General features: G+C 37.4%; 1 protein-coding gene across 1 annotated transcript; it reads left to right on the top strand.

The window, feature by feature from the left end:
• The first annotated feature begins 25,787 nt into the window (after window positions 1-25,787).
• On the top strand, window positions 25,788-56,447 carry LOC139731951 (alpha-2,8-sialyltransferase 8E-like). The gene is made up of 7 exons (XM_071642822.1): window positions 25,788-25,885; window positions 33,092-33,353; window positions 34,611-34,709; window positions 35,958-36,083; window positions 38,078-38,228; window positions 54,159-54,274; window positions 56,354-56,447. The coding sequence occupies exons 2-7, from the start codon at window positions 33,154-33,156 to the stop codon at window positions 56,445-56,447; spliced, it is 786 nt and encodes a 261-aa protein (XP_071498923.1). The 5' UTR covers window positions 25,788-25,885; window positions 33,092-33,153.
• Window positions 56,448-57,148: the final 701 nt, after the last annotated feature.

Raw genomic sequence — 57,148 nt, 5'->3', positions numbered from 1 at the left:
GAAAATTCCAAAGTATACATTACAAGTCAGGCACACCCTATCATGGGATAGGTTTTATAGTTTGCCCTATCCCTGATCATGAACTTACCTTCCTTTAAAGTGTTCAAACATGACGTTTAACCAAATATTGCATAATAATGTTACTTCACTACTTCATAGTGTTCGTTTAACTTTGAATACGGTACAACTTAGCTTCTATATAGTTACACCTAGTTTTCAATGAATTTCTATGTTTCAGATCGTGAAAATAATTTTGATGGTGTTTTACCCACTACACGTGCTGTGTATTGAATTTTATTTTGTTTGGAAATACTCCATTCACTAAAGTATAGTAATTAAGTTGTTTTGTTTTCAACATCCATGGTTCAAGAAGACTCGCGTCGTTGTCAAGAACTGATTTTTTTTTTCAGTGAGGGCGCTGTTTATTATGATATGGCAGTGCCGTATATTAGGGCTCACACGGGTAAATAATTCCCCATAGAGACGTGTGTTAAAATTTCAAAACATTCTGTAAAATAGCTGTGAGAAATGAGGTGTTTCATCTTCACTAACCTGAATAAGTGAGATATTACCTTTCATCCATCAGATTGCCAGGGTGGGTTGTTCTGCTCTAATTCTGTCCAGGGGTCCGCAAAGCCAGACTACGAGTTCTTGTCACTCAAAAAATCACCTATTTTCCGTACACGTACCCAATGAAATATAGTCCCCTCAAATTCCATCAGAAAAGCTTTCATCTTCCAACCAAAATGCAGTTTGTAGAGGAATTCATACTCAATATCTACAGCTATTCAGTTTTTTGCCAAACTACATCACTGATTTTTAATTAATTTTTTTTCTTCATTTATTTTGGTATCTTTGGTACGAATTTGTGAAGGGGTCTGGGACAGTCCATTTCATTTACAGGTGTGAGCCCTATTAAAAGAGAGTCTGGCCAACTCATAAATTGGACGCCATGTCGTTACCCAGCGTACAGTGCGCTTAAGGTTTTAGCGTGTGCGCTTGGGGGTTAGCGTTACGCGCAGGCGTCCCAAAGGCGCAAGGCACTAGCCGGGTTCACACGTACAAATTAGCGGGATGACGATCGCGATGCACATCCCGAGTTTTTTTGCGAGCGTCCACACGTACCAAATTAGCGGGATAGCGATCGCGATCGGTATCCCGCTAATTTGGCGAGCGTCCACACGTACCGAATTATCCCGCTAATTGCCGATAGGCATAACAGCAAAGCCTGCAAACTGGGTCACGCAGCGCCCTTCTCTATCACTGCCTGCGCGCACTTACCTTTGTCCATTGTCTTTTACGCGTCAGTGGTGTGGTTCGCGCGCTGTTGTTGTTGTGCTCCAAAGAGGTGTGAAGGACCTTTCGCAGAGGCCTCGCTGTTGTGATGTGCGCATTGCATGATGGGATATAAAAACTCGAGATTCTAATCCCGACCGTTCACACGTACCAGCGTGGGGCCAATTATCCCGCTAATTGGCGAACCAGCGCAAGATTTCTTGGGATTAGCATCGCGATGCTTATCCCGCTAATTTTCGGGTTTTTTTTTGTCCACACGTGCAAAAAACTCGGGATGACGATCGCGATGCAAATCTCGAGATTTGTATCCCGCTAATTGATGTACGTGTGAACCCGGCTACTGTGTTGCTTGACTTTTTTTTTTTTTCATAGAGAGAGAGGGAGAGACGCAGAGAGAGAAAGGGTGTAGGTTGCCGGGGGGAGGGACATTCTTTCATTCCATCCATGTTGAACAAAGCCAACAATCGTCAATCAATTTTACACATTTAAATAGACCATTGTGGACACAAGCACCCAGGTATAGGGAAGCTGTCTAAAGGACATAATTTTTGAAAATATATTATGATATTTTTTTTTTTGCTGTAAAAATAAAAGAAGAATTCACAGTATGCCGTGTCATACACTTTCACTAGACTGTATGCTATATTATATTTAGCAAGCTGTCCAGGGAACAAGAATATTGTACAACAAAATGATAAATAAATTTACAATTCTAGCAGTGCACAGGCAATAGACGAATTCCACAGTTATTACTGTTTTGCACGTAAATAACCATCAATTACCATCCTATTTATAGTACCATATAGTTATGCATGAAACAGACATGAAGGCTTACTATAATCCAAAAGGAATACGCCTATGGACAATGTACAACATGAAACGTCATCGGCAAGTGCGTATTAAGGTATGTAAAATGATCTCAAATTGCTTAGAAATAGTTTTTTAAAAGACCTGTAATAGAACGAAAGCACAAATACCTGGATATGATGATTAGGGATATCCTCAGTGACATCCGTACCAAATATAAACTATACGATCAGGACCATTTAGATATGAAATAAGTTAAAAAACAAATAAAATTGTCCAAATGGCTACCGGCATATATCTCAGCCATATTTCATTGTTCTCTTAGCAGGTGTACAGTATGTCCCCCCCCCCCCCCCCAAAAAAAAAAAAAAAAAAAAAAATACAATCAGATTTCCGCATTGATAACACCCAATAGGATTAAACTGTTTAAATGCTACTTCAGAGTCTTAAAATACAATATCTTAGGCTTAGCCCTCAATTTGGTAAAGCGGTCGCAGAGAAAAGTTGATTGTTGTAAAGCATGTCATGAGTCTGATTCTTCCAAGTTAAGCACTTCGACGATGCTCTTGTGTGAGAATACAATAGACAGAACTTGGAGGGAAGAGATTTCTGACATCCTTTACAAAACCCCTAATTTCTCTTTCACCACTGAAGCAAATCGAATGGGGTTTTCTGTAAATAATGTGGGCAATGAGTTATAGTTTCATACTCTGAATTTGTATTTAGATTGATTGACTATTTTTAAAGATATCAATGCGGAGAGTCTCGTATTTTTTTTTTTTGGGGGGGGTACATACGGTAGAGTATACGTCTTGACAATGTTACACGTCAGTTTCATATTATTGACAGAAAAAAAATGCCATGTTTGTCGTAAGATATACGTCGAGTGTTTACATTCCTTGAACTAGGTGTGAATGGATGACTTTTATTGTTTAAGAGAGCGAGTATTAAGGAATTTGACCATTTTTTACTCGTCAGTTGACCTATCTATGCTTCATGGCAATACCTTGAGTGGTTATTTTAAAAAAATATGTGGAAAATCTTGTCATTTTACTATTTTCACTTGACCTTTGACCATCATGGCCAAAATCTTTCCCTATACGCGTAACTGTGTAGTAATGGTGGCATGTAAATACCGTGTTTGGTTTTAAGTTTTTGCATTAGGTAATCTCCAAGGTACGGAGGAACTGGGTAATAATATTTTAACAATAGATACTAGAATTTTAACATTTTACCTGACATTGATCCTTGACCTTTGGCCCCCTCCCATGACCCCCCACCCCCACCCCCAATAAATGAATAGATAAATAAATAAATCACAAGAGAATCATAGTCGCCGCAGTAAGATTTGTCTGGAAATACGTATCACCTTCAAAAATTGCATGTAGATATATGGGAAATAGTAATATTGTTTTAAGAATTTAACCACTATGTACATGATTTTGACCTTTCACTTTGAGCGTGTTTACACAAAAGTTTATACGCTATCAAAGACAAAACTTCGTCCACTCACACATGCACCTTATGTCAAACAGTTTCATTACAAACGGTGTCCAAAAATAATTACGGAATGAAGGACAGACAGAAGGACGGACGGACGACCAAAACAAATGCCTCAGGCTACACTACGTTATGGCGGTGGCATGCAAATGTAAATAAAAACTTGGATAGTCTGAAAGACACCGTGAGGAATCCAAAGAAAACATATCATACAGTTTTCCCGTCGCACACTGATTTCTCACTTTTTGTTCCCTTCGTTTTGGCTCTGTCGGAAAGCGGTGCATCATTACACATGAGTCAGGTGGTTCAAGCAACGCCATGCTGGGCAGGAATTTAGGCATGACAAATCTTCAGTTTTTCGGAGAAACATATCAAAATAACTTTAAAATAATATATTATATACCTTCTACTTCAATAAAGTAGACAACGGCAATGACAATTTTCATTATCCCCACTGCACCGTGACTGATATTGGGGATTTCCCAAAGGCAAACAAAATTAGCGCGTAGCTGCGCGTAATGAACAATGGGCACTGCGTATGAGCTTTGCTCGCGCCCGCGTGATTGACTTTGGTAACGACATGGCGCCTGTAGATCACGGGACCAGCTTTTGACCAATCACAGGCTTCAAAACACATAAGCCAAAAACCGAGTTGGCCAGACTCTCTTAAAGCCCAAACAAAGTTCTGGTACGCCTGCAAAAGTTGTCAAATTTAGCTCCCAAATGTGAACGTATGCTTAGGAAATGTGCAGGATAACGATGTTATTACAAGATATTCGATGGGTAACGACTACTACTACTACTTATTCGAGGGCATATACTTGCTATAATAAGAATATGTACTTGCTTCAGCCGATGCCAACTCGGGTTCCATAAACAAAGTTGCGCCTCCAAACCTCTCTATCTAACATGACTGTCCGTAGGTCATTAATGCTTTCAAGGCCTGCATCCTTCTTCAGGACACTGATTAAAGTGGCCTTACGTCTTCCTCGTTTTGCAGTTCCCTGGGCTCCTGGATTGCCTCGACAGAACAAGACATCAGGATCAGACGTGGCCACTCATGGAATGCTTTGCACAGTATGAGGAAAGTGTGGACATCTCAGCTTAGCGACGACATAAAACGGCGACTTTTTGTCACAACAGTTGAGTCTGTATTACTGTATGGAGCAGAGACGTGGACACTTACAGCCAGACAAGAGAAAGCATTGGACGGAGTGTACACACGCATGCTCAGGATAGCCCTTAAAGGACAAGTTCACCTTCATAAACATAAGGATTGAGAAAATGCAACAATATTAGTAGAACACATCAGTGAAAGTTTGAGGAAAATTGGACAATCGATGCAAAAGTTATGAATTTTTTAAATTTTTGTGTTGGAACCGCTGGATGAGGAGACTACTACAGCTTGTGAGTCATATGCGTACAACAGTATAAAGAAAATATAAAAGAAAATTCAACATATTTTCACTTTCTTCGCATAATAAAAGAGCAATTGACTTGCCTCTTTCTAAAGGCAGGGGGAATAATATTACCCATAACATTTATCGGTAACGAGTCAGGGGAATGTGTACTTTTTTCAAAAGACGGAATTTTGTGAAATTCTCTTTATATTTTCCTTATATTGTTGTACGCATGTGACATCTAAGTTATTCATACACTGCAGTAGTCTTCTCATCCAGCGGGTACTGCACAAAAACTTCAAAAATTCATAACTTTTGAACGGATTGTCTGATTTTCCTCAAACTTTCAATGATGTGTTTTACTAATATTGCCACATTCTCTCAATCCTTATGTTTATGAAGGTGAACTTGTCCTTTAATGTGTCATGGAGTGACTACGTTAGAAATGATGACTTGTATGGTATAGCCAGGTGCCCGCACCTCGTCAGGGGCCCGAATACCGTCACCCCGCTCAAAATCGTTTTGAGCGCACTGAACAAAAATGTATGCCCGGGACTGTGTTCTGTACGCTTGAAACTTGGCAGGACTACCACAACCAAGCAAATTGTGGTGAAAACCGAACAGTTTTTCGCGAAAATCTGAAATTTTAATAGGGCTATAGGAATACGTGTTATATCACCCGCACGCATCTTTTACGTGTATGTCTATGGGAACATCACGGTCACTCGCACACGTCTTTTACGTGCTAAGTCTATGGGAGAGCGGGTGACGAGTTGCGGGCCCCTTCCTTAGCGCGCAACTTTTTCGCATCGTTCGCGTTTGACGACGATAGCTGCAAATTTTCAATATCGATCAGTGAACTTGTGATTCCATTGGAATTTTCAGCATTTTTCCTGTATGTGAGTTGGATTTCAAAGAATTTCAGTGGCGAAATGTGATTCAATCATGGGCAAACATTAACTATGACGAGGTGCGGGTCACCCAAGTATACATTGCCAAAGGTGTCTGACAAAGTGCGTGAGAGAAGGATGCGATTAGCGGGACACTGTGTGCGACACCCTGAGCTATCTGCGAATTCCCTCGTACTCTGGGAACCTAAACAGGGTAACGACGAAAATGCGAAATATTAACCAAAAAGGTTCAGTCTCAGTACTTGCCCGAACGGGGTCAGGCTAAACTCGGACTCGGGGATAACTCGGCGGGATGAGTTGTAATGGTTGTCCCTCTGATTGTACAGTGTTGTCCTATGGAAGCGGCCTGTATAAACTAGCGCTTCGTGTTCTGGCTACTCGCAGTAATGGTCCGAGTTGTTACAACGCGCGCATCAAAAACCTCTTTTGCGCGCATGCAAAATTAGTGTGCGCCTTCAAGCACCTCTAAAACAATCAAAGGCGCTTGATAAACAACAACAAAAACTCCAAAGACCGCGCGTCTCAGCAACTGAGGACCACGCGCTGTCATTTTTGTTTTGTTTTGTACAGGATTACGTTAGCACGCACTTTCCTGTCCATTCAGTTAGGCCTCATTTGGTATTTAATGCAGTGGCCAGTATAGAATGTGGCGATCACTTACTGCGTGTGAATTGTCTGAAGTAGGGTCGAATTTTTCCCGAGACCGAGTTAGTCTGGAGCCTTCTGGAATAAAAGTCGGTTTTCCTACTATTATTATTTTTCTCAAAATACTCCAAACTGACTCATCATTCCGGTAAACCGCGTCAGCCAGGTAAGTTTCTTAGTGGACTCTTTCGATATATTGCAAGCAAAAATGAAATGGTGCTAGACGGGTTCTCAAGCACTTACCGAAACTTAGTTTTCACTTTAATATACGGCACTGTGATATGGCACAAACACAACGCACTGAACATGAAAAGCAAAGAGCACTGCGAGCTGCGTGCGCTTTTATAGTCTTTGATGAAAAGTTTAATGGCAGAATCAGATGAATCCATTTCCTTTTTTTTTCTTTTTTTTCCTTGTTTTTTCTTTTTTTTTTTTGGGGGGGGGGTGAGCTTTTAAAATCGAGATTGTTGTTGTTGTTGGTTGTTGTTGTTGTTGTTGTTGTTGCTTTTTTTTTGGGGGGGGGGCGGATCTGGAAAGAGGAGGAATAAACCGCGTTGGCGTATAGCGAACGAGTGACATAAATATCAGTTTAAAATTTTTGTTACCAATGTAAAAGAATGAAAGAAGATTTAATTTTCGGAAATACACACCAAGAGTAAAAAAAAATAATAAGTCTAAAAATCGCACGGTTCAATGCGTTTTGCGACAAAACAACAACAACAACAACAACAACTATAACAACAACAACAACAAAAACAACAACAACAACAACAACAACAGCAGGTAAGTCCACTTCTCGATCTTTATGTTGCAAAATGTCGATAAGACCACGGATGGTATCCGAAGACAGCCATGATTTCGGTCCTTTTCAAATATTACGGATAGATCTATAAGCCCATAATAGTTTTTTGAACAAAGCTCATGAAATTTGGCATATTGTTATAGCCTACATTGTCATGTGATGATGATGTGCAAGATAATGACTTGTTATTCGAATGTGATAGAAAGTGCATCGCTATGCATGACGGGAACGGCATAAAATTGCGATGAATCAGAACAAAATAATTCGGATCGGACTAACTGACTTCCGCTGTTTTGAAAGTGAAACTTGGCACACACATTTGCCTTGAGACGAAAATGTTCCAAACACAGTTTTTAATGTGTCAAAAATTGCGGATCACTCTACTTTCTCTTTTTCTTTCACCGACGAACTTGAATGCTATCGACGGGCATTTTAGTTTGAATAATGTAAAATGCTCGTTAATTGTTTGAAGAAGAGTAAAATAAATTGAAGAGTTATCGCATTCTCATTAAGTTGAGATATTTGCTAAAAAACAGAGAAAATAACAAGAAAATACAGAATAATTGTTTATAATAGTTTTTAGAATAGTCCTTGTTGTTACAAGTGAGGCATTACTTCAAGTGTGGTATTATTGGAAAGGTTTTATTTTGCTCTATCTGATGATGGACTTACTTTGAAATGTTTAAAAATGGCGCTTAGCTCATTTTCAATAAAACTCTTCAATTGAATAACAGAAAACTAAAAGTTGAATGAATATCTTCATGGCACTGTCTTCTCGCGCGATTCTGAATGACGTGATTATCAAACTAAATGACAAACGTACGAAAATGACAGCAAAAGTATGATATACTGCCATGGACAACTTTTCTATTTTTATACTCTTTAACAGTATGCATTAACTGCATTCTAACTGATAGAGTTTGGACAGTCTCTTCAACCTTACCAATCATACAGCGAAAGAGCAGTGCATTACAAAACTACATGAAGTTTTCAAATGAAGTATCGTTATTCTAACTGCTAGAGTTTGGACAGTCTCTTCAACCTTACTATACAGCGAAAGAACAGTACATTATACAAAACTATACATGAAGTATTCAAATGAAATATCGTTATTTACATGAAGTAACATATTCTATGCAAACAGCAACCTGATGTAAAAGTGGATATTTTCACGCGACTAATTTTTCGCGCTTGGCCGGGTGAGAAGAGTTTCGCGTGTTTTTTATTCCGCGGAATCAAGACACCAAGCACAGGAACATACGGCAGCAAAAATATTCGCGTGCTTTTATTTTCGCGCTAGTTTCTGGTCGCGCGAAATGCGCGAAAATTTCAGCACCGCGAAAATTTCCACTTTTACAAGTACTGTACCTTCACATTGAATACTAGTACAGTAGCTCATCATGACTGTGTCGATGCTTCAGAGCAGAGTCAGTGATAGCGCCCTCATAATGTTGCCTATGGGGCTAACACTGTAAATATAATGAAATGAATAAAGAAAATGAAATTGATTAAACTCAGAAATGCAGTTTGGCAAAAACCTGAAAAGCAGCAGATATTGAGTATAGAATTCTCCTACAAAGTGCATTTCAGTTGGGAGATGAAAGCTTTTCTCAGGGATGATTGATTGGTGCATGATGTACCAATGGCGGATCTAGGAATTCTGTAATTTAAGGTGGGGGGGGGGGGGGAGGAGGCGCAACTAATATTTCTGGTGCCACTTCCGGGTTTCATCTCCTTTTTTAAAAAATTTTTACTTCTTTTGTTTTTAACGAAAAATAAAGGGGGGGGGGGCATGCGCCCTGTGCGCCCCCTCTGGATCCGCCACTGTGTACGGAAAAATATGTGATTTTTGAGAAAAAAGAACTCGTAGTATGGCTTTCCGAACTAGTTAGGTGAAGAACCCCCTTGGAAATTTGATGGATGAAAGGTTATGTCTCACTTTTTCAGGTTACCGAAGATGAAACACCTCATTTCTCCCGGCTATTCTACAGAGTTTTTTGAATTCTGAATTTTAACACATGTCTCTAAATGGGGGAAATATTTACCCGTGTGAGCCCTACAGGGGCGGTAGGCCTATAGACTTTGCGATGAACATCCTCTTATAATTTACATGCTATACGTATACTGCCAGCTGGAGTTTGTACGGGCTACTCAACCTTCCGGCTATATTCATGCGAAACCGGTACTCTAAATATTTGATATGTCAACAACGACCTGACAGACAGAAAATCAATGCGTTTATAGTGTTTCTAATCTTGTGTTGGTTTAAGCGAGCGAAAACTACTCTTTCTTAAAGTGAAAATGCTGGACAAAAAACAGTTAGTCTCTACATCGAAAGAGAAAAGTCCTACAAGCACATTAAAGGCTCGGTTACAAATGCCTCTACGAACTGCTACGAACTATATCTTCTTAAACAAGGCCGTACGAATCCAACGTTCGTGGACCGTTCGTATAAGTTCGTAGCCGGTCGGCGTATTTTTTATTTACACGCAAGCCTGTGGCTTTTCGCAATTAAATTCAATGAAACCGCTAGTAATGCGTCTATGCTTACTCCGCTCGGGTTCGTTGCGAAGAGTTGTGTGAGTGCCTAGCCTCCGCTCGCGACGATTCGATTCGTACACGTTCGTCAGTGAGTGTGTGCACGGGCTGTGAAAGTTTTGCCTGCCGTGGTAGACCCTCATCGAATAGTACATGTAAATTAATAAGTATGTAAAGGAGTGCGAAAAACAAAACAATGCAAAACAAAAAATCTGACAAAGAGGAGAGGGGGAAGGGAGAGAATCATAAGGAGAGAGATAAAAAAGCAATGAATATTCTGTGATATCTCATCAATCATGCACAACAGTGATCAATATTATTGCGGGTTCCATATGGAAGACCGGATGCACAAGTGTATTGGTGTAGGCTACCTATATGATGGGGATGTACATGTATTTATTTCTCAGCCCCAACCCCCTCTGTTATATGTGTTGCTATTAAGGCCCCTAAATTTATCTTCAGACTGATGGTATATTATTTTGTTTCTCAAACCTGCCCCTCTTTTCTTCATACTAGTTTCAAAGACTCACTGTGCATATGCATTTTCCAACCTCTCTCGACCCCCTCCTTTCAGTTTCAAATGCATGACTCGTGTATTTCTTCCCTTCCTCGATCACTGCTTGAATTCTCATATAATTTATTTGTTTCTCACGACTTTCTCTGTCTCTCCCCTCCTCTCTTTCTCATTCTAAAACTTTACAATGTTTGTTAACAAGACTACTTTCTACTTTCTACATTGATCAGTTTGTCTAGAAACACTGTACAGTCACGTGCAAATTAGTATGAAGGAAAATTACACCACTATTGCATGAATTCATTATCACTTTATTCACTTCTTTATGTTCAAACACTTTTTTTTTCATGAAGGTTTATACAGAGATAATCTGATCCTCCAATATCCAAGAAGTATTGTAATACAAACTAGAACTATCACTCAATGTGATTTATACCCCCGGCCCTACTAACAAAGTAACTGACATTTGCCATATCTCACGTCAAGTGCTCAAAACCTGAGTGAGTAAAGTAAAGTAAATAAATCAACAATTTCTATGATTTTCATTAGAAATGCTGTTACCATAGCAACACAATGTTTGACATTAAGAAAAAATGAAGTTTGCCCAGCTATATATTATAACTGTCACAGTGCCAAATCTCAAGTCAAATGCTCAAAACTGAGGGAGTTAAGTGAATTCACGATGTCATTGTATGATTTTCATTCAAAATAAAATCATGCTGTCACCATATTGTGTCGAGCCCACTAATGTCAATAATATTCGACCACTAATGTGGCTGTCGTATCTTTAAGCATTTACACTCCCAATACAATGTGCCATAATTCAATCAGATCATTTGATTTTCTTTATTCCGAGTGGTTCCCTATCGACGTGTTCTCTTGCTCTTTTCTTTAATCTGTACACGTAATCTCAGTTTTATATTCGAATGTACACACTGTATGTTCCATTCTCTTGCAAAACAAAACGAAACGACTGTATTTTATTTCTGTAATATATGATCGATGCAGAAAATTCCTCATAAATTCATTTGAATTTGGATCGTGTAATGTCATAACAACCACTAATGTCATAAGACGACGACGACAAATGTCATAACGACCACTAATGCCATGACACGTCGACGACAATGTCATAATGACCACTTTAATGTCATGACACGTCTACGATAAATGTCAAAATCGGATTAACCACAAATGTCATAACACGTCGACGACAGATGTCAAAATCGGATTAACCACAAATGTCATAACACGTCGACGACAAATATCAAAATTTCCATTTTTACTGCAAATGTCATCACGTCGACGACAAATTTCATAACGACTACTAATGTCATAACACGTCGACGACAAAAGTCGTAATATCGGACAAATATCAAAGTCTGATTATCCACAAATGTTATAACACGTCGATGACAAAATTAATGTTAAAATCGAATTAACCACAAATTTCATAACGCGTCGACCATGAATGTCAAAATTTCCAAATTTATTACAAATTTCATAATGCGTCACAGGGGCGGATCACGGAATTCCGTAAAGGGGAGGCGCCTTTACAAAAGTAAAGATTGCCGCACCCCCTCCATTTTTCTTTCTTTCTTTTTTTTCGTTTAAACAAATTAAATAAGAAGAAAATAATAAGGGGGATGGAGTTGCGTCAGCCTTTCATTTTGAAAAGGTGTCTCCCCTTTACGGAATTCCTGGATCCGCCCATGAAATGCAAGCAATGAGTTTTGACATATGGATGACGCAATAGCGGATCGAGACGGGTGCATCTCCCTCTGATGCCCCCTTTCTGTTTTTGTTAAAACAACAGAAATTAAAAAAAAAAATAGGGGGTTGCGCCAGCTTGTAGTTTTGAAAAGTCGCCTCCCTGTAATGCAAGCATCGGGTTTTACCATTAACCTGTGGCTGAAGCAGTCGCGGATCTAGAGGGGGCGCGGCGCCCCTCCCCGTCTCTATTTTTGTTAAAACAAAAGAAATAGAATTCAAAAAGGGAGGAGGTTGCACCAACCTTTGATTTTGTTAAGGTGCTTCCCCTTTACAGAATTCCTGGATCCTCCCCTGTGGTGCATTATGACATTTGTGGTCGACGCGTTATGAAATTTGTGATTAATTCCATTTTAACATTTGTCATTGACGTGTTATGACATTTGTAGTAAAAACAGAAATTTTGACATTTTGCCGTCGACGTGTTATGACATTTGTGGTTAATCCGATTTTGACATTTATCGTAGACGTGTCATGACATTAAAGTGGTCATTATGACATTTATCGTCGACGTGTCATGACATCATTGGTCGTTATGACATTTTGTCGTCGTCGTCTTATGACATTACACGATCCAAATTCAAATGAATTTATGAGGAATTTTCTGCATCGATCATATATTACAGAAATAAAATACAGTCGTTTCGTTTTGTTTTGCAAGAGAATGGAACATACAGTGTGTACATTCGAATATAAAACTGAGATTACGTGTACAGATTAAAGAACAGAGTAAGAGAACACGTCGATTGGGAACCACTCGGAATAAAGAAAATCAAATGATCTGATTGAATTATGGCACATTGTATTGGGTGTGTAAATGCTCACCAAGATACGACAGCCACATTAGTGGTCGAATATTATTGACATTAGTGGGCTCGACACAATATGGTGACAGCATGATTTTATTTTGAATGAAAATCATACAATGACATCGTGAATTCACTTAACTCCCTCAGTTTTGAGCATTTGACTTGAGATTTGGCACTGTGACAGTTATAATATATAGCTGGGCAAACTTCATTTTTTCTTAATGTCAAACATTGTGTTGCTATGGTAACAGCATTTCTAATGAAAATCATAGAAATTGTTGATTTATTTACTTTACCCACTCAGGTTTTGAGCACTTGACGTGAGATATGGCAAATGTCAGTTACTTTGTTAGTAGGGCCGTAAATCACATTGAGAGATAGTTCTAGTTTGTATTACAATACTTCTTGGATATTGGAGGATCAGATTACATCTGTTTAAACCTTCATTAAAAAAAGTGTTTGAACATAAAGAAGTGAATAAAGTGATAATGAATTCATGCAATAGTGGTGTAATTTTCCGTCATACTAATTTGCACGTGACTGTACAGTGTTTCTAGACAAACTGATCAATGTAGAAAGTAGAAAGTAGTCTTGTTAACAAACATTGTAAAGTTTTAGAATGAGAAAGAGAGGAGGGGAGAGACAGAGAAAGTCGTGAGAAACAAATAAATTATATGAGTATTCAAGCAGTGATCGAGGAAGGGAAGAAATACACGAGTCATGCATTTGAAACTGAAAGGAGGGGGTCGAGAGAGGTTGGAAAATGCATATGCACAGTGAGTCTTTGAAACTAGTATGAAGAAAAGAGGGGCAGGTTTGAGAAACAAAATAATATACCGTCAGTCTGAAGATAAATTTAGGGGCCTTTAATAGCAACAAATATAACCGAGGGGGTTGGGGGCTGAGAAATAAATACATGTACATGTATACATCCCCATCATATAGGTAGCCTACACCAATACACTTGTGCATCCGGTCTTCCATATGGAACCCGCAATAATATTGATCACTGTTGTCATGGTTGTGCATGATTGATGAGATATCACAGAATATTCATTGCTTTTTTATCTCTTTCCTTATGATTCTCTCCCTTCCCCCTCTCCTCTTTGTCAGATTTTTTGCTTTGCATTGTTTTGTTTTTCGCACTCGTTTACATACGTATTAATTTACACATGTACTATTCGATGAGGGTCTACCACGGCAGGTAAAACTTTCACAGCGCGTGCACACACTCACTGACGAACGTGTACAAATCGAATCGTCGCGAGCGGAGGCTAGGCACTCACACAACTCTTCGCAACGAACCCGAGCGGAGTAAGCATAGACGCATTACTAGCGGTTTCATTGAATTTAATGGCGAAAAGCCACAGGCTTGCGTGTAAATAAAAAAGTACGCAGCCGGTCAATGGTCTTGTCCAAGATTTTTTTTTTTAAACCTCGTACGAAACCCTCTCTTCGTAAGACGGCCGAACGAGCGTCGTACGAACATCGTAAGAACTATACGCAAGATTTTCTAGGGTCGAGAGACAATATTCTAGAAGCCTTAAGTTCTTTAGCCACGATGATTGTAAGAACGCCTTAAGTCGTTCATAGAGGGCTCACACGTCTTTCGTAAGAATACCTATGCGAACGGAGATTCGTACGGCGTTCTTACGAACAACTCTTCAAGTTTGTAAGGCGTTCGTAAGGGACTCGTGAGGCGTAGGTACACGGTCATTTTATGCAACTGTTGAGTTTTATAGGGGGTATAAAAAAGCCAAACGCGCGAAAAAGTTCAAATCCTCACTTTGCTCTAGGTGTTCGACAAGAAAGCATCTCTGTTATTAATATGGGACCAAAAGGGAACGCAATCAAAGGGAAAAGGGGGAAGGGGAATAACAAGAAAAGAAAGGAGGGATATGAGGAGGAAGGAGCTAGAGGAGGAGAGTTGGAGCAACAACCTCCTCCTCTTCTACTACAGCTGCAGTTGTAGTCTCCTCGGCACTACTGCCATCTTGAAGCATACAACTTTCAACTGTTACAGAATTTTTGACAGGACACGGCAGCGTCTTGTTAACAACCCGACAAATATAAAAAGAAAGTAGTAGAATCTTCTAGCGAATGGCTTGAGATTGCCATGAGTTGCACGTACGACCATCTCACGACAAAAAGAAATCGTAAGATGGCCGTAAGTCTGACGAAAGAATAACTCAATCAAGGCATTCTTACGAAAAACGTGCGAATTCTAGGGCCATTGTATAACTGAAAATCATTTCGTTGCTCTAAAAGGTCTTAAGTTGTTCTTGCGAATTAAACAGCGTTCGTACAAAATTCGTAAGAAGGCCGTAAGAATCTGTGCCCCATATCTACAAATCTCTACGAACTCTAGAATTCGTACGAATAGTGACATTTGTACGAACGCATCGTTCGTACGAACCTTTGTGACCGTAGCTTAAAGTGTGATCAAATCTGATAAAAATGATTTTTACGGAAGTTATGAAATAGTGAAGTTATGATTATGTACACTTATTAAAGTAGAATAACTGAGAACATCTAAATGCATGCTTGGAAGGTTGACAGGGGATAATAAGTATGGAAAAGAGTGGTCCACTTAAAAAATAAAAACACCAAGTTTTGTAATACATGGATCACTCTTAAACATGATAAATAACAATTTACTATACGTCATTTTTATAAACAATTTTTGTTTTAAAGTAGGCCTACAAAAAAAAGAAGCAAATTCAAGCTAATCTAACAGTCTTCAACCTGCAGGCAGTATTCAATGAGCCGTGTGTTCCCAACATACACGGGCCTCTGACAACAAAGACACAATGTACCCCGTTACCTGTCCACATCCACCATGATGTTGATAAATGAGACAATGCAATTCAGTCACAGCACGCTTCATTGAATATGAAGCCATTTCAGCATCGTGATGATCCATTGTGTATATATGAAAAGCCGTGTAAGTGGATACACGACACATTAATAATGAAGCTATCCATTTGAGTATACGTAGTAAGCACTAGCATGCAATGTGTCCCATTCATTATTATGTGATATGCAGAAACTACACTGTATAATAGTGCTTGAGCCTGCACGTTATAACTGACATGTAAACGGAAGAAACTGCATAAAATCTGCACTATGTTTAGTACTTAATCATACATAGTATACGATTTGAAAGAATTTGGCATAAGCCTGCTCATTTAAACAATTTTTAAAAACAGACCAATCCCTAATCGAGTGATGCTTTTGATTTTCATGTGCTTAATTCGACGGAAACCAATTTCCCCCCAGAACGATGCCCTACACAACACAATGTGTTGGTTTGCCTGTATTGTGGGCAAAAGGTGCTTGAAATTGGGCTTTCAGTGCTGATGTTACTTATTTGCATATTTTGAGCATTCATAAACACATATTAATTAAAGATATGAGCGACTTAGAACCTCTGTAATGTTCATCTCTCTGTGAATCCCATTCTATGTATAAAGACATGGAATCAATCTATTCAGCTTGATGTTAAGGATTTACTAGAAAATGTGTCTCTGACCTAGAAAGCTGTTTTGATGAATCGGCAGTCATTTCGTTTCTTCTGTCTAGGTCCTATAAAGTCAAATCAATACCAGCTGCAAGTCTTTCCTTATAGGCAAACTCTGACTGTAATTTTTGCAAAATTATGTCGTTCCAATGATGTATGGCGTTAGTGTAAGTTCTAAGGCCTATAGGCTTAGAGATTTCTGACAACCTTCCTTGTCTATCTACAGCTGTTAATGTCATTTCTAAAATTGTGGCATCTGCCTATAACTATATACAGACATTTATACAAGTCCTGCGCAGTTGCTTGATTTCAAAAGTAAAACAAAAGTTTGATTTTTCAGGTCCCTTGGCAACCATTAAAGAATCAGCAAAATTTTACGATTTTTAATGTTGATCTATAAAACGTTAGCTTTGATGATGAGGCAAATGAATTTTTGTAAATAATTAAAACAACTTTCTTCAAATTAATTTTGAAAGAGCTAAGATTTGGGGCCGCTCTTCAATTATCAGTGAAGATATTCTGATTTTCGCTACTTAGTTTGGTCAACAGCCTGTATGTGCAGTTATGCTGTATTAGGGCATTGTCAGTCACAGGCATTACAGTATTCGGGGGCATCCTACAAAACCGACACCCACTATAGTCATACGGCCAATGAGTTCGACATTGAAAAGATGTCCATGAGTTATACACCTCACGATTCATACAGCCCATGAGCTCGACACTGTTAGGTAAATAAAGGCCATGAGTTCGACACTGGGCAAATAAAGCCCACGAGTTCGACACTGGGTAAAAAACAAGCCCACGAGTTCGACAGATACAACACAGGGCTTAATGTGTCGGTCTCGTGGGCATTGTAAGCTTGGTGACGAACTCACGGGCTGCATGTATGACTCGTGAGCTCCATAACACATGGGCTGTATGACTCATGAGCTGCATAACTCATGGGCTGTATGACTCGTGAGCTTTATGACTCGTGGGCTGTATGACTCGTGAGCTTTGTGACTCGAGGGTTGTATGACCCGTGGGTGACGGTCTCGTGACGTGCACCCCAGTATTATTCGGCGTACACTATGCAGTGCACAACGCAGTGGTGAAGTTGGAAGCCCTAACAACCCGGATGCTATTCTGAAGGTCACAATGTTCATTATAAAATAGCCTGTCTTTTGATGGAGGTGGTTAATGGGCTTAAACAAATGAACAAACAAAAAGATAAAAAAGACCACAAAAACGTGGCCAAAATGTGCGAATGTATGTACAAACATTAGTATTGTAAGATTTTGGATGTGGGCTTAAATATAGGGGAATGCGAGAGCCATTCCAAGATGAGCTTGGGATCAGGTATAATTCATCGTAATTCAGGTATGATGAAATATTTGAAACCAGCTTAACAGGCGAAATTCCAGTGAAATGCAAAGAGCATGACCATTTTATTTGCATAAACACACTGACTATTAGATGATCAAGTTTCTGAAATCTTTCAAGGTACTCTTAACAGACATACTAACTCCACAAAAGCGCTACCATGACTATCAGAGAGGAAGCAGAGGAGTTGACAAATCTTCATCACTATAGGCAACGTTCATACGGTGATCCTTTGCTTTTTAGGTTAGCTAAAAGATAAGCTCTTGCATTTTAAAGGGATAGTATAGTTTCGGTTGAGATGTGGATTTAGATTTTAACATTTTTCTTTTTGTTCAAGATAATCGGAAACCACTTGTTAACATATTCATTAGACAGAATACGATCCTAAAATGAAAAGTTTATTTGATGAAAATCGGTTTTGAAATGACTGAGATTTCAAACATCAAAGTAAAACAAAGCCGACCGAGTAAAAGATAGGGCACACCATTATTAGGCACGTTATATATTAGGACCTCTATGGTTTTGGATATCTCTGCCATTTCAAAACCGATTTTCTATATGATAAACGTTTCCTTTCAGAATTGTATCCTATGCTCTTTTATATTTCGTACAAGTGGTTTCTAATCACATCTCAAAGAATTAAGACCTGAATCCCCGTCTGTACCATCTGTACAAACTGTACCATCCCTTTTTAAGAGGAACAAGAGCTTATTCTCGAAGTTAGCTAACCTTGAAGTTAAAGATCACCGTCTGAACGTAACCAAAACCCATACAAAAGGGGATTCAAAGTTTATTTCATAAAAATCGGTTTTGAAATGGCTGAGAAATAATCCACAGACCAAGTAAAACAAAGCGATCCTTATAAAGGGTGGGTCCTAAGGTGGGTCCCACCTTCTTTTTAAAGAATCGCTTTGTTCTAGATATCTCAGCTATTTCAAAGTCATGCAACTTTTATCAAATACGTTTGGAATTCCTTCAGAATTATAATATAATTCTGAGGGAATTCCAAATGTTCTTCAATATTTCATAAGGGGTTTTTCATTGTCTGAAAAAGAATCATCAAAAAACGTTGGAAACCTCAAGTACCATCTCAACTGAAACTGTTTCGTCCCTTTAAATGAGCAAGATACACTTGATTGCATTCACTCAATGGTTTCTTGTCTGCAACTTGGTTTGATTAGAGATCTGAAGTATGTGCAGCTCTATTTTCTGTAGTTCCTCCACCGTTACGAACCAATGTTTGCGTAGTCAGCTATCATCAGTCACGGACAACATAGATACACACGGGTGTATACTAGAACTGCACTATATACAGTGGTAAAATATTGGAAATAATGAAACTCCTATACCCGGAGTACAGAATTTCTCAAGGTCACAGTGATCAGTTATGTGGAATTTGCACATTATAAGTATACCCTGTATTATTATCATTATCATTATAGAATTGCCCTTAACGATTTACGCGATTTAAAAAAGGTGACAAATTATTATGTGCGAATGTACAACATTTGCCGATTCGTCATGTTCATATATTTACATACACCGTATATCTATAGGTTTTAATGCCAATGTACGTGAATGTTTAATAAAGACTTATTGAGGTCTTCCCCTGTTTGTTTCCTGTATTGATCTCGATGGTTTGTCTGGACCGGCATTTGGTCTACATAGACCTTCCACAATTTCCACGATATGTTGTATGCGGCTCTGTGCGGCACCTGTGTTACCTTCTCTTCTTTCTTACTCCGAGGTTTCGTCTAATGATTTTTGAATACAACAAAGAAACTTTTGTAGCTGTTAGTTGTGACCAAAAACGACACTCTGACGTGGAGCAATCACATTGCGAACATAAAGGCCAAACTCTCTTCTGTGTTGTACTACTTCAAGAGAATAAGGCCATAATATATTCTGCAAGACACAGCCCTTATTTCATACAAAGGCTTGATTTAGCCCCACTTGGATTATTATTAAATTGTGTGGAGGAACACCGGTAAAATTCTAATAAGTCAAATAAGTGTTTTGCAGTAAAAGGCTGTCAGCACCATTTTATTAGTAGATACGAGTAATCGTTTTAGTATAGTCTAGCGTTGTATGAAGTATCTGAGGTGGAAGCAATTAGTAACCGTTAGGAAAAATACGCTGCAATATTCATTCCTAAATTATTACACCAGTTATTTTTTTTTGAAGAATATTAGATTTTGTGTGCTATAGTATATGGATTTCATATGTTTGAGCTAATTTCAAAAGGTCTGCATTTCCTGAACCTATTTGTGTCACCTTCTTTTGTAGCGTTTGTGTTCAGTGATTATGTCTATATTTGAAGAGTTTGTTCGCAAAAACCGATAAGTCCATTTTTGAAGATTTTGAAGTACAGTCTCTGTCATAAAGTAAAAAATAATACCTTTTGAATGATATATTGGTCACTACATATAAAGGTACATTTTTGAAGTTATGGTCAAAAGAAGCAAAACTTTTCTTATTATTCTCTTTATTTTTTCTTGACCTTTAATCGCAAATATCTCCATTTGGCAAATATGGACTTAACAAAACAAACAAACAAACAAACAAACAAACAAACAAACAAACAAACAAACAAACAACTCTCTTATGACCACTAAGAAATCAACATTTAATTCATTGATGAGAGGTTTTTATTCATTTTTCTTTTGCAATTCTGATATCTAACACACCACATGACTCCTGATGAGCTGTGAACTGTAGCTGAACTACTGACATTCATAAAGTAGACTACTGCAAACAAACCATTACAATGGTGGAAATGCGAGGGCTTTGAATACTACGGTGAAAAGAGTGCATACCAGTTGTCATCACATAAAAGACTGAGTAAATATCACACAAAAATTTACAGTGGAACGCCTGGAAACAAAGAATGATGACCTCATGAGTTGTGGCACTGGCCTATTGTAATGATGATGATGATGATGATGATAATAATAATAATAATAATAATGATTATTATAATATTAATAATAATAATAATAATAATAATAATAATAATAATAATAATAATAATAAAAATAAAAATAATAATAATAATGATAAGGCCTTTTTCAGGGTAACCTATCCATGCAGTGTTGCCATTACCAGAGAGCCCTTCCCTCATTACCCCAGCGTTGCCAGGTACCCATTCATACACCTGGGTTGAGAGGGACATTGAGGGTAAAAACATCTATTGTCCAAGGACGAAACACTCTGCCAAAAGTATGCGCCGGATCGTGGGAATTGATTTTTTTGAAATGTCCGGGATATCCCCCTCACACACCCATCCCCTCAATCTCAGTTGCTGCGCTCGGAAATAAGATTTTTTTTTTCTTCAAATTATTGATCAGTAAATGAGGCATGACGTAACATTTACAGAATCTAAATTGTGTGGCGATTTTCATTTCTTTCAACTTAAATCGAAATAACCAACATCTAATCCTACTCTTTTCTTTGAAAACTCTACAAATTCCACCAAAACTGTACATCAGACCGTTGAATTTCAGTTCTGAAAGCGCAAAAGCTCCATTGCTTGCGTGTCCGCCCCACGAAAAGAACATTATATTTGCACCCCCAAGAAAACGTTTCTGTAAACTTCCATGAACTTGGCCAACGTCTCTTGCACTAATTGACATTCCATACTACAAAGTGATTAACCTAAGATGTGGTTGATATTATCTTCAACAAACATAAATCCGCGAAGAGATGTTGCCGAATTTGGTACATTTAGAAAATTCTGCATATCATAGAAACGCGTGATTACTGATTTCTCTTCTTAGCTGATGCAAAATAATATGTCGAACAAAGACTTCTGAAAATAAAGACTAAAAAAATGCATTGACTTGTGCGTTCAAAGCTGTTAACCTTTCCCAGACAGTACGCCGTTTTAGGGTCGTTCCACATGCACGCATCATGAGAATGGTCCATTATTTCCAATAAAAAAAAAGATCATCCAGCTTTGTGACGGACCTGAATCAATATGATTATCAATAATGATAAGAACTGTGCATGCATGTCACCACGGTTAGAAAAAAGCAAACAACAGAATGATATGCATACACATTATCTGCACATACGCAATCTCCAACGCATGATCCAGCACCCGTCAAAGTAGTTTCAAAGTCCATGCATGCATAAGAGTGTTTCCGTTATATCTATCATTAGCCCCCATAAAGTTGGGTCTATACATGAAATGGAAGCTCAAGCTGGAAGGCGAGATGACAAGTCAATTCAGGCTCAAGTTCAAGTCAATTGAAGTCAATTGATTAGAAAGAAAAGGCAAATTTTTGAAATTCCTTTCCATGCTTTGTTTATGACGAGACTGGGTGAATAGACAAAAGGGTGAATTGTTATAACTCAACTATTGGCAACTTCTTCAGAACGAGAAACAGAAGGGAAACATTAGCTCACTCCTGCTGTTTGTTTAGGACGAGAAGGGGAAAAGGCCATTCATGTAGTTCAACTTGCCTATATATTCAAAGCAAGTTAGAAACCCTTGGCGATCCATTCGTTGTAATATCCCTGACTAAATTTATGCGTATTTGTTGTTGAGATTCTGAACATGCGGGATGTACCTGACAGTTCCTACAATATACTCCGCTCCTTTTATAGGATACATGATATTTGCCACTGTTGTCAGTTATTCTTGGTATGTTGGGCAAGTTATGCTCTTCTCTACACTCTAAAAAAAAAAAAAAAAAAAAAAAAAAATGCGGGTCCGTTGGGGTCACACCCCGTTCCGGGTCAAAAATGACTTGGAATTTGGTCATGAAGACCCGGAATGGGGTCACCCTGACCCAATTCATGACTCCATTCCTTGTCATTTCTGACCCGACCCGGAACGGGGTGTGACCCCAACAGACCCTTTCCGGGTCAGTTCTGACCCGGATGTTTTAAGATTGTACACCATGATAGGGTGATGTACTATCTTGAACTACTCTTTAAAAAAAATCGAGTGAAAATTTTCACTCTTTAAGGAGTGAATACATAAAAGATTGAATTTAGAGTGAAATTGGAGTGAATTTGTAGTGAAAATGTTCATTTTCACTCGTTTTAGAGTGACGTCAGGGATTACTCCAAAATCTTCGAGTGATCCCTGAGGTCACTCCAAAATGAGTGAAAATGAACATTTTCACTCGAAATTCACTCCAATTTCACTCTAAATTCACTCTTTTTTGTATTCACTCCTTCAAGAGTGAATATTTTCACTCGATTTTTTTAGAGAGTATATTTACTCCTTAGTTATTGTTTTTTTCCCAACCCTAAGTCAATCTAACTTTAATTTGACAATAACAAGACTGTATGCCTAACTGCACGTGAATACATTACTAACCATGTACGCATATCTTGCGAGTTGATCTGGCAAGGCTAGTATCTGGAGGTTGCTATCACCTCCCTCTACTTTCTCATTTTTTCTGTCTCCCTTTCCTTATTCAGTTTCAGTTCAGTTTCAGTAAGTTTTACTTCTCCACTTGTACATAACAGAAGTAAGTATAACAATATCAAACATGTTATTCAAAATTCATGAAAATACAAACAAGATTTGACATTAGACGTATATAATAATGTGAAATAATCTTATTTCACATGATTATACCATATACCTTATCCCTCTACTCCACGCGTATCATTTCAGTGTATTAATGAAATGTATCATCGATTGCCTAAGAGTCAAGCTTTTAACTTATTGTTGGCAACAATTCTGTAAGCCTATGTGATGTATAATGTATGTAATTATATGTCGCAGATATGATTGTGCGTATTGAAAATAGTTGACATTGTGGAAAAAGCCATGGTGTGTAAGAACATTATGCATATATTATACGTTTGACAATATTGCTATTAAACATGTTAAAGAAATTGTAAATGATGTGCCATAAAGAGAATAAATCAAATCAAATCAAATCAAATCAAATCAAATCCAAACAAATCCAATCCAATCCAATCGAATCCAATCCAAACAAACCAAATCAAATCAGATCAGATCAACTTAACTCAACTCAACTCAACTCAACTCAAATCAAATCAAATCAAATCAAATCAAATCAAATCAAATCAAATCAAATCAAATCAGATCAGATCAAATCCAAACAAGTCCTGTATTACTTGTGAGGGGAATGCACCCTCAACAAGAACTACTTTTTAGCATTCCTCCCCATTTCCAGCATATCAGCATGTTTACAAAATTCTGTAAACCCATTTTTTTAATCAATTGTGGTGTAATTTACGTACTCAATTTCTGTAAGATATGTAACTTTTTCTGTTGAAAATGGAAAAAATGAATGAATGCATCTATCAAAGAAATTGTATGTGAGGGGAATCTCTCAACCATTCGTATTGCAAAACCGTATATGCACCGTTAACTCCAGACTTAAAGGAGACCTCCGGATGATTTTCAAACTTTTACATTTGAACAACTATAAATTATAGTTGTACCGAGTACAGAGTTTCTGAATTTATAGTGATTGGGATAAGGAATAAAAAAAATAATGTTTTCAAAACGTTTCAAATGTTTTAAAGCAAATCGAAATGAACAAGGATGATGACATGGCAGCCTCACCATAAGAATGCATGAGTTGGGGCTCAATGAAGCAGAACAAAAGAAGAAGGCATATCCAAAGAATCGACACAGGTGAACTTGTTAAGCAATGGTATGGTAATAGAATTACACTGCTATAGTGAGGTTCCTATGTCATCAACACTGTTCAGTGTAATTTGTTCAAGATTTTTTTTTTTTTTAGAGTATTGCTTTCTCTGCTCAAGTGCCACAATAAATTCCATAAATTTAAACATGGAGCTGTCGATTTATGTGCTACATGATGTGAAATTATGAAAATCGTCTGGAATGTCCCTTTAAAGCAACCGTGACATAACTTGTCTATACATGATATTTCTTTTTTTTTATTTCATTTCAAAACAATACAGATGAAGTTTGAAAACGTCCAAAAAAACTTGTAGGCCGTATATTTCATGTAATACAGTTTCTATAAGTGTTGCGTTTAAATATGATTGGCAGTAAATGTGGGTTTTTTTTTCGCCCTCTATCCTATAGCCTGAGATAAAGACATTCACGCAAATGTCTATTTTCAGATCGACAAAATGGCAGCCTCCATGCAGAAAGATGAATGGATGAAATCGGACAAAAATTAAGGGTTTTAGAGCAGAATTTGTGATTTGTGTAAAATTGTCTACGTATTTCCAGCTTTGACATTTAAAAGGCCAGGATTTAAAGGGACCCATGCAGGATTTTTGTTCATATAACAACTGGTAAAAAAAGGTATGCAAGCTTCGATCGTTGTAGGTCCATGCTTCGATAAACGAAGGAAGTCGTGTTGTTGCAGCATTACGTATGGATGGATACAGTATCAGTGTCGTGAGGTAGAAAGAAACGAGAAGGAAATCAAGAAAACTGACACCAGCTGCGAAACGCTTTATCAACAACTTCTGCGAACGGCAAGCGGGGTAGAGGCTACAGGAACGCAGCTAAAGCACTGAATTCAAGTGGGCTACTTGGAAATGGTGTGTCTTTCATTCCACGTCAAAGCCAGTGATTTCAGGAAGGAAATTCTGTTCCCTGGTATATTCGGGCAAAATTATTGTTAGTATTGTGTATTTACCATTATTATTGTACGAATACATCCATCCGGTCATTTTTTCAACGCACCCACCCCATAGTGCGGATAAAATTGCCATATGCAGGTGAGATACCGTTTTTCGTTTGCTTGATTGTCACTGGATGATTTTTGTACTTCCTGGTTTGATGCCTAGAATAGTGGTGACGCATACGCCACTATATTCGCGTATGCATCACAGAGAGCTGATCGCGTTGAGATCAGCATAGTAACGGGTCATACGTTTGAACTTCCATTATCTGATTAACGAACCGCCGGGCATTTTTGCTCGCATTGTACCCGAGGATTGCATTCAATTTCAACGTGATCTAGTTCGGCTCAGGCATATTCGCTCTACATAAAACCAGTAGATGCAAGACAACGATGTACTGATGTAACATTCGGTAAGTCAATTACACACTGTGGATGTCTCATGAATAATACTACATTATGTCTTCTTATTTAACATCATCAGTTTTTAGCAGGATTTCTCCCATTACTTTGACATCTTGGTTTGGTATGACACTTTTTACGTGTAGTTACGTGGGCATGTTCATGGTAATTCCTGATAATCATCAGCACATGTGGATAAAAGACATGTACGGCCGTGGCATCCTTGGACATAATGATTTAACAGACTTTAGACCAAGAGGGTTATGAGATGTAAAATGTGCTCTGAAAGATTAAGGTGAGTTGATATCATAAATCAAAAATCCGCCTGCGTGGATGACGCAGAAATTTGCCTCATATTAAAGCATAATACATTGTACAGTCTCCGAATGTTGGTACCACAAAAATAAGCACAGTGCATGCAAGATGGGTGTATACTAAATTTACCAATGTCGCTATACCCCGGAAAATGCCGCATCGAATCGAAATAATATAATGCCCCATAGCAGCTTTATTGTTTTTTATTCTTCTTCTTCTTCTTATTATTATTATCATAATGACTGTGATTATTATTATGATGATGCTGATTTATTATTATTATTATCATTATCATTATTATTATCATTATTATCCTTATTATTAGTACTAGTAGTAGTAGCAGTAGTAAATAGTATGGGTGCTGTTCGTTATTCCGAAGGTTCGTTATTCCGAAGGTTCGTTATTCCGAAGGTTCGTTATTCCGAAGGTTTGTTAATCCGAAACACACAAGTTCCCTATACGTAGAGGTTCGTTAATCCGAAAATGAAAAAGGGTTCGTTAATCCGAACATTTCTGGCGTTATTCCGAAGGTTCGTTATTCCGATGGCTCGTTAATCCGAAAATGAAATAGGGTTCGCTATTCCGAAGGCTCGTTTATCCGAAAATGATATATGGTTCGTTATTCCGAAGATCCGTTAATCCGAAAATGAAATAGGGTTCGTTATTCCGAAGGTTCATTGATCCGAAATGAAATAAGGTCCGCAATGAACCTTTGGAATAGCGAGCTTTGTGTCATTTTCGGATTAACGAACCTTCGGAATAGCGAACCTTATTTCATTTTCGGATTAATGAACCTTCGGAATAACGTAACTTATCACAATTTCGGATTAACGAACTTTCGGAATAACGAATCTTCGGAATAACGAACCTTTGGAATAACGAACCTTCGGACTAAAGAACCTTCGGAATAACTATTTGTAACCGCAGTAGTAGTACTATCATTATGGAGACAATGTTCAAACTATTCCTCATTGTGCTCACGTGTGTTTATTGGTAAAAATTAAGAGGGAGGGAAAGAAGATGGTGACGTCATCATTGCCTCTTTTATTTCTTTTCTGGTAATGCAGTTGCGATCTATATTATATACTATTTCGTTCAACTTTACTGTGGACATGCGTCATGCACGCACGCAGAAACTTGTGTAATTCTCTGATGACTTTCTAGTCATTCGTCTGATATTGATAAAACATCGTTCCTTCTGTTGATCCGAGTTTACCCTATATCACAAGGTAAACTCAGATCAACAGATTGAAAGATAAGCTAAACTGGACTTCTTAAGTAGGCCTGTATCTGTGAAGGATGCGTCATGTAGTCACACTTTTCAAGCGTGTCACAGGTGTAGAACATTATTATACCAGTACTTTGAATTTATGGGACTGACAGTTCCTGCCTTGCATTAGACCATGCCAGAGAACAGAGTGTACCGATTCGGGACACCTGTCACAGTGGGACCACGTCGCCATGTGGTCAAGAGCCACGGGGCGCCAAACAGAGCAAACCCTATCCTTCCCCGCACTATTGAACTGAACGCAACGGGACGTCCAGAGCGAACCATGCCGCGTAGATTCTGTATGATATCTGCATGGATTAGTTGATCTATGAAAGTTTTCAGCGGAAATTTGAAGGAAAGCTTTTACAGTGACCTCTCAAATAAAACTGTCAGTTAATTCACTTTTTCTTCAGCGAAAGCAGCATCAACTGGACTGTTTATATGTAATATATATATATATATATATATATATATATACATATATATTACAACCATATTATATACATATATTTGTTGTTCAGCATTCTTTATCATATCAATAAACAATGTAACACGAAAGGCCTAGGTTGTCTCCTGGATTGAACAGGAGGCACAAGGCAAAGACAAAGGACAATACAGAAAAACATGTAAATACATCATACATTGTAAAAAAACACACTCAGTTACAGTTACGTACTCACAGACAAATTTACCAAAGATACATTTATACACAAACAAATTAAAATATACAATACATATATTTCATTTCAAAACATAGCTGATTATCAAAATAATACAACTTCATCTCATTCTATTATTTTCACTTCTTTACGTTTTATATTACGTTATATATATATATATATATATATATATATATATATATATATATATTATATTTACGCAAATGTCATTACACAGAACAAATATCAATTCGTCAGCAAAAGTTAACTCTGGCTTTTTATACGGAGTAGGCAAACACAAATAGGGGTACGGGGTCAAGGTACCGTCCAATGAGAATAGACGGAGTGGGTTCCCGTGCTGACATACGTTTATGTGGTCATGCGTGATCCATCGACAAGTACCACACGGAGTACCACACGAGCCTGTGACATAGTACTAGTACCACACAGTTCCTGTGGTAACATATATTTGTGTGGTACATTGTGTGGTACCGACAAGTACCACAGGGAGTACCCTACAAGCCTGTGGTATAGTACCACACAGTTCCTGTGGTAACATCGATTTTGTGTGGTAGTGTAAATTGTGTGGTACCAACAAGTACCACAGGGAGTACCACAGGACATTTTTGTTAGGGTTATACACTATGTTCAAGCACCTTAAATGACAAAAAATACATGAAACCTCATATCAGTAGGATTACGCAGACAAGTAATCGGAATATAGTTAGTGCAGTACCACACAGTTCAGCTCTTGCTATTATAGGGACCGAATGAGAGCCACGGATGTATCGATGCGAAACGCTTTTGGAACGAAACCTCAGACAGAACACGCCCTTATTATACACTGTGTTAGACCGTGCCTCTATACGCAATGGGTTGATGATAGTACTGTTCGTCTGAAAAGGGCGGAACCAGATCTGACGCACTTAAAGTCAAGTGTTTACCATTGGGAGCGTTGATTTTAAAACTGTTCGAGATATCACACTGATGTGTGGGTCAGTTGTATCACAAAACATCCCACCATTTGAACATATTGCAATAAAGCTTAAAGTCTAAGGAGATATCATTATTTTACTCAATAAACCATATACTGTTTAGTCTAGAAACATAAAAAAAAACTATAGCCACTGTTCGCATTTTGTATATTTTACAATGCTCAACATTGATTATACTGATTCAAATTTTTACATTGGTTGTTTCTATCCCTAACGCACATTTTACAACTATTTTGAAGCACTAAAGCTGGATTTTTGTTTAATCTGCTGATGGTAAATAATACCTTTATTAAGCTATTGTGACTCGACGTCTGAACTTTGGACTCCGCTTTGTCATACCTTGGGACAATCCTTCGGTGGGGGAAGGAGTGGGGTGGGTGCAGGCTGCTCTCACACTACATAAGGCCTACAATACAATCACTCTGTTTCCCAAGCGATTATGTTATGATGGATTGTATGGTACGCACACGTGATTTCATCATGATCCTGATAGGAATCATAATAAGAGCACAAAAAGACCATCCAACACAATCTATTTTTCTCTGTTCATATTCATATTTGTTTATTTATTCGTTTTCAATTTATTTGTGGTCATTATCATAATTTTGATTATCATTATCATTATCATCATTATTATTACTTTTAGAGATGTTGAGGCTGCTCAATCAAACAGAATGAATGCTGCCTTCAGATTGAACATTGTTAGATTACCCTGAATTTGCATTTTTTGATACTTTAGAATAATTACTGTTTATAAAGATGGTGTGCATTATTTTTTTTGAGTGATCCATTTATTACAAGCCTTGCTTTTTTATGGACCACTCTTATCCATACTTTTCTGTCAAACTTCAAAGCATGCACTCTTCCTCCTTTGCCCTTTTCTCTGTCTTCCTCTGTCTTCCTGTCCCCCTCTGGCCTTTGACCTCTTATTTATTCTTTCCACGCGTATGTAAGAGAGCAGCTTTGTTTTTGTCTGTGTGTGCGTTTTGTGTGCGTAGTCGTTTTATGTTCTGTTTCCCGAGGACTATGTCAAATTGTCTTGTTGCATTATTACTATAAAGGGCTTTTTACACTTGCGTTTCTTAACCCCGGACTTTCTCTGACCCAGGACTATCGTTAGTCCCGTACCAATTTTTTCAGCTTTTTACACTCGCCAATTAGTCCCGTACTATCTCTTGTCCGGGGCTAAGGAGAAAACTGACCTTTTTACACTCGTATTTCTTAGCCCCGGACTTTCCAAACCACATGAATATTCATAATTACGCTGTGTACTGTACACGTACACGCACGCACCGGCAGCACTTGATTACCTCGTTTCTGATTGGTCAGTGAGGGTCGGACTTCGTCTCCGTCGCTTAGCCCAGGATTATTTTTTCGTTCTGTTTACACTCACTTGCTTGGCACCGCAATTGCGGTGCTAGCACCGCAATTTCGGTGCTAACCCCTGCTATTTTGCAGGGCCAGATAGTACCGTACTATCGGTGGGGCTAGCCCACTTTGGCAAAAACGAGTGTAAACAGAAAGTGGGCTAAGGATAGTCCCGTACCAACGGTGGGGCTAAGGCCCCCCCCCCCCCTTAGCCCCACCGTTGGTCCGGGGCTAAGCAAAAAATTTACAAGTGTAAAAAGCCCTTAATTTTCACGACTCACGAGGGGACTGCATTCTACAAGCTTGGCTTTTTAGCAGTCCCCTCCATTTCCGACCTTTTCTTTCTTATGATTCAGTCACATTTTGCCAATGTATTTTTTCAACTAGTATGTTTATTGATTCATGTAAACAAATGTCGTGTATCTAAATTTCATTTGGAAATGTAATAGTTACATTGTACTTAATTTGTTCATATGAAATTGTCATATTATATGCTTTGGTCGGAAATGAAATAAAAATGAAATGAAATGAATGCATAGTAGATATTCTATTCAAGTGTATATGCCTCTTCTACGATTCACATTGCGTTATGTTATTTCAATCGATCAAATAATATGATTGTTTCATGGATGCTTTGTATTCTGTATCACTCTTTTTGTTGGATGAAAAATGAACTGAATCGAATCCAAGTAAATTGAATCAGTTCCAGCCCTGAAAAGCCTTTCACTATTAAAGGCACCCCCTCCAATTAAGCACCAACGCACTGATGATGAAAATGATATACATACTGAGTAACGGGGAAGCCTCTTGCAGCGTTTGGTGTTAATATCATTTATTCATCAGAAAGTATGGCCAAAGCTTTCCGATATATATGATCCCAAACTCGGTGATCGTCATCACAATAAGAAGTAATGTATGAAGCGAGCCACTTTCCGAGGCTGCTGTTATGGCAACGGCATTTGCGTGCGTCGAATTACCGCGCCAGTTGCGACAGTTGCACTTTCTCGTATTAACGGTGCAGCAAAAATTCGTGTTAGCACTATATTAAAAGCTTAGCCGATTAGACAATGAAATATTTATGATCCACAAGACATTGGGCTTTGTTCGCACCTCCAAAGTGATGGCACGTTCAACTCTCTGTATCTTCATTGTCATGATCTATGCGAAGTAATCATGATCCCGTTCGTAATTCAAAAGGTCACAGGGGATATTTTTCCAGTATGCCTGATTATTCCCGAGAAAGTCAATGCCGTCATGTCGACGGTAATGGGTCATTTATCGCATGTTGAGTGTCATGGGGAAAGCAAATTATATAGTTTATAATTCCATTCCTTCTTCAGGCTTGTAAAACATACCAAAATCCAATAAAATCAGACAATAGGGCCTACAATGATGAAGAGCGGTGCATGAGGTTTGGCGAGAATGAGGATTATGCGTATATTATACAGGGTGGCCCAAAAAGAACGGAACACCTAAAATCTCTCATTTTAGCTATATTGTTGCTAATATCTCACTATTTTGCATAGTATCGGAAAGGTCATTTCTTTTCCAATATAATGACACCAAGTTCTTTCATTTTGGTTAATGCGTTGTGATTTTAGAATCATTTTTGTCAACCCTTGCAATTTTCAAAATTTGATTATTTTGGACTCTCAGAGAGACCGAAACCAGCTAGAATTCGGCTTGCCATAGAACCAGATACGTTCACAATGTGTGGAATATGGTTGTCATTGTCCGTTACCATTGTGAATAAGACGACCTGACGACAATAACTTCGTCCGCCCCACCGCAGCGTTCACAATGTGCGGAATGTGGGGCGGACAGTGTTATTGTCGTCAGGTCGTCGCATTCACAATGGTAACGGACAATGACAACCATACGAAGTATTCCACACATTGTGAACGTAACTGGTTCTATGGCAAGCCGAATTCTCGCTGGTTTCGGTATCTCTGAGAGTGCAAAATGATAACATTTTGAAAATTGCAAGGGTTGACAAAAATGGTCCTAGAATCATAACGCATTCACCAGAATTAAAGAACTTGGTGTCATTTTATTGGAAAAAGAATGGCCTTTCCAAAAGCATGCAAAATAAGACATATCTGCAATAATGTTGCTGAAATTAAAGATCTTAGCTGTTCCGTTCTTTCTGGGCTACCCTGTATATATATATATATATATATATATATATATATATATATATATATGTATACAGTATATATATATATATATATATATATATATATATATATGTATACATACTTTTTTTATATATATATATACTTAAATCATCAAATTCTGCCAATCACTGACTATAGTATGTAAAACGTAGGCCTCCTTTCTATTTTTGACTTAACTGAATCTGAGCGGTGTTCGTCATTGTTCGTCAAGTTTGATAGGAAATTTAGGCCAATGCACAACAATCTGGGGTTAGTGATATACATGGCTTAGCGGAAATTTTGAATATCGAATAATTTCCCATTTAATCTCTATGTGTCCGATTGCACATTATGTTCGGACGCCAGTTGGCCTGATGAAAACGGTATGAAAAATGTTGATGTATCTATGCGTTTATGAAGTAACCAATTGCTTATTTTATCTATGTGTAAACAGGAGGATCAATTTCAAGATTCTAGATTCCAGAATCAAAAAATCCAGATTCTTCATTGAGCAAGATGCCTGGTGGTGCCAAACACAACGCGTTGTTCATTGGATATCTATTCTCCCTCAGCTTCATTGTGTGTTTATGTGTGCTGATCTCATCTACTGGCACTCCACCCGTCGTGAAAAAGCCGATTCGCAGCCAGAAAGATGGCGAGCTCGAACAACATCTGAGGGAATTCGGTGGCGACGAATTATTAGTCATTCCAAATTGGTAAAGTTAATGAGAAATTCCTATGTCTTCTCCCTGTGAGAAAAACAAAAGAATTGTGATCCCAAGAGCAGACAAAGCTGAATTGAATTGCAAAACAAAGCAACGCACATGATTAGTATCCTTCAAACTACTACAAAAATATTTCTTTCACCTTTACCCCCCCACCCCCCACCCCCCCCCCCACAAACTAGGTGAGTTTGCAATGTAACTATATGTATTGAGTATATTCAGCTGTAACTGTATCCCTATAGCTGGTGTTGTATTAACACAAAATAGAGGATAAGAAACTGAAAATTCAAAATAGAAAATAACATATAGAAGAGGTGTATTGGTTTTGATCATATATTATAGATAACAAGAATCATTCTTACAATAAGAATAGCAAACATCAGATTACAACGGCAGGTGACGCATTGTTTGAAGGATATCGAAGTAGGTTACTAGTATTGTATCATAATTTAGGGGCAGATAAAGAGCATTGCAGACCTTCTCTTGAAATCCGATTGTATGAGGTATTTGAAAAATTGGATATGGCTTTATGAAAACCATATTACGAATGTATCTCTATGTGCCACGTTCGCACGCCCGACTCTTATTGAAGGCATGCCATTTTCTCTCGTTTATTAAGTACTTTGCTAGAAGGCACAACCCCGCATCGTATAAAAATCACAATATTTCCACGAGCAATTACACTCTCAGTGCCCTCAATAGAGCGTAGACTACATTACTGTATTAAAAGGAGAGGGCTTTTTGTCTCTTTATTTTTAATACAAACTGAATTCTCTAATAATTGTTAGGGTAATCACTCTCATCTTCTCCTTTTATCCATTAAGTGATTTAAAATCAGTTATTTCTCTTCAAAGAGCATATCAGATGCCCATCACCCAAAAAGCTTGTAATATGTACGATATAATCTGATATAATGTACCAGAGAATTATTAGTAATACGTTGCTGAATACAGTTGTGCTTATTATGTGTTTGTTTAGAAGAAAACATGCACCGATAAGCATTATATATATATATATATATATATATATATATATATATATATATATAATATTATACCGGGATATTCAAATGTTCTTATCCGTATAATTCCTGGTTCAGTTTGCCTCTTGCTGAAAGTCAACTGGGTTTCGTGTTTTTCTATTGTCCTAAACATTGCGGCAGAGCAGGTATAGATTAATATATATATATATATATATATATATATATATATATATATATACATATTTGTTCATTGCAATCCCCAACAGCACCTGTCTATTGCCAGATGACAATGGTACAGATACAGAAAACAAGACGGTCACGAAGGTTTCCAAGGTTTCCAGCACGAAGCTGAAAGGGAAGAATATGTAAGACTTTATTTTTTCATATATATATATTTCATTAAAGGAAGTGTTCATCAGATCTTTTCAACATGTCGTCTGTGCACAAACGTATAACAGTCATGTAGTCTGGCATTTGATAAGCAGTGATAAGTGTCTCAACTTTCATGTTTTGTTGAACCAATTATGTATATTTATAGCGTTAAACTGTCGTGTCATAATCATGCACAGACAGCGACATCCAATGAATTTATGTGGATCGGTCTATCTTTTTTTTTTCTTTCTCTCTCTCTCCATATATATATATATATATATATATATATACATATATATATATATATATATACACATATATATATATATATATATATATATATATATATATATATTATATATAATACATGTACAGTGGGCTCCCGTTATAACGAAATCCGCGGCACCGGCAGTTTTCTTTCGTTATAACCGAACAAAAAAAAAAAAAAAAAAAAAAAAAAAAATACAGCGGATAATGTTGAGGCCAGAATTTTTACTTCGTTGTAACCGGAATTGCGTTATAGCCGTGTTCGTTATGAGGGGAGTGCCCTGTATATAATATTCATTCATTCATGCTTTTATTGTCATTTCCAATCAATATACATAGGTAATACAAACGTCAAATGATAACATATCTTGTAGCATATAATACATCTTGTTTCATTAAGAACTTGGTGGAAATGAAAATAGAGGGGCTGCTAAAAAACGAACTTGTATAGTGCAGTCCCCTCACTTACTCACATTACATTACTACAATACATTAATACATAGCTTACAAAACTACAATACATGTACCGAACAAGTTAATCACTGGAAGATGTACACTCTTCATTACATCGATGATAACATGAGGGACTATGAAGATTTTGATTTTAAAACGAGTTAACCCCATTCTTGTCAATTTTAGGTATTTTGGTATGCCGACAAATCCCAAAATGTACAGATGTTTTTCTTTACTTTTAATGCAAGACTATTTCCTTGTTAATTCAACGTGTGAAGTATCATTAGAAAGGTTTTATTTTGCTCTATAACTGATGATAAAATTACATTAAAATTTTTGAAAATGACACTTAGCCCGTTTTGCGGTCGAATTCTTCATATAGTTAGGCAATATGAGAAACTATGACGTTGGCCTGGTTGTCTTGAGCGCGGATCCACGATAGAACTGGATACAATTTTTAAAAAATGACATCAGTCCGATTATGGTTTACGGTCGTATCCAATGTTTGCGCTGCATTTCAGACCGGAAAATGCTCTTACTAGTGCCTTGTGGAATTTCAAAGACACGGGTGATCAACAACTTTACCTCTACGAAAAACTGTTAATGAAAAACTGGACAATCAATGTCACCAACATTGATGCACTGAGGTAAGAAAGCTTTGTAATCACTTCGATATCTAACCACCCTTATTATTTCTCTCTGATCGTATTTTCAGCTGGGTTACATTCTTGCCTTATGCGTGTTAGTTCGTCTTAGATTAACATAAACTCTTGCCCATGTGCGACTTGAATATCGTTGAAGGTATTGCAATTTTTGTCATGACGAAGCATTAAAGGTAGGGGATACCTTTTACAGACCTCCCAAAATGCAGCAAAACATTAAATATGAACCTCAGGGGACTTGCTTAGGCCACTGCTTAGAAATTTGGAAGTCAACAGTTATCTAAAATTTGAATAATGCACAAAACTTAACTACTCAGTAGTTCTGTGTGTCAGCCACACTTAAGCCTTTTTGTTGCATTCTTCTGTATTTGTAATCTATAAACACAAATCTAAAAGTACAAGAGCTGATGTAATAACATATAGAGTGTGTGGTAAGAATGTATATAGAAATGTTTGTAAGTGTTGATGAACTTTCTTCACAAAATATACATGATGGACACACATGCAGTACATGGGTCTGCAAAGGTAGCCTAGTAATGTACTGGAATTTACGGTGAGCCCCGAAAACAATTCAATTCAAAATCTAACCGTCAAAAAAATGTACTAAATGTTACCTTCCAATTTCAATACTTTATGGGAGTTTCTAGAATGATATTCTCTTCAACCTACCACTGTATTTATACAACTCTTCATTTAAGGCGTGCAAATGGGATTCCCTACCTTTAAAAGTCTTTCGGGAACAAGAAACCTAACATCATTAAAGTCCCTCAAAAGTACTTCAAAATGATTGGTATTTTATTCATAGATCTCAAAAGTAGATTATATTATTCAGATTGCAATGCTTATAAGTCTGAACACAATTTAATGTTTTTTTAAACAACTTACTTCCATGGGATAACCTAAGTAACTGAATTCATATTCAAAACATAGATTTGACAGAATTTCTTCATTTCATGGTTAAGAATATTCATCAATATACTTTTGATTCCAGACTGTAGCACTTTGCATGTCTTATACTTTGATGCTCGCCTGTATCCTTGTGAATAGACAAAGGTTATAAGTCCATGAGTCCTTTTTACTGATTCTGAAATATATTTTCAATGTAATTTTGTCAACCTTAACTTGTGTAGATAGCAGAGCCAACTCTCAGTTTCATTGGTCCCAATACTTGCCAAAAGAGGTGAATGTATAAAGTAAATGCGGAATGAACACATGTCAGTATCCAAAACCATGAGAAGATTTCTCTCTGCAATAGATAAAGTCAGGTTTGCTATCGTTCAGATGTATATTGATAATATTCACCTTCCTTTTGAGAGAAGTAGCGATAAATGACATTTTCTGTAATAAACATGTTTTGTGATATAAACTTATTCTTAAAGGCATTGTATACCAGTGCATATGAAACAAAAACCCGGCCTTAGTGCTTTAAAATTGTTCTGAAAGGTGCAGACCTGAGGGGAGAAAAAAAAAATCAATAGAAAAATTTTAATTTGTATAATCGATATTAAGTATTGTGAAATATCCAAAATGTTAACAATAATTACAATAAGAATGTTTCTAGAATAAACCGTCTACAGTTATTGTTTCATCGGAAAAATAGTGATATTTTCTTATATTTTAGGCTTTATTGCGAAATTTGTATATGGTAGGATGTTTTAAGATACATTGACCTACACATATGCATCAAACATGATATCTCGAACATTTGTTAATGGTTCAACCAGTACCTTGAACATGTTCTCTTTTAACATTTCACATTCATTGCAGCTGAAGAGTGGTTTCATTGATAATATTGCCCCCATTCAAGTGCAAAGAGTTTACTGGCAGGTGTAAAGGCCATTAAAACGATACCGCCAAAACGGAATCCAGTGTACGTTAAGTCTTCCGAAACGTACACCTGTACTCTGGTGTCATCCTGAGACTAATCCCCAAAATGACTGATGTTTCATCTTTTTATCCCTGTTTTCATTTACGTCCAGAACTGAAATGACTAGTTTTCATCAGAAACTCAGTGGAGAGTACCTGATGATGACTCAAACAAACGTGAAGCGTCAGGAGAAGATGAAATATGTATACAGAGACAAGATGAGAGTCACCGTGTCAAACGATTTCTTTAACAGGCTACCGAAGGTGAGTTACATTTGGTGTAAAAGTTGGGACCGTTGGGATTCATGGTTGCTTCGACTATCGTTGCCCACAAGAAGACACTGAAAAACCACGAGTGGCGCCCGGAAGTGAATGGCTTTATTTGCGCTTCTTTGCACAAAAGAAGAGTACGCGCTCATTGTAGTCTAGCAGCCAGAAAGGGTCCCCGTGCACCCCCCCTAAAACAAAATTCTACGATATGTTTGAAGATCGTCAGAACCTGTATTTTCCGAATCCGGTTGTCGCCAGCGGAAAAAAAGGTTGCGCGCGCGTCTTATTTGCATATTTCTAAGATGGCCGCCGCCCGTTGCTAGGAGACGGATTATTTTTGAATAACTTTAGTTAGGAATAACAAATTACCATAAAAATGGTATCATTTTGAAGAGAATTAAATTTCCTACAAGCTGATACCCCATTTGATGGGATAAATAGTTGTTGTCATGAAATATTAAGGAAGGAATTATGTTTTTTAGCATTTTTCTAAAAAGATAGGGAATTTGGTTATAATGTTCTTTTCCATACATCTAATATGCATTTACAAATAACATTTGAAATTTCCTAAAATTATCCCCCAGTCATAGCTATTATCATGTGAAAACGGCTTTCCAATACACCAATTCCTTTAAAAGTTACACGACATTAAAGGGGATAAGGTTCAATAGGTTTTACAGCAATATTATTTTAAGGGTTATAATGTCTCCGCGCGCAATTGCGTAGGTTCTGTATCTGGGGTTTGTTGTAGATCACTGCTATCTATTGATCAAATCTCATCGAAATCGGCGAAGAAAGAAAGAAAAATTACACTTTCTATTCCTTATATGAAATAAAAATGTTTTTTTTTTCTATTCTGTGTTACCAAACTCAATCCATTCAGCTTCCCATATGAACAGTTTCTTGTCTTTTTGGATTCCCTCCAAAATCACAACTTATCTGATATTAAAAAGTTAAAGAAAAAAATTTGACGTGACAGTTTCCTCTTATTGGAAGATTAAAGTGAAAAAAAAGAAGAATCTTATGCTAAAAGCCCTAAGAAATAAAGAACTTGTTAAATGGCCTTTCAGAGTTTAAAATGAAACATGGCTATCTTACTTTTTCATAACAAAATGAAGGGAAGTATCTGTGTAGTTCATGTCGGCCCATACTGGGTTACTATTCTTCAGAAATGATCCCCGTGCACCCCCCCCCAAAAAAAAAAAATCTACAATGTGTTCGAAGATCGTCAGAACCTGTATTTTGCGAATCTGCTTGTCGCCAGCGGAAAAAGGGTTGCGCGTGCGTCTAATTTGCATACTTCTAAGATGGCCGCCGCCCGTTGCTAGGATACGGATTATTTTTGAATAACTTTAGTTAAGAATATCAAATTACCATAAAAATGGTATCATATTAAAGAGAATTAGATTTCCTACAAGTTGATACCCCGTTTTATGTAATAAATAGTTGTTGTTATGAAATACTAAGGAAGGATTTTTTTTTTACATTTTTCCCAAGAAATACAGATTTCAGTAATGTTTTTTCCATACATTTAATTTCTGTTTACAAATAACATCGGAATTTTCCTTAAGTTAAACCCCATAAATAAGTATTATTATGTGAAAGCGGCTATTCAATACACCAATTCCTTTAAAAGTTACACGACATTAAAGGGAAAAGGTTCAATACGGTTATACAGAAATTTAAGGGTAATGTCGACGGCCGCACTTGCGTAACGCGTGTAATACTATAATAATCATTGCAAGTATGAGACCCTATCACTTCTTACATCCAAATTATTGATTAAATATCATTACATCTTGTGGAATATGAAAGCAAATTAAATCTTTTATTCGCTATCACCTTTGATCTACTCAGCTTCACTTTTAGTTTACGTCTTTTTTCATCAAATAGAATAAAGGCCTTACGAGAGGTGTAATTTCATGACGGCCGAAACGGGCTTACCTGGATAGGGGTTTCCAACATATCGATATTAATCAAACTTCTCTTCATCAACTCTCATTCTTCTGATCATCTTCACACACATACTCACACCTCCAATATCACACACAGGCATTCATGCACGGGAAATGAGCTCAGTCGTGAATTTCGTGAATTTATTCAATACGCCATTAATGCATTCATGGAACATCAAACTCGAATGCTTTATTTAGATGTCGAAATAAGAGTTACATGTATACCGCACAAGCGAAATATTTCTCACCATGCTCTAGCAGGAAATCAATTTATTTTTTTAAGATAAGATCGCACATACGTGTTCTCATTCTTTGGTGGTTCGCCTGATGGTTTTTAAACATATTGCTCACACGTTTATTATTGCCAAGAAACTAATAGATAGATTACAAATACCAAGGAATGGCATTGATAAAAACGAATAGTTGCAAGTCAAATCCAGTCGCTTTCAAATTCTGTTTTTTTTTATAAAAAATGATTTCATGCACTTAACTTTATTACATGGGTTGATTTAAATGCAATACAACGTAAACTTGGTTGTTGAATCCGTTAGGAGTGACTAATAATCAATATTATACAAAAATGAGAGAGAGAGAAAAAAAAATGTTATGGTTAAGTAGACCATGGATCTATAAAACATGAGGGAAATGTCTGAGGGAACATTAACCATGCATGCGTGTATGTATGTATGTGTGCATGTATATACTATAACTATGTATATATAATATATCTATATCTATATATAAATATATAAATATATATATATATATATATATATACATATACATATATATATATATATATCACGTTTATATTTATGCAGGTTTGTATACTTTTGTGTTGTGTGTGTTTGTGTTCAAGGATGTTTGTGTATGACTAATGTGTTAAACATTAGACATATTCAGAGTGTAAATGTTTAACCACAACGAATACAATATTTTCATGTTTTCCACAGAAATTAGACATCTATTATAATTAGATAAATTTACTAAAATGATTTGAAGTGTATCTGCTATAGGCGCATCTGACGTGCAATCCACTTTATAGAGCGCATGTAAGTTCCGCTGGAATAACAACTCATGCATGAGTTAAATACACCATCCAATGTTTTCAGATATCCATGCCCTACTCGTCCGCCGGTCCTTTTTAGATAGAGTAACTATAAATGTGCATGATCGATACCCAAAAGATTATTGACATTGCACGTTAAACACTTTCACTAGGTTGCCATTGTCGCGAGTCTCGATATGCTAATACATGTATACTATCTACCACAAATCGATTCTTAGTCTACGAGTGACCGTGGTGATCTTATCATGGCTTATCACATCTTGAGGTCTATGGTGGTAATCGTGTTGATCGTAGAAGAATTATTGGACTGTTTGAAAAATTACTACGATCAACACAATGTCTTTGACTGACATCAAGATTTGATTATCTGATGATCAGCACGATTAGTCCGCGAGTAAGACCACGATTTCGGGCGAATCGAGAAAGTGGACCCAGCTTAGTGAATGCCACGAGAGTGGAAACGTACCATAAGGATAATCAACACGACAGTTTCAATACCGTACATATCAATATTTACATATCTTCCGAGATTACTTCACCTATGTAATCTAGATTCTTTTGTATGCCTCCGCCAAGAAGTGGTGCCGGAGGCATTATGTTTTCGGGTTGTCCGTCCTTCCGTCCGTCCTTCTCTCCGTCCGTAATGAATTTTGTGGACAGCGTAACAAAAAAAAAAAAAAAAAAAAAAAAAAAAACCCTGAAATTTGGCATGTATGTGTATTGGGGGTGAAATTCTGCCTATCAACTTTTGGGTGCACATGCTCAAGGTCAAAAGTCAAAAGGTCGAGGTCAAATGCTTAAAATTTCACTATTTCCCTCATATCTCTGCAATGCCTAAAGATATTTTCTTGAAACTTAGTGTATACAGGTATTACCCAATTAAAATTCACTGGTAAAAGTTTGGGGTCATAAGGTTAAGGTCAAATGTGAAAAGGTCAAGTGAAAATGTTAAAATTTTACTTTTTTTCTCTGTATCTTGGATATTGTTCAAGGTATCTTCATGTCAGGTCAGGATGATCTGCTACTGGTACCCTGTAGCCCAGTACAACCTGTTTCAGGGTCGGATTGTCGGCGACTAAACCGGCAAACCCACCAGTCTCCAACTGGAGAATGGTGAGGAGGGTGGCTGGACACCCTGGTGGAACTAAAAACAAGATCTATCTTAAGGGCATCGACTCTGGAGAGTCAACGATGGCCATCCAGCAATGCAGAAGGACCCGGCCACCCACTGCATTTTCTTGGCCACGATAGTTCTTATGAGAGTTCGTAAACATTGTGGAAAACCGGCATCTGATGGTGGGACCCGCAGGCCAGATGATGCGTCAATGGCTACTGGGGAAGAGGAGCGTGTTGCACCGACTAGGCACAGCTGTAAGGACGCAGAATATACTGCCGATAATCCTGTGCATGAAAGGAGCAGCACAAACCTGAGAAAACCTAGAATTATAGGGACATGGAATGTTCAAGGAATGAATGCTGACAAGATGGAGATCATCATAACCCGAATGGGAGAACAAAATATCAGTGTGCTTGGTATTTCAGAGACTTGGTGGCTCAACCAAGGTCGTTTCACTACCGAAGATGGCTACACAGTTGTGTATTCAGGCAAAGACGGCGGAAAGAGGGAACACGGAGTAGGCTTCATCCTGGACAAAAACTCGGCTAAGTCTTTCTTGGGTTTCAACCCAATAAGCAAAAGAATTATTACTCTCAGACTGGAAGGTCACCCATTTAACATCTCCGTCATCCAGGTCTATGCGCCAACATCTACTGCATCTGATGAAGCCATGGAAGACTTATGATCAGCTCCAAGATACTCTTGACAAGATTCCGAACAAAGATGTTCTTGTGATAATGGGAGACTGGAATGCAAAAATTGGCAAATCAGTGACCAAGTCTAAGATCGTCGGAAAATATGGATTGGGAGAAAGAAATGAACGTGGAGATAGTTTGGAAGATTTCTGCCAAGCTAATGACCTGATTGTTGGAAACACTTTCTTCCAGCAGCACCCCCGAAGACTATGGACATGGAAGAGCCCCGGGGACAATGTAAGAAACCGGATTGACTATATTCTCGTTAAAAGAAGATGGCGCTCTTCACTGCTCAGTGTTCGGACAAGACCAGGTGCAGACTGTGGGAGTGACCACCAGCTTCTGGTTGCACAGCTGAAACTAAAGCTCAAAGTAAAGAAGAAAGAGACACCACCATTAAGGTTTGATGTAGACAACATACCGGAACAGTACACTGTTAGTGTGAGCAATAGATTTCAGGCACTTCTTCAGATTGATGATGAAGAGCTGTCTCCCAATGAACTGTGGGAAGGAATGAAAGAAGCAGTGTTAAGCACAGTTAAGGAGGTCATCCCAAAGAAGAAGAAGAAGAAGCAACCATGGTTATCCAGAACAACATTAGAACTGACAAGAGACAGGATGCGAGGAAGAGAGGGGATATGGCTGAGTGGCGAAGACAACACAAAGAAGTGTCAAAAGCAGTTAGAGCTGATCAACGTGCCTTCGTTGAGAGAAAATGTGAGGAGATAGAAAGAGCAGGGAGTGATTCTAAGAGGGTGTATGCTCTGGTCAAAGAAAATGACTCAAAAACCATCAGCAAGGTCAGATGTCATCAATGACAGAAATGGTACCACCTTAACAGAGAGCACAGACATAAAGAACAGATGGGCCTAGTACTGCAAGGAGCTCTACGAGCAGAAGACCCAGGCAGACTCTGCCAACAGCAACCTAGGGGAACAAGAGTTAGAACCACCCCCGTTATTGGAGGAAGTGCGCCAAGCAATGAGAGAAATTAGGAACGGGAAATCACCAGGCTGGGATGATATCCCAGGCGAGTTATGGAAAGCCTCTGGTGAGGAAGGCATAAACATCACGTGGAAACTATGTGACAGAATCTGGAGGAATGTAGAATGGCCCGAGGACTGGGGAAGAGCGGTCTTTATCCCGATACCTAAAAAAGGAAATGTAAAGGAGTGCTCAAACCATCGCACCATTAGTTTGATAAGCCATGCCAGCAAAATACTACTCAAGATCATCAACAACAGAATGAAACGACAGATGGAAAATGAGATATCTGAAGAGCAGGCTGGTTTTAGAGCAGGAAGAGGCACGAGAGACCATATCATCAACATCAGAAACATCATTGAGAATTGCCGAGGACACTCTGTACCACTCTACCTGTGCTTTATAGATTACAGCAAAGCCTTTGATTGTGTCTGTCATGCAAAATTATGGAACACTATGAGAGAAATGGGTTTTCCTAGCCATATAGTGAAGCTCATTAGCAAGCTATATAAAGATCAAGAGTCTACAGTACGAACAAGCAGAGGTGACACAGAATGGTTCAAGATTGGTAGAGGTGTCAGACAGGGATGCATACTATCGCCCCAGCTTTTCAACATCTATGCTGAACGGATTATGAGAGATGCCCTGGGAGATTTCCTTGGTGGAGTGACAATAGGTGGCCAACGGGTAACAAATCTCAGGTATGCGGATGACACCACCCTGGTTTGTAACAACAGAAGAGAATTGATGGATCTACTCAGAGCAGTAAAAATAGCAAGTGAAGAGAGGGGGCTAATGCTGCATACTAGAAAGACTAAGATCATGGTTGTAGATGGAGAACGGAGTTTTGCAGATGGTGTCTTTTCTCTAGATGGTGATGCCATTGAAGAGGTGGAAAGCTTCGAGTTCCTGGGTTCCATCATAAACACCAAAGGGGACTGCTCACAGGAGATTAAACGAAGACTAGCAATGGCCCGGAATATGGTACAAAGTATGACAAAGCTCTGGAAAAGTAAACTCCCTTCCTCCCTCAAGGTCCGGCTACTAAGATCTACAGCCTTTGCCGTGGCATCATATGGCTCAGAATCCTGGACAATGAAGTCAGCAGACAAGAAGAGACTGGATTCGTTTGAGATGTGGTGCTATCGTAGGATACTGAGGATACCATGGAAAGAAAGAAGAACAAATACATGGGTGCTAGAGGAGCTTGGAGTGGAAAAGAAACTACGGGCTGATATTGTGGCCAGAAAATTGACATATTTTGGCCATGCTACCAGACATCACTGCCTGCAGAAAACAATCATCCAGGGAATGGTTGAGGGAAAACGTAAAAGAGGAAGACCCGCAGCAAGCTGGCTTGATGACATCAAACAGGTGACTGGAGCAAGCATTACAGAGGCTACCAGAGCTGCCGCTGACCGCAGACAATGGCGTTCTCTCATCCGAACCACACCTGCATATTTGTATGCTACGTGACTAGAGAGAGAGATCTTCATGGAACATAGTATATATTATGCATGTACTGACTGGAAGTGATTATCTAGGGAATTTGGGGTTCATGGGGTCAAAGGTCAAGGGCAACACTTCAAAATTTTACTATTTCCCTCATATTTATGCAATGCCAGCAGGACTTAAACTTGGTGTATGCATGTATAACCCAAAATAGAGATTCTCTGGCAATTTCTTTTTTTTTTTTGCCAAAAAGGTCAAAGATCAAGGATCAAGAGAAAGTGCTGAACTTGCTTCTTCCTCCATGTCTCGGAAGTGGCTCATGGTATCTTGAAACTTAGTACATATTTATGCATGTTCTGCCTGACAGTGATTCTCTTATGAATTTTAGGGTCAAAGGCCAGATGAAAATGGTAACAATTTTCTACTCAATACAAAAATTGCACTTTTTCTCCATACCTTGAAAATTACTTAATGCATAAACTTATGAAAGGGCCAAAGTCAAGTTAAAGTCCTAAAATTCCCAAATACATGCTCTCCTATTCATCCAATTAGACCTAGGTCAAGGAAGGTGACCATTTTGAATTTTGAATGGAAACAATGTCATTATCGTTTTCAAATTCCCAGTAACAGGGCATTTAATCTTGTTGCTTTCGCGTGGCCTTTCTTTCTATGATATACAAGAAGTAAATTTGTTATTGCTTTCAGCAATAACAAATTGGGGCCCGTTTATCTATATCATGACGAACCTCCGGAATAACGAACCTTTGGGGGAAAAAATGAACCTTCGGAATAATAAACTATAACTACTATTGTTATATTGTACAAGCTTTAACGCCGACATCTATTAACCTACTATATTACTACTTTCACTCTTTGAAAGGAAACACGCCAACAACCAACGACACAACAGGAATGGAAACAATGGCATTATCGTTTTCAAATTCCCAGTAACAGGGCATTTAATCTTGTTGCTTTCGCGTGGCCTTTCTTTCTATAATATACAAGAAGTAAATGTGTTATTGCTTTCAGCAATAACTAATTTGGGCCCGTTTATCTATATCATGACGAATCTCCGGAATAATGAACCTTTGGGGGAAAAAATGAACCTTCGGAATAATAAACTGTGACCAATATTGTTATATTGTACAAGCTTTAACGCCGACATCTATTAACCTACTACTACTTTCACTCTTTGAAAGGAAACACGCCAACAACCAACGACACAACAGGAATGGAAACAATGTCATTATTGTTTTCAAATTCCCAGTAACAGAGCATTAATCTTGTTACTTTCGCGTGGCCATTCTTTCTATAATATACAATAAGTAAATTTGTTATTGCTTTCAGCCGGCAGCATAGCTTTCGATGGTTTGTGATATCATTAGAATTAAAACATTGAGCTCTCCATAGCTGACAATTGTAAAGTAGTAGCCCGCCAAAGTTGGATTACCTTTTTTTGATACGCACTGTATAACCTGAAAAAAAAAACAGATTTATTGGGTTTTTATCAATTGTACATTATAGCCACTCAAATAATGATGTATTGTTTGAGTTAGTCTTCGTACACCACTTAATTACCAACTGCTAATAGTAGTCGTAATCTTCGTTGTAATATTAAACTAGAAATGTCGCTATGACGACTGGTATGCCTCCGCCATAATGCATGATTCTCCTAATAGGTCTATAGTACATGTGGACAATGTGTGATTACATTTTCACAAAATTGGCAAAATATTATAATAGCATGTTTGTCACAAATGTGTTGAATGGTCACCTTCCTTGACCTAGGTTTAATTGGATGAATAGGAGAGCATGTATTTCACTTGATCTTTGACCTTTGACCTATCGTAGATTTTTTTTTTTTTGGGGGGGGGGGATGCACGGGGACCATTTCTGAAGAATTTATGATGTAACCCAGTATGGGCCGACATGAACTACACAGATACTTCCCTTCATTTTGTTATAAAAAAATAAGATAGCCATGTTTCATTTTAAACTCTGAAAGGTCATTTAACAAGTTCTTTATTTCTTAGCGCTTTTAGCATAAGATTCTTCTTTTTTTTTTCACTTTAATCTTACAATAAGAGGAAACTGTCACGTAATTTTTTTTCTTTAACTTTTTAATATCAGATAAGTTGTGATTAATTTCACGTTCTTGGAGGGAATCCAAAAAGACAAGAAACTGTTCATATGGGAAGCTGAATGGATTGAGTTTGGTAACACAGAATAGAAAAAAAAACATTTTTATTTCATATAAGGAATAGAAAGTGTAATTTTTCTTTCTTTCTTCGCCGATTTCGATGAGATTTGATCAATAGATAGCAGTGATCTACAACAAACCCCACATACAGAACCTACGCAATTGCGCGCGGAGACATTGTAACCCTTCAATATTGCTGTAAAACCTATTGAACCATATCCCCTTTAATGTCGTGTAACTTTTAAAGGAATTGATGTATTGGAAAGCCGTTTTCACATGATAATAGCTATGTTTTGGGGATAATTATAGGAAAATTCAAATGTTATTTGTAAATGCATATTAAATGTATGGAAAAGAACATTATAACCAAATTCCCTATCTTTTTAGAAAAATGCTAAAAAACATAATTCCTTCCTTAATATTTCATGACAACATCTATCTATCCCATCAAATGGGGTATCAGCTTGTAGGAAATTTAATTCTCTTCAAAATGATACCATTTTTATGGTAATTTGTTATTCCTAACTAAAGTTATTCAAAAATAATCCGTCTCCTAGCAACGGGCGGCGCCCATCTTAGAAATATGCAAATTAGACGCGCGCGCAACCTTTTTTTCCGCTGGCGACAACCGGATTCGGAAAATACAGGTTCTGACGATCTCCGAACATATCGTAGAATTTTGTTTTAAGGGGGGTGCACGGGGACCCTTTCTGGCTGCTAGACTATTGGTCTGGGTGCCAAAGTCAGATTTTAGGCCTCACCTTGTTTTACCGTCTGCCCGATTTTTTTTGATGGTTTTACCCTATTTCGAGGGCGTTGAACCCGAATCTGGATAGCGCAACTATTGCATCCCTGAGGGTTTTGAGATATTCAAGATGGTCGCTAAAAATGGAAATTCCCGTATATTTCCTTTGAAGCAGTGAAAATTGTGAAAAATCGACGTTCTTACAACACCCTATTTTAAGGGTGCTAAGTCCGAATTTGGAAAAAAAAAAACTTGCATCCCAGACGTTTTGGAAATATCCAAAATGGCCGCCAAAAACTGAAATTCTACTGTTAAGTATTTCATTATAAATTGTACATATCTGAAAATAATTTGATGGTTTTTACCCTGTTTCGAGGGTGCTTAATCCAAATCTGCTTGATGCAACTTTTGTATCAATGAGGGATTTTTCATATCCAAGATGGCCAACAAAAATGTAAATACCAATTTAAATATTTCCTTATGAATGGTGAATTAATCAATACAAAAAATATTGTTTTATCCTATTTCGAGGGTGCTGAATCAGAATCTGGTTGATGCAATTCTTGAATTCTTGAAGTTTTTGAAATATCAAATACCGCCATCTTATTTCAAAAACTTCAATGATGCAAGACTTGCATCACCCAGATTCGGATTCGGCACCCTCGAAATATGGTAAAACCATCAAATTATTCTCAATTTTTTTACAATTTATAATAAAATACTTGATATTAGAATTCCAATTTTTGGCGGCCATTTTGGATACCTCCAAAACGTGGGATGCAAGAGTTCTTTTGTCCACATTCAGATTTAGTACCCCGAAATAGGGAAAGAACATCACTTTTTTCCACATTTTTCATTGTTTCAAAAGAAATATACGGGGAATTTCCATTTTTGGCGGCGACCTTGAATATTTTAAAATCCTCAAGAATGCAATAATTGCATCATCCACATTTGGGTTCAGCACCCTGGAGATGCGGTAAACTGCATTTTTGCGTCCAATTTTTCACCCTTTACAAGGAAATATATTGCAATTTCAGATTTGGGTGCCATTTTGAATATCTAAACCCTCAAGGATGCAAGGGTTGCATCATCCAGATTCAGATTCAGCAACCTTGAAATAGGGTAAAACCATAAAAAAAAAAAAAAAAAAACATTGGGCAGACGGTAAAACAAGGTTCAGCCTCTGGCACCCAGACTACATCGGTTACCAGTAACGGTCGACTCCAGTCGGGATTCGTCGGCTGTGTGTGTATAGAGATAAGTGGTAAAGTTGTACACAATTCGATACGGTTATCCTCGAATATACCCGAACCTGACCATCCCTTACCATGATATTCACACGCTATAGTTAACTTGTCTTTAAAATTACGAATATCAATCGAAAGATTTCTACTCTCCAACTTTTGAGTCTCCCGCTTTGGGGACATTATTTTTATCATAATATTTATCTCCAATTTGGGTTTGAATTTCTCATGCTCTTAGCGTATGTCTCTAACTTACGATACATTTCTTTTGCTGGATATGGTGCTTCCTGCTGCTTAACTTTAGTGTTCGACCACAACCCTATGTAGATACAGATACTTTTGACAGTTTTTATTGAATCTTTTTTCACCCCATCATAGGTGTCGCGATAACACAGTAATTTCCACACTGCGCCAAACCCCCAAAGTATCATTTTTAATATGAACAAAATATTTGCAAAATAGTTGCGAGCAACAGTATAAAAATACAAAATTCACCCTAGGTGAACATAACCGATGTGACAGCAATGCATAACAAAATGTTGTAATAATATAGAAAACATAAAAGAGAAGAATACGGAAAGATACGTGAAATTGGCATTATTTCTTTATAAGAGAATGAGAGAAAGAAATGCAAAGCGCAAATTCGTTAATTTGGTGTCATCAGCTGCAGTATGAAATAAAAAACTGATTTATCAAATTTACTTCGCAATTTATGAATACATTCATAAATGATTAGTCAAATTATTACGATGTGAGAAAAAAACTGAAGGTTTCAAAAATGTGGGCAAATTATTAGAAAAAAAAGTCTTCAATTTTTTTTTTTCGAGAGGTGTCGATTAATTGGTTTTGAAAATATTTTGTTTTCTCTCATTTCAAAAGATGCACATATGAAAAGGTAATACACTTTTCATCACCGATTGATTGCTTATCAAAAAGTTGGCAAAGACGTTGGTCTCCATAAATCCTTGCAAATATTTGGTGAATATTGGTAAACGATGAGTTGCTCAATGGAAAAGACAGAATTGAACGAGACATTTAAGTGGGAGTTTCATTAAACAGTTTTCATTTCTTTTTTTAATATTCAATCTAATTCAATTAATCTTATTTATAAACGGTAATAAAATGTATTCAATTTATCTCTGAGAACCAACTTCTAGAGAATGTAACAATCTTGATTTTGTCTACATTACATATAGGGCCTACTGACCATTCATCAGAATATCATGACGAGCATAAATATATACATTTTAATTTTACCTAAAGATACCAGATTAAAGCTAGTAGCGATGTATCATCAGCTTATTACAAAGTGTGCAATTTCAAATACACCAGTAAGCCCCATTGACAGCTTAAAATCATTAATTCTTTAATAATTCAATTCCATCATATTTGTCAGAAAGGAATTGGCTGAAACCATTCTGACAGAGAAAATGCAAAAAACCATGAGGGAACAAATTTTCTCCTTGTCCGACAGGAAGTATTGCAAGGGAGATTTATCTCTGCCTTTCATTACACTTTACTTTGCTTCACCGAATAAATTGTAATAATTCTAAATAACTTTGAAGAATATGCCATAAATGCTGTGTTCAGATAGTTTCAGTGTAATCGACAAAACACAATACAGGGTTTTCCTCTTAGAAAACGCAAGTCCACAAGCAAGTGTAAATCAAAAATATGACCACATATACAATATCTGTTCTGGAATCCAGCCTATTTATATCCTATCATATGCACATCTTTCAAAGACAGTATCTACTGTTCAATAAACCTGAAAACAGTTTTCATAAACAGCTCAGCAACATGATTTCACGATAATTTTTTTTTTCCGCATCAGCAGGAATTCCTTTCTTCATGAATAGGGGCTTATCATGTACCTTTTGTAGAGTCTATGCAGTTGGTATAGTACTACTACCTAAGATTATATTAAGCAATGTTGTATATACTTATACATAACGAATTAAACGAAAACAAAAATTAAAAAATCATTCAGAATAAAAGGTCATCAGCACAACTATCTTTTTAGTGATTTGATTTGATTGATTATTTCAATTCCTTCAGTGGCTGATTTGTTGACATACCAAAGGAATTAAAAGAATAATTAATCGATCAATCAGACATATTTCCGTTTAAAATTGGAATACCAAATATTCTATAAAAGTGCATAAAAAGCGTATCTAAGCTATCATTTGTTTCCTTTTCTATCATTTCTACCGACTTGATAATACCCCAACAATCATGCGATTTATAGTTTCTTTAATTTGCGTAATTTTATATGAAGACGTATATGGTAAAGTTATCTTCAGTATCTTCTAACATCTCTTCGTATAATTATATCAACTTATTTAATAGGAATTAGGTCCGTCTAAAACAAACTCGAGTAAAGCACTGCTTTACCAGTATGACTATATAGGGTTACGTCACTGCTCTGTCTTGAAGCTATTTGCTTATACTATATAGCCAATCTCCTTATCTGCAAAGTAAATCCCTTGTATAAATATTCTGAGCAACCACTGTCTGGCAGTAAAGTTGCAAGCCTTCAGACAAGTTCCTCATGATAACTGATAAATAGTATCATTTTGCTGTTGTCATGCATTAATTAATTACACAACTGCTTCTTGTGTAAACATTCAAAACGGTGAGTAAATGATCCGGTTTAGACCAGGTGTTCTCGTAGTGACTCGTTAATATTAACAACGCCATCTTTCTTATTCCCTTCAAGGGGTATACCTCTAAGAATAAAGTCACTCCTATTGATCTTGTCTTCATGGTCACAAACATCCGGTAAAGTTTCAGTTCGAGCGGGAAAATCCCTAATCAAAATTATAGCCAGTGCCTTTTTAGTAGATAGTTCACTGGACTGGTCGAGTTGTGGGTTGGTCGATGGGAAAGCACAGTGATTTTGCTTTTCAGTATTCATTTATTGTATTTATAAATTGTATATGTTGTTTGAATGACATGAGGTTTTTAATATTTTTGTATATTTGTATACTATTTTGGATTAAATATTAATTTTCCGGTAGGCCGTGCGCTTAGAAACATTCATATCAAGCGCCTAATAAATGTATCGTTTTGTATTATTATTATTATTATTACTCTCATTATAATGTAGTTTCAAAATAATCATGTATTTTGCTATTTTATCAAATATGTCATCATAATGCGACAAATGATGGCGTCCTCCATCACAACTTTTGCAGAATCTTTGCCCTCCAAAGTTTTGAAGATACTAGTATTCGTTGCTATTATGCAAACAACCCCGCAACACAATATTTCCAGGAAAGAGAGGATGCTTGCTATAAGAGCACTGGCGGTTGCTATTGAAAGGAGGAATATTATACGCACCAATCGACAGTGCAGAGTTATTTGACAGATCTAGCGCAGAGTATTTTCCAAAACATGACATTTTGAGATGAAAACCAGTCAATTGTCTACTAATGTCGTAGTGAAGTTTGGTAAATACATACATATCAGCATCAATTAATAAATCAAAAATATTGCACAGCGATATATTGATGTCCCATGACATGATTATGTCCCAAACTTGAAGAAAGATACTGAATAACCGAGCTCCTCCTAATCGAAGCAGCAGCTGGACCTCGGGTACAAAGAATGTTTCTAGTTTGCTCTCTCTGTCTCTCGCTCTCCCTTGCATATTGTATATACATATATATATATATATATATATATATATATATATATATGTAAAAAGAACAAGTCTAAAATACGCCGTGGATCCAACAAGAAGGTTTTTTTTTTATTACAAAATTTTCAGCCTGCCTCAGGCCTTCGTCAGTGTAGTGTATACTAAGACAATGATAAGTTTTTGCCATTGTCATTGTCGTAGTATACACTACACTAACAAAGGCCTGAGGCAGGCTGAAAATTTTGTAATAAAAAAAAACCTTCTTGTTGGATCCATGGCGTATTTGAGACTCGCTCTTCTTATAATTACAACATTCGAAGTCCAACACGTGGAAAGTTCCAAGATGAACATATATATATATATATATATATATATATATATATATATATTACATATAAAATATATATATAATCGCATGTGGCTAAACGCTCTGTCCCTCGGATTTGACATAAAATGGAGGTCCCGTGTTCGTGAGAGATTCACAACCCATGCACGTAAAACAACCAGCTGATAGTTCATTCATCGCAAAGAGCAGGGTTCCTAAACCCGGTGAAGTGGTCCCACCTCATATCCCGCTGGACCCCATGGTAGTCCAACAAGTGCAACTGAATATGGGCTATCCAGCCATTTTCTCATTATGGAAAATGTAGCAAGGAAGCAAACAAGCAAGCAAGCAAGCAAGCAAGCAAGCAAACAAACAGTTTGTAATACGATTATAGATTTTATCTCTTTGTAAATACTATTAAATGATTGCATACATATTTCTGTGTTCAAATACAAGTGATCACTATTCTACTGTTTGTCTTTTATACCTTCCAAGACGAATCCTTTTACCTTGACGAACCGATTCAAATCATGCGCCGTCGTTGGAAATAGTGGCATACTAAGAGGGAGCCGCTGTGGGTCGACAATAGACAGCAATGATTTCATCTTTCGGTAAGAAAAAAACTTTGAACGTCAAGGCAATGTCGTTTATTTGTCTCCCATACAGTACGCTGAAAAACAATATCCTTGGATTTTGCTACATTTTGGCTGTTGTTGGCAGAAGGGAAAAAAGATGGAAAATATCATGACATGTAGAGTATAAAGTGCAAAAGTCAATTCTTGGCTATGGTGTCCTATAACAGAAGCGGTGTTTGTTGTTTGTTGAATTGAAAAAAAGAAAGAAAGATTAATTTGAATTGAATTGAAAGCTTTCTAACCTTTTAAATATTTTGCATTACAACAACATAGTCAGAAATATCAGACCAATGGTTCAGTTTTGCCTTGAAGCACCGAATTCAGCTCACATGCAGACTGATTTGTTCTGAGTAGATGTTTATATTGAGCGTTTCAAAATACTATTTCCTTCAAAGATCTTTTCCTGCTGGCATAGCAGTGGGATATCTTTGAAATGGAATACTAAGACTTTCAGTTAGTTACAATATTGAAATAAGAAATGTGACTAAATTCATAGATTTCGAATAACTAATTCAATCACAGATAAAGTGCCAATCATGCTATTACGTTTACCACTGTTCCCATGGTAACGATAGTTTTTTGGAAAAATAATGTCTATGAAGAAATTTAGTAAAGTGATTAAATCAATACATTTTTGAACTGTCTTATTCATGTTCATTTTTATTCAATTTCAATTAAAGTTCTAGTCATTCTGTGATGTATTCTCCCGTTGCCATGGTACTATATTACCCGATACAAAAAATAAGAAAGCTTGCTACGTTCATGACATTTATAGATGTAGAAATACAGCGGCATTGTTACACATATTAGACCAATTAGATTTAGATATCGTACCCTTCAGAATTCAAACATCGAATACACATGTTGTACGCGCGCAGCAGCTCTGTTATGTCATTATGCATCTTTCTCCCTCAACGTAAAGACACATTGCAAAAGTCTACATTTTTTTTTTTTTTGTCAGAGGCAAACCTTGGTTCAGTTCCTCACGAGGCCGTCACAGCCAACTCAAGCCGTGCTTGTGCTGACTATCTGCTGCTGTCTTTATATTGTTTAGTCAAATTTTCGGCCTGTTATTCATGGAACCATATATATGATATCAAACATTCTTGTCAACCCGCTGCAGATTGCGTTTTGGGCCTCGCCGTCAGGTTCTCCGAATTCATCATTAGCAATTCCACACTCTACTTCGTTTCCCTCTCTTCCTCCCCTACCTCACAGCTTGACGGCAGGCACCAAATGGCTTAATAGCCGTACATGTTACTTTTTGTGTCTTACTGAACATAACCTTGCGATAGTTTTAATGGAACAACAGTTTTATAATGTATACCAAAGGAGGTTCTTTAAGCAAATCATATTTTACCATTGTCTACCCCGTAAATAAATGATAGCTCAGCCTCAATAATGGTTCACATTTTAGTATATTTTTTCCTTCTTTTAAAAAAAATCTTAATAGGCACACCCTGCTTTTCTTATTTGGTACCTTTAACTCGCTTGGTCTTATCTTCCATCCGTTCTCCGTTTCTTTTTCACAAACACTGACTACTCGGGGCTTACAGCCAAACAAGCTTGCTTTCATGTAGGTCCCGTCATACTTCTTTGTGTTCGACCCCTTTCGATTTTGACCAATTATCATTACAATTATTGATGTGTTATTACCATGTTTATTGTTCATTTTGCACATTGTTTACAAGGTAAAAGAGCCTGTATTATTATTTCTGATGTGATATTCATATACGAGAAGTATGAAAATGAATGAATTGAATTGAACATTGAATTATTATATATATGTGACTTTAGAATGAATAGTGTTTGAAATGATGAGGTGGTAGTAAAGAAAAGTTTGAGAACCTGGGATCTGCAAGTACATCTGCAAATTAAAGTGCAATATTTTCCTCTCTGGTATACAACTTAAACCCTCTACAACCTGACAACTTCCCGAAACATTCAACAGTAATAACTCTCCGTCCACCGTCCTTTAGTGTCTGATTTCATTATTTCATTATTTGATTGTTTGATTGTATCTGTTTTTGTTTTCGTTGTTGTTTTTTTTCAAAGCTGCAACCTAGGAACGTTAGGACCATTCAAGGATGACGCTGGGTCTAAGAGCAATATGACTACAATGAATCCCAGTATTATCTTTACAAGGTAAGATTCATCACACCTTCCATCATTGAGGAAACTAGTACAGTACTCTCCGCATAGTCGGGTAGGCTCGGGCAGAGCGCTTCTTACCCGATTAAGCGGAGTACCCGATTAACATAAGAACACGTCTCATTGTTGTTGCGGAGCAAGGGAGGAAAGCAAGTGTGTTCAACTCCCGTCTGTCTATTTAATTGTGAGTGTCAGCTACATGTGCAATGTTCGTTTACGTGTGGCAAGTCGGTACTGGTACATGTGTTTTCATGTTAAATCACTCCCCAAAATGATCGGTCTTCTTTGCAAATTAAGCAGAGAATGCGATTAGCCGAGGAAAATTTGACATTCATGATTTCTTAAATCATGTGGGTAGAAATTAGACTACAAGAAATTATTTACCCATTTATGCGGAGAGGCAACCCGATTATCAGGTAATTTTAATGTGCATTGGAACTGATTTTTACATTACTACCAAATTAAACGGAGTAACCGTTTAAGCGATACCCGATTACGCGGAGAGTACTGTATAACAAATCGGCCACTTCAGTTTTAGATAAGAGCAAACCGACTGAAATAGAAAGCAAAATTATATAAGACTTTCAAAGATATTTAAAGATAAGAACTACCGACTGACTAGGCGGTGAGATATGGCTCAGTCGGTAGCGCGTGTGCCTTCAGACCCAAGGGTTCCGGGTTCTATTCCCTAGTCTTACC

This window comes from Diadema antillarum, unplaced genomic scaffold, assembly GCF_040938485.1.
Source record: "Diadema antillarum isolate AM-2024a unplaced genomic scaffold, OU_Dant_1.0 seq00000389_RagTag, whole genome shotgun sequence".
In the NCBI taxonomy this organism is placed as follows: Eukaryota; Metazoa; Echinodermata; class Echinoidea; order Diadematoida; family Diadematidae; genus Diadema; species Diadema antillarum.
Note: the sequence above shows the minus strand (reverse complement) of the source record. Positions and strands in the feature narration are given on the sequence as shown.

Coding starts and splice junctions, on each gene's coding strand:
- LOC139731951 (XM_071642822.1), top strand. CDS start 33,154: ATGCCTGGTGGTGCCAAACACAACGCGTTGTTCATTGGATATCTATTC. Junction 34,710..35,957: donor AAGCTGAAAGGGAAGAATAT/GTAAGACTTTAT, acceptor GCTGCATTTCAG/ACCGGAAAATGCTCTTACTA. Junction 36,084..38,077: donor ACCAACATTGATGCACTGAG/GTAAGAAAGCTT, acceptor ATTTACGTCCAG/AACTGAAATGACTAGTTTTC.